General features: G+C 47.3%; 2 protein-coding genes across 2 annotated transcripts; one reads left to right on the top strand and one right to left on the bottom strand.

Moving 5' to 3' along the window:
* Positions 1–33,521: 33,521 nt before the first annotated feature.
* Positions 33,522–43,076, top strand: LOC124527948 (UL16-binding protein 1-like). The gene is made up of 5 exons (XM_047101239.1): positions 33,522–33,653; positions 39,455–39,718; positions 39,955–40,227; positions 40,940–41,071; positions 42,959–43,076. The coding sequence occupies exons 1-5, from the start codon at positions 33,575–33,577 to the stop codon at positions 43,012–43,014; spliced, it is 804 nt and encodes a 267-aa protein (XP_046957195.1). The 5' UTR covers positions 33,522–33,574; the 3' UTR covers positions 43,015–43,076.
* A 2,728-nt stretch (positions 43,077–45,804) lies between these two features.
* LOC124528565 (UL16-binding protein 1-like) lies at positions 45,805–53,275 on the bottom strand. The gene is made up of 6 exons (XM_047102236.1): positions 53,188–53,275; positions 52,779–53,042; positions 52,270–52,542; positions 51,450–51,559; positions 49,673–49,755; positions 45,805–45,874 (listed from the first exon to the last, which is right to left on the bottom strand). The coding sequence occupies exons 1-6, from the start codon at positions 53,273–53,275 to the stop codon at positions 45,805–45,807; spliced, it is 888 nt and encodes a 295-aa protein (XP_046958192.1).
* Positions 53,276–71,159: the final 17,884 nt, after the last annotated feature.

Genomic DNA, 71,159 nt, shown 5'->3' with positions numbered 1-71,159 from the left:
CTCCCACCCCATCCTTATCTACTCCAGCTCTTCCCTCATCACTGATTGACTTTCACTCTCACCAAGTACACACGGGTTCATCGAACGAGCTGGAGACACCTAGCACCTGGTCTATCATCAAAGACGGCTTTACAGTCAAGTCCAGCAATCCTGTGAGAGCCAAGACTTGTGGAGCCGAGCCAAGCCAAGCAGTTTCTCATCAGAAAAAGTCTTGGGGCTCTGAGTTTTGAGTTGTGAAAAGCAGTCTAAGAACAAAGCTTTGGTGTCACTTTGAAACTTCCCACATCACTCGAAAGTTCCCCTCACAACTAAATGCTTTGAAGCCCATTCCCCTCACTTTGACAACCGGTCTACCTCTCCATCCAACAGCTTAGCCAGCTTGGGCTGCTCTAACAGACCAGCATGTGCCAGGCGGCTTAGAAAACTAACCTTTATAGCTCACCGTTCTGGACGCTGGAGAGCCCAAGATCGAAACACCGACAGGTCCTGTGTCTAGTGAGGATCCTTTTCCCAGCTTGTGGACAGCAGTTTTGTCCTTGTGTCTTCACCATGCAGAGAGAAGCAGGCGATAACAAGCCCTTCTTGTTTTTTTAATAGCCTACAGAGACCTCACCCTCATTTCCTAATTACTCCCAAATGACTCATCATCTAATATCTTCATGTTGAGGATTTCAACATATGAGTTTTGGAGGGACACATTCAGTCCATAACACCATCTGTCCACCTCATATGTAAATTCCCACTGTGTGCCTGGCATTCTGCCGGTTATTTAAAAGGCAAGTCAGACCCATTTGGTATTGTCTTGTGAATCGGACTCTGGGCCTTCCCCGATGCTTGGTTAAGTGGGTCTGTACCACTGGCCTTCCTTTAACTAGATCAGACATGTTGGAGTAGGCAGTAGGTTTTTAACCAGACACGTGGAGGCCCCTAATAAGAAAGTCATGGCCGGCTGTCAGGAATGTCAGAGGCCTGCCTGGCAGCACTCTACAGAAGCAGGATCAAACCAGCCAGGCCCAAGATGGCAGGTGCCATGAAAACAAACACTTGACCAGAAATGAAGAAAGAGCAGGAAACTCTGTATCCCCAAACTAAGTAATAAATATTCCACCCCTGGTTAACAACTGTCAATAAAAGACATTCAACCCCCCAAGGGCATGCCGCTGTGCTCTCTCTCTTCTGTCTCCGTCTCTCACTTAAAAAAAATTTTTTTTTAAATGTTTATTTATTTTTGAGAGAGAGAGAGAAACAGAGCACAAGCAGGGGAGGGGCAGAGAGAGAAGGAGACACAGAATCTGAAGCAGGATTCAGGCTACGAACTGTCACCACAGAGCCCAACGTGGGGCTCGAACTCATGAACCACGAGATCATGACCTGAGCTGAAGTTGGATGCTTAACTGACTGAGCCACCCAGGCGCCCTGAGAGAGAGAGAATCATAAGCAGGCTCCATGCCGAGCATGATCCTGGGATCATGACCTGACCTGAAATCAAGAATCAGACACTCAACGGACTGAGTGACCCAGAGGCCCCTACCCAGAATTTTTTTTGATGCTTGAACTTTGTTAAATGTATGTATTTTTTAGGACGTCAGGAATAAATAACTGGACACAAAAAATAGCAGTCTCTGCTATCTTGTTTTGTTTTTCATTTCCAGAGCTGACCCTAAGGAACCCATTGCTTTCAGATCCAGAGCAGAGTTGGAGATACAATTAGAAGATAATAATGGAAAAGAAAAGAAGTATCAGCCTAATTTTTTGCCATTCCATGAACAAGAGCAATTATAAAGTTTTTTTTTGTTTGTTTGTTTTTTTAATTTTTTTTCAACGTTTATTTATTTTGGGGACAGAGAGAGACAGAGCATGAACGGGGGAGGGGCAGAGAGAGAGGGAGACACAGAATCGGAAACAGGCTCCAGGCTCCGAGCCATCAGCCCAGAGCCCGACGCGGGGCTCGAACTCACGGACCGCGAGATCGTGACCTGGCTGAAGTCGGACACTTAACCGACTGCGCCACCCAGGCGCCCCTAAAGTTTTTATAAATCATAAAGTTTTTAAGGGTGTGTTTGTGCGTGACTTTGAAGTTGAAAAACTGGCTTCTGAGCCCTAAAGGGAGTGGCTCACTTTGGGCTGCAGGTTCTCCCACATATGGGATCTTGACCCCACGCAACAGAAGCCACTTAAAGATACATTTGACAACATAAGGATTCCTTTTGCCTTAGACCTCAGAGAGTGTGAGTAGGTTTATGGTAAAGAGAACCTTTCACTTGTGATAAAAATGGACCCTAAAGGTATCATCAAATCTTCTATAATAACAATTATTATTATTAATATGAAACATAAACACATATGATAATATAATAGTAACTACCAATTGTAATGATTTCAAAGTTTGCCAAACACTTTCATGTACATGATTTTATGTGGCTGTCACAGAGATTTTAAGATGGACATGTGACTCTTACTCCTGCCTTTGGGACAGTGAAAGGGAAGTCAATATAGAATGACATCCAGCCCACATGTTCCATGGGAGAGATAATGAGGGAGAGGTGGCAGGGACAGCGTTTCTCAGGAACATTCATTTCCAATCCTCCCAGCACTGCCAAAGATTCCCCCTCTACTGATGGGGAAAAAAACCAAACCCCGACCTTGATAGGGAAAAATGATGTTATATGATGGCCGACAGAGGGGGCATCTCCAGTCCTCGCCCGAAGACTCTTCTTCCGGGTTCTTCTTCCTGCCCCGCTTACCACGTGTGCCAAATTGCCACTAATGTGGAAGAAACAGACTGTAAATTGTCCCCTATGTTTATGCTCAGGACTCAGATCTTTGGAGAGACCGTCTCCCTGGAGTCCAACGATGTAAATAAACCTCTGATCCTCCAAGATCCCCGAGTGCTGCTTGGTTCTTCTGTCAGTGATGCAGCCTGGTTCCCTAACACTATAACTTCACAAGAGGGTCCTTTGGAGAAAAGTGGAAATGACTTCATGTGTTTACTGTTAACACTGGTGGTTTCTGTGGTGTGAGATGAGAATAGCGGAGGGGAATACTCACTTTTTTACTTTATAAGACTTCGTATCGGTTGAAATTTTTATAATTAAAAAGATTTTATAATGAGTCATAAAGCATTTTTCATTTAAAAAAAAAAGCTCTGATTCTGCTACAGCTGTAATAAAGGAATATGATTTATCCCTCAACTTAGATGAAAAATACAAAAAAATAAATAAAAAAAAAGAAACAATGTGCTTTGGACAGCGGATAACAGGCAGTGCAGGACCCAGGACAAGGGACACTAAGGAAGTGATCCTTCTGACTGTGTTGGCTTCCTGCCCGGAGAGGGATTCCAGACTGCAGGGCTGGGAGGGGAGCCTAAAGGGAGCCTGGAAATCTCTCCGAGCAGAGAAAGTGGCATTGAGAATTTAAAGGGGCCAGGTGGCTAGAATCCACGGGGCGGAGTACCAGAGAGGAGAGAGCTACAGGGTAAGAGATCTGGAGGTGTGCAGAAGGGTCTTCTGAGCCCTCACCCCAGAACGTGCATCCATCATATAGAAATAATTAATTACCTTACTTCCCATGCTTGTGAGGGTTAAGGGCAGCAAAGCATTTGAAGCACCTGGAACAATGGCAAAGGCATGGTATAGACTCTATAACTGTTGGCCAGCACTATTTTCTTTTAATCCATTGGTCCATCGTATCATGAAGTTTTAGAGTTTGATTCTGTCATCCAATATACCTTTTTTAAAAAAAGTTTATTCATTTTGAGAGAGCGAGAGCGAGAGCATGCACATGGGTGAGGGGAAGAAATGGAATCCCAAGAAGGTTCTGTACTGCCAGCATGGAACCCAATGAGGGGCTCGAACTCTTGATCACGACCTGAGCCAAAATCAAGAGTCAGATGCTTAACCTCCTGAGCCACCCAGGTGGCTCATCTAACATACTTTGTATCCCTTTTGGCTTTGTAGCACCTTAGAGGACAATCGTGTCTTCCGTCTTTATCTAAGAAATTGATTTAAAATATGGATTATGAGGGGTTCTTGGGTGGCTCCATCAAATGAGCATCAGACTTTTGATTTCAGCTCAGGTCGTGAACTCAGGGTTATGGGATCAAGCCCTATGTAGGGTTCCACGATGAGTGTGCACCCTCCATTGACCCTTCCTCTGCCAGGAAGACTATGAGACATGGTTGGCTGCCACCATTGTGGCCGGCTTCACCATTTTTTACTCCTTATCTCTCACACACCCCTCCCTGGGCCTCACCTACCTCCCACCTCCCCTCAGCTCAGCTTGGACACTGACATTCACCAGTTGAACCCTGTCCCGTCCCTGTCCAGACATGTAGCCCTTGAACAGCAGGTTCGGGCAGCCAGAAAGAAGCTGGCTGAGTTCAACCCCAAGTGTCCATGGACGCCCAGCCCCCTTTAAATCCTCACTGTTGAGACGTGGTTTCTAAAACTGGTCTTCTGCCTTCCTCCCTGCTCACCAATCCCCTTTGCTGTGGGGACTGCAGCCTAAACCCCAGCCTGCTTGGCTGAGGCAGGTGCGTCCTCAGGCGCCTTCCACCAGACCCCTGTGCCTGCAGCTCTGTGCATGGCCTCCCCTACCCTGTGAAAAGCGATCATCTGGACCCACCATGATGCTGCCCCTGCCCATATCTAGGTATGTCCATTCCCTGGGTTCCTGCTGCCACCCTAGTACTCACTAGGTGAGCCTTAAGGCAGCAACCTAGTCTGACTTAAACCATAACTTGCCAAGCATGTTCACATTTCACCTCAGAGTCCAGCTTTAAAATAGAAATAAGCCTGAACCTCGTTAGAGGTGCCAGCCCTTTCCCACTGCCCCAAGACAGTAAGGCTTCATCAGGACTTAGAGGTGAGCCTGCCCAGGTCAAGGTTACTCTGCTATAGGAGGCCCTTACTTTTTTTTTTTTTTCTTTTTCTGAGAAGGAGAGAGATTGAGGGAGCAAGTGAGCACAAGTGAGCGAGGGGCAGAGAGAGAGAGAATCCCATGAAGGGAGGAGAGAAGGAGAGAGAGAGTCACTTCACAACCCCAGTGCAGCTCTTCCTGCCCTCGGGTCCTGTCCCCCATGCTTTAGTAAAATCACCTTTGTGCACCCAAGATGGTCTCTGAGAATTCTTTCTTGGCCATGGGCTCTACGCTCCACTCCCATCCCCCCAAAACCTCATCACATCTGCATCAAGTTTACAAAGCATCTTGACTTGGAAGGCGGGAGGACCTTCTCTCCAACATCTACAGAGATCACTCAGGGGACTCCTTACTGCCCAACATGGCCTTATGCTTCCTGTGCCCTGAACACCTATGTGCTTCTCTCTGTGCACGTCCCAAGCTGCTGCTCAAGTCCTGTTCTTATTGCCAATTGGGTTTCCTGGGTCCCTGGAGTTGGACCTTTCTGGTTTTTACTGAGAGCGGCCAAAGCCACCTGCCTCCCTCCCCCAGGACCCATTCTCCTCTTCACCCCCATGGTCTTCGGGGCCTGGGTCCCACCACTCTTTCCCCTGGGCCCACCCTTTCTCCAGCTGAATGTCCGTCGGGATCAGGATTGTCCTGAGCCCTTGCTTCACGTCTTCCCTAGAGTTTGGCTCTGTTCTGACCACACATTGGTGGCATTTACTTCTCCTCTAGGAGAGCCAAGGGTTCTAACCTGTTGCTGTCACTGTCACAATGAGGGGAAAGTGTCACCGTCACTCACTGCCCTCTGCTGGAGCCCCTCACCTCACACCAGGCCTGGGCTGAGAGGTGACAGTGAAGTCGCAGGAAAGACCTTACGAGTCTGTGCGAGAAAAGCACAGATGACAGCTGGGAGGGGAGTGCCACAGACTCAATGTTTGTGTCCCCCCCCAAATTGACATGCTGAAATCCCAACCTCCAGTGTGATAGTATTGGAAGGTGGGGCCTTTGAGAAGACAGGCCACGAATGGGACCGGTGCCCTTATAAAAAAAACCTCGAGTTCCCCCGACCCTTCTACAGTGTGAGGGCACAGTGAGAAGACAGCTGTCAATGAGCCAGGTGGCAGGCCCTCCCCAGACACCTGCCCAAGCCTTAATCTTGGACTTCCTAGACTCCAGGACTGTGGGGGAAAAAATTCTGTTGTGTATAAGCCAGCCAGTCTGTGTTCCATCAGACTGAGACAGGGAAGAAGGGAATTATCAGAATTCTAGTCTCTGGGATGCCAGGTACCATCCTTCTCCTTCCCCTTCCCCTTCCTCTCCTCCTCCTCCTCCCGTAAAATATTTATTTATTTATTTTTGAGAAATAGAGAGAGAGAGCAAACAGAGGAAGGTCAGGGAGAGGGAGGGAGACAGAATCCCAGTCAGGGCAGATCCTGATTCGGGGCTTGAACTCATTGTTCCGGAACCAGGCTTGAACGCTGGCAGAAAATCCAAGCGGCACTTGGAGATCTTGGTGGATCGGAGATTTGTTTAACACCGGCGGGCTCCGAGGAGACCGTGTCTCCAAAGATCTGAGCGCCGAATGCAAGCGGGAAGGGTAATTTATCATTGTCAGCCTCCATATTCGTTGGGTGGGGGGTGGTTTTCACACAGACGGCAAACAGGGCGAGAAGAACCCGGAAGAGGGGACTCCAAGCTAGAGACCAGAGCTTGTTTTAGTCCCATCGACCATCTTATGGTGGAAAACTTGATTTATTTTCCCAACACATGAACTGTGAGATCATGACCTGAGCCAAAATGAAGAGTCAGAGGCTTAACTGACTGAGCCACCCCGGCGGCTCTGGGCACCATTCTTCTGAAAGGCAGGACTGGTGGGTGCGAGGAAGGGAGGGGTTTTCTCCCTCGGTGCTAATTGATGCCTCCTTTTAAGCCTCCGATGTCCTGTAAGAGACACAAAAGAGCCCACCCGGAGGCTACCGAGTACTTTCCGGGTGTACATACTGTTGCCAGCACAGTAGATCTAACAAATATTTGAGGAAGACGTCAACTGTTCTGGAAGAACAGGGCCAAGTGCAGGGAAGGCACAACAATAGCTGATCCTGTCGAAGCTTCAGCAGTTAATAACGTAGCCGCAAACAAGCACCAAACAAAAAAATACACAAATATTATAAGTACCCTGGAGTTGCATGGTTTCTGGCCAAGAATAGCATTTCAGGAGGCCTGGGAGAACAGCCCTGAAGTGGGTGGAGGATGGGTGCGGTGTGCGATGTTAACTTTATAAGCCTCCTGACAAGTGTGCCCAGTAGAGCTGTTCACCAGCGCTGGCCCAGGGTCTGGAATTCTCTTTTCACCCGAGTGGATGCTGCTGCTCCGGGAGGGCGCCCCGGGACGCACTTGGCCGTGAGTGTCTAAGGGTGGGGCTCCCTGCTCAGGCAGTCCCCTCCCCATCCAGTCCAGCCACTGCCATCACGCCCCCGCTGCCCCCTCCCCCTTTAAGACAAACAGCGGGTAGGAGATCTCAACAAATCCGGGGATGAGGGGCAAAGTGGAAAGGCAGAGAGGTTGAGGAGCAGGGCGAGGGGGATAGAAAGGAGTTGTGGAGGGAGGACAGGAAGACTCCCCAACAAAGTGGGACAACAGCGATGGGGACATGGGCCTGGAGAGGGGCGAGCTTCCTGAGTGCTGGGCTCTCCGTACAGGGTTCAGGCAGGCACGCTTCTGAATGCCCTGCTTCATTTCCAGACCCCCTTTTCCCGCTCCACCTCCCCTCCTCCTCCCCTTAGCCCGCTAGGAATCTACTCGCCTCCCCCACCCTCTCTCCTCATTTCCTCTCCTCCCACCCAACACAGGCACATCCCCCTTCTGTTGGTGTTTTGCCCCCTCTACCTTCTTGTGCTGCAGGGGGATTATGTCCTTCTGCCCTTCGTAGGATGGAATGGATTGAAGGGAATATAATTGCTCAGGCAACAGGCAGGGGCTCTCTGAGGAGCAGAAACCCCGAGAGTGGAAAAACCAGTTCAGACCCTGGGCAAAGGCGGGACCTGCTGGGTGGGAGCAAGCTCTGGGGCGCCACCTAGCAACTGTCCCATCAGTCAGCATCGGGGTGGGGATTCTTGAGTGTCAAGTCAAAAAAAAAAAAAAAAAAAAAACAACCAAACACCCAAAAGGATAAAAGGAATATCACCAGCCACCCAGTTTTTCATTGTCCCTCTTCTGTTTTGGTCCCATAAGAATTTCACGGTGAAGCCGGTCTAGGTTGTTGATCCCGGAGGCCAGGACAAGTCCCAGGGGGCAGACGACCACCCATGCCTCCTTAGTAGCATTCCTACCCGAACTGTCACCCACAAGGAGCCTACCCTTCCCATACCCACTTTCACTTCCCACGCTTTCACCTCCATAGTCAGACACACACGCACCCCTACATCCCACACTGTGCACGATAACCCACCCTCCACCCCGACCGTCCCTCTCCATATCGGCTGCTCCCCAACACCCTTCAGATAAATACATCCCCCCACTTATTCTTCATTTTTACTCATCCTCCTTCCACACACATACAAATCACCCCTCCTCGTGCTTTCCACACAGAAGGTCTCCTCACACCCCCCTTGACCGCCCTGCACACCCATTCCCCCACCACACATACTTTCTCCCACAGACACGAGCCCGCTTGCCCCCACCCTCTACAAAGACACACTGGCTTCCCCCTCCCCACCTACCTTCGCTCCCTCACACCCGATCCCCACTCCTTCAACACATCTTCTGCCCATCTTCTACAAAATTCTTCCACACAAAAGATTCCAACACACTTCCACTGTCATCTCCAGAAACATTGGTGTCACAGACACTTCCCTGACACACAGGTCCTCATACACACATGGTCCCACCCAAGCGCATTCTACCCCCTCACTCTGCATACACACACGCCTTCCCCTTCCATCCCACGCTGACCTGTGCAGAGTCAAAAATACAATCGTTTCTCAACACACTTCTGGGAAATACTAGACACACACACACACACACACACACACACACACACACGGCAACAACAACAAAACTCCCCAGAGTTCTCTCACACAAGTTGTAGTTGCCCCTCACACACACCCATATCCACCTTAAAAGTGAAAGAGCCATGGGAATGCAAACTGGTGCAGCCACTCTGGAAAGCAGTATGGCGGTTCCTCCAAAACTTAAAAATAGAACCACCCTATGACTCAGCAATTGCACTACTGGGCATTTATTTAAGGGATACAGGTGTGCTGTTTCGAAGGGACACAGGCACCCCCATGTTTATAGCAACACTATTAACAATACCCAAGGTTAACAACTCAGGCAATAATAGATGCTGGCAAGGATGCGGAGAAAGAGGATCTCTTTTGCATTGTTGGTGGGAATGCAAGCTGGTGCAGCCACTCTGGAAAACAGTATGGAGGTTCCTCAAAAAACTAAAAACAGAGCTACCCTACGACCCAGCAATTGCACTACTAGGCATTTATCCATGGGATACAAGTGTGCTGTTTCGAAGGGACACATGCGCCCCCGTGTTTATAGCAGCACCATCGACAATAGCCAAAGTATGGCAAGAGCCCAAATGTCCATCGATGGATGAAGGGATAAAGAGGATGTGGTGTATATATACAATGGAGTATTACTCGGCAATCAAAAAGAAGGAAATCTTGCCATTTGCAACTACGTGGATGGAACTGGAGGGTATTATGCTAAGTGAAATTAGTCAGAGAAAGACAAAAATCATATGACTTCACTCACATGAGGTCTTTAAGAGACACAACAGACGAACATAAGGGAAGGGAAACAAAAATAGTATAAAAACAGGGAGGGGGACAAAACAGAAGAGACTCATAAATATGGAGAACAAACTGAGGGTGGGTGGAGGGGTAGTGGGAGGGGGGATGGGCTAAATGGGTCAGGGGCACTAAGGAATCTTCTCCTGAAATCATTGTTGCACTAGATGCTAACTTGGGTGTAAATTTAAAAATAAATAAATTAAAATTAAAAAAAGTAAAATAGCCAGCTATTTTATTAGCGAAACAAGTTTATTTAGGAAGGGCAGAGGAGGGGAGCTTGGGTGGCTCAGTGGACTAAGCCTCTGACTCTTGGTTTCAGCTCAGATCCTGATCTCACGGTTTCGTCTCCCTCTCTCTGCCCCTCCCCAACTCCTGCTATCTCTGTTCTCTCTCAAAGTAAATAAATAAACTTAACAACAACAAAAAAGGAATAGCAGGGGAATTGCGATTTGGAACAAGCCACCTATGGCAACCCATAGGCAAGTCTGCAGGCAGAAGGGGAAGGTCGGCTTTTATTAGGGCTGAGTAGGAATCAGGGGAGGGTTATTTTGAACAGTTTCATTGGAGAAGAGCAAGCGTTTGAGGTTGCGGAGATTTCTCCTTGGCTGGTGGTACTCAGTGCGTTGTTGCTGGGGCAGGGGAAGATCTTCCTTCTTTTTCTTAAAAAAAAGTAGTATTCCGGGGCGCCTGGGTGGCGCAGTCGGTTGAGCGTCCGACTTCAGCCAGGTCACGATCTCACGGTCCGTGAGTTCGAGCCCCGCGTCAGGCTCTGGGCTGATGGCTCGGAGCCTGGAGCCTGTTTCCGATTCTGTGTCTCCCTCTCTCTCTGCCCCTCCCCCGTTCATGCTCTGTCTCTCTCTGTCCCAAAATAAATAAAAAACGTTGAAAAAAAAAAATTAAAAAAAAAAAGTAGTATTCCATTGTATATATAAACCACACCTTCTTTATCCATTTGTCAGTTGATGGACATTTAGGCTGTTTCTGTAATTTGGCTATTGTTGAAAGTGCTGCCATAAACATTGAGATACAATGTCCCTATACATCAGCACTCCTGTATCCCTTAGGGAACACACCATGATTTTTGAGAGACAGAGAGAGAGAGAGAGAGACAGAGACAGAGCACAAGTGAGGGAGAGGCAGGGAAAGAGGGAGACACAGAATCTGAAGCAGGCTCCAGGCTCTGAGCTGTCAGCACAGAGCCTTATGTGGGGCTCGAACCCATGAACCGTGAGATCACGACCTGAACTGAAGTCGGATGCTTAATCAACCGAGCCTTCCAGGTGCCCCCTACATCATGATTTAGAGGGGAGGACTTTAATATAAAAGAGTGACTACGTAAGGAGATGGCCTATGGTAACCCCAGGGCTGAGGAAGGACAGGCTTAGAAGCCCCTCTACTGCTCACTCCCTCACCCTTGTTTTTCCATGTGTTCATTTACTGGTCACTGCACCCACTGAGCTAGCCAGGCACCCTGAGGGCTTTTATGGAGGCTTTATTATATAGGTATGTAATAAATCATTGGCCATTGGTAATTAGCTCAATCCCCAGCCCTTCTTCCCTTCCAGGAGGGAAGGGGTGTGTGTGTGTGTGTGTGTGTGTGTGTGGATGAAAATTCTACCCATAGTTCCTCTGACCTCCATCCTCCAGTCTCCAAGGTCAGCTCATTAGCACAAACTCTTATTTGCTGCTAGGTTCCTCTTCTGAGTAACAAAAGGTACTCCTCTCACACCTACCACTCAGGAAGTTTACAAGCATTTTAGAAACTGTGCTGGAGGGGAGGGGGTGGCCTGGCTGGCTCAGTTGGTAGAGCATGTGACTCTTGATCTCAGGGTCAAGTTCAAGCCCCAAGTTGGAGGTAGACTTTGATTAAAAAAAATAGATAAAAAGAAATAATAAAGACAATAGTCTTAAAAAAAAAAACACCTTAAAAAAAAGAAACTCTATGCCACAACCTAGTGCTAAGACCGTGTATATATTTCTTATTATGTCATATCGCAGGCTACCAAACCAAGATACCACAGACAGGGAGCTTCAACAACAAATTTTTTTTCCCATAGTTTTTACTAATTCATAGTTCTGGAGGTTGGAAGTGTAAGATCAAGGTCCCGGCAGGGTTAGTTTCCTCTGAGGTCTCTCTCTTGGCTCATAGATGGACATCTTCTCCCACGTCTTCACAGGGCGTTCCGTGCAACATATCTGGTGTACTTCCTCTCCTTGTAGGGACTGCACAGGCAGGTTGGGATCAGGACTACACCCTAATGACCTCATTTTAATGTAATTATGTTTCTAAAGGCCTCATCTCTAAATATAATCACATTATAAGACACTGGGGAGTTACCGCTTTAACATATGAATGTGAGGACACACAATTCTGGCCACAAATCAATAGCAATGACTTCCGTTGTATAGAAAGGTAACCATTACTACATAAAATACCTCACTAACTATATATATATATATATATATATATATGTAGATCCCTCATTTTCCTCTTAACTGAAACCAAAAAAATGCCACCAATTCCACCTGACACGGAGGGAAGTCTAAGGGAAAGGGTGTCAGAGTAAAACTGTCAGGCCTCTAATCAATTGTCAGCAAATATATTACTTTTGCAAATTTTTCAACATGACCAAGTCAACACGTTGTAAAGCTCCTTCGGGGGCTATGGGAGGAACCAGAGCAAAGGAAGGTTCTGAAGCCGAAGCTTCATTAGCTTCTTAGCAAAGCCACCTGCGCTGGAAGACTCTTCGTTTGACAGCCAGACTGTCCTCAATGTCAGTTTTTGCCGCCAAGCGTTGGTCCAACATTGCTGCTCTCTCATGATCCAGAGAGACCCGAAGGTCTGACCTCGCTGCTGTCACCGTCATACTGAATGACAGACTTTTTGTCCACTGAGCACTTCCTATTAAGGGTGTCCAGGTCCAGACTGAGATTTGACGGTGAGGTCAAGGCAGAGAGAGTGAGTATCTGTGAGAGAGAAAGGGAGCCGAGGCCCCGACGCTCACTCAGAAGGTCCTTCTGCAGAGGGAGGCGTCTCCACTCCAGCTCCTCAACCTTCTGCGTCCTTAGTCCCCACCTCTTGCCGCCTGAGCTTTAGCAAAGTGCCTGGATGCCATAGACCCCTCGGACACACAGACTGTCACCCGGAGGATACGTCTGGCAAGTATTTTTAGTGACTTCTGCCAAGGTCTCAGGTAATAAAAGTGCAAGGCAGTGTCTGCCCTCCTGGGACTTGAAATCTAGCCGGACAGGACTTTGAACCGAAAAGACACCACAGGACACATGGCTAATTCAGGATGGTTCCTGGGCAACCAGGAAAGGCTTCTTGGAGGAGAAGGTGGGACTTGGCAGGTGAGGGAGAGCTGCTTACCTGAAACGTGGGTGAGCGCCCACCCCCACCCCCTGCCCCAGGCAGTCTCTGGGGAATCACATGGCCCAGGGTCTTCCAGGCTTCCATCAGCAGTAGTATCCAAAAAAAAAAAGAAGACCTGCCCTGAGAGATGCCAGTGGCGTCCTCCTGAAGCAGTTTTGGGAACAAAATCTGCAACCTACTCGGATGTGTCTACACACATTCACCCAAGGGCACTGTGCCGTCTTCACTTTGAGAAAACTGAAGGCTCTGTTGAAATTGCAAAGTACGATGATACCAAAAGAGTATTTTGTAAGCAGTCACATGTTACTCATAAAAACAAAGATGTGACTTAAAGAAAACAAAATTCAGGGTGCGTCGGTGGCTCAGTCAGTTAAGTGTCTGACGTAGGCTCAGGTCATGATCTCAGTTGGTGAGTTCGAGCCCCACGTCAGGCTCTGCGCTGACAGCTCAGAGCCTGGAACCTGCTTCAGATTCTGTGTCTCCCTCTCTCTCTGCCCCTCACCTGTTTGCTTGCTTGCTCTTTCTCTCTCCCGCTCTCTCTCAAAAGTAAATAAAACATTAAAAAAATTTAAAAAACCAAAACCCGAAAACAAAATTCACTACGAATAAGCTCTCTGCCTCCTGTCCAGAGCAATGAAAACAAACACCTTCAAAACCCAAAAACTAAAACCAAAAACAGCTATTCCGGTGTGAGCAGAATTGTCGAAGGTTATGTGCTCTCCTTTTCCCAACTCCCACCAAGTTCCTGTTCCAAATGCAGCCACTTCCTCTCTCCACTTCCGGCAACTTCTCAAGCACCAACTTTATCTCTCCATCCCCCACCCACTTTCTCCCCCTGCCCTCCACCAGTTCCTCTCTATATCCCACCCACTTCCTCTCTTCATCCCCCCACTTTCTCTCTCTGTCCCCCCCACCAGCTCCTCTCCACCTCCTACCCACTTCCTCTTTCTATTCCCCACCCATTTCCTCTTCCTGCCCTCCACCAGCTCCTCTCTTCTTCTCACTCACTTCCTCTCCCTGGCCCCACCAGGTTTCACTTCTCACCCACTTCCTCTCCCCCCCCCCAACTTCCTCTCTTCACCTCCCACCACTTCCTCTGCCTGCACCCCACAACTCCTCTCTCCCTCCTGCCCACTTCCTCTCCCCGCCCCCCACCAACTTCTCTTCACCTCCCACCCACTTCCTTCTGCCTCCCACAAACAACTCCTGAACTGCCACCATCTTCCTCTCTCCACCTTCCATTAACTTCTTACTTTCACCAACTTTGTCTCCTAACCATCTACCAACTTCCTCTCCCCTCATCCTCCCTTCTTTGCCCTTGCCCTTCCCATCTCCCCCACCATCTTCCCATATTTCCTCACCTCCACTCTCCCACTCTTAACTGTTCAAACCCTTTCCTCTTAAGTGATTAAGATTTGCCCTCCTCAAGTGCTCCTCCATGTTAACCAAACTAGCTGAAGACAGCACCTGGTCAATCTACAAAAGATGGCTTATAATACAGTCCAACAATCCTGTTGCATCCAAGACCTAAAGAAAATCTAAGTAACGGGACGCCGGGGTGGCTCAGTGAGTTGAGTTGACTGCCTGACTTTTGATTCGGGCTCAGGGCAAGATCGCAGGGGTGTGGGATAGAGCCCTCTGTCGGGGAGCCTGATTGAGATTCTCTCCCCTCTCTCCCTCTCTCTCTCTGCGCCCCTCCTCCCTGCTTTCTCTCTCTCAAAATAAATGCATAAATAAAATTAAAAAATAAAATACATGAATAAATTTAAAAATAAATAAATAAATAAAATTTAAAAATAAAATAAATTAAAAAAATAAATAATAAACAAAATTAAAAAAAGAAAATCCAAGTATTACTGATGTAATGTGCAGTCCCGGAACAAACCGTCAGGAAAGAATTCTTGAGACTTTTTTTTCGGTGCAAAAGGCGTTTTTATTAAGGCATTGGACAGGATCCATGGGCAGAAAGAGCTGCTCTGGGATCGTGAAGGGTGACTGATTATATACTTTTTAGTTGGGGCGGGGGAGGGGCAGAGATAAAGGAAGTTTCCAAAGGGGTTTCATAATTTAAAGAAGACTAATAGGACCTTGGAGGTCTGGCTTATACTGAGCTTTCTGCCTCTAGCAAAGCATTAACAGTCCCCGAGGAATGTCTCCGCCTGTCTCGAATATTTGTCAATGGGCTGCAGGCTGCAAGGACACTTAATGTGATCTACATTTCTTTGGCCTTTGTTCTTCTCATCAGTTAGGAGTAGCTGGTGTGCACCTGCCTGCTGCAAACTCCTCCAAGGGCGTGAGGAGCAAGGTCAAAGAAATAGGTCTTTGATTATCAACCCTTTCATCATCAGCCTGCAGTCCCCTTCCCCCCACCCCGTTGAGGACTCAAGGTTGATGACTTCTGGCACAACCCTGGGGAAGACCCCGGAAGACGCCCGGCCCAGCTCCCTCCCCCTTCTCACTCCCCTCCTGGAGTGGCAGCGGCTAGCGTCCCTGGGGCGGGGATCTGTGGCCGTCCTGCCCCGCCCCGACCAGGCTGCACCTTCCGTCCTGGTCTCTTTGGAATCATAAGAGTCCTGGCCCTGAGTCCTTACTGTTCTCAGTCCCTACAATCAGAATGTAAGTACAATCTCTCCAGGCCCAGGTTCTTCCTCTAACCCTTCAGTCGTGCTTTTCCAATTTAGAGACCTCCGAGAACCGGGCTCTATACCCTATGAAACCGAAATGCCTGGAGAGGAGGCTTCCAGTCTTCCTGATACTTTGGGGCTTAGCCTAAGGTCAAAGTTCAGGCCGTAATTCGTTGGCCTCTGAGAACAGAGCAATTTACTAGACAAACGGCTTCATTTCTAATTCTCATAGTATTTGATGAGTAAAATGCTTCCAGGGGAAACGACAAGGAGCATTTCCTACGTGTGTATTGTGTACATTTCTGTGTCTCAGGAGGCTAGGGCTTTTTATAAAAACACTGACAAATCTGGGGCAGTTTGATTTCCTACAGGTTCATATATAATTAGGTAATTGCTGGTCTTTCCAAGTGGGACCAGTCCGCTGTGGTGAACTTGGGATGTCACACACAGAGGGACAGAGCCACAGCATGCACTGCAATATTTGCATGTCCTGTGGCACCAGCTTGGACATGTGGGTCGTGAAAGAGAAACATGGTTTGAAAAGCATGGAGCTGAGCCTGGTCCAAGGGGAAATTATTTTATTTTATTTTATTAAAAAAATTTCTTTAATGTTTATTTATTTTTCAGACAGACCAAGACAGGGCATGAGCAGGGAGGGGCAGAGAGAGAGAGGGAGACACAGCATTGGAAGCTCTGAGCTGTCAGCACAGAGCCTGACGTGGGGCTCGAACTCACGAACCGCCAGATCATGACCCGAGCTGAAGTTGGACGCTTAACCAAATGAGCCACCCACTTGCCCCCTAAGGGGAAATTATTCTAATCATGAAATAATTCTCTTTGCACCTCTCCTCACCGCCTAAAGGGATGTGTATTAGTCTTCTGTTGCCGTGCGACAGATTACCGCCAACTCATCTGCCTCAGTGACAGTCATTAGCTCACGGATCTGTAGGTCAAAAGTCTGGTGTGATGTGGTTGGATTTTCTGCCCACGGTCCCACAAGGCTGTGATTAAGGTATTGGCCAGGTACCAAGGGATTCTTAGAAAAGAGCTGAATAGGGGCGCCTGGGTGGCGCAGTCGGTTAAGCGTCCGACTTCAGCCAGGTCACGATCTCGCGGTCCGTGAGTTCGAGCCCCGCGTCGGGCTCTGGGCTGATGGCTCAGAGCCTGGAGCCTGTTTCCGATTCTGTGTCTCCCTCTCTCTCTGCCCCTCGCCCGTTCATGCTCTGTCTCTCTCTGTCCCAAAAATAAATAAACGTTGAAAAAAAAAATTAAAAAAAAAAATAAAAAAAAAAATAAAAAAAGAAAAGAGCTGAATAGGAGACGCTTACGAATTTTGACGCTCCAAGAAACCAAATGTGTTGGCTTTCTTCACAGACCCATGTGAACGTATTCAGTGGGCATCTGGAGTTAGAGAAGCTCCCAGGCCAGGTCAGCCCCCATCAGAAACTTCTACTGTGGAAAAACTACAGTTCAGTAGGAACACGCAGCCTACTCACAGGGGTCTCTTTGTTCTTGTCCAGGCCAATAACGCAAGTGGGAGACACGTCACTGCAGGGGCCTGAAGGGTATCTTGGTGGAAGCATCCAGTGGCATCCAAAGGGGTGAGTTTTCTCACAGGCGTTCCCCCGTAAGAGCTTAGCGTAGCCAGATCTGGCTGCTGATTTGATGTGCACTTGACAAGTCTTTGCCCTTTGATTTCTCCACCTGTGTAGTGGGATCATAGGAAGGATGGACTCTTCTCACTGCAGAGGAAACTCAAAGTCAACACCACATCCAAACTTGGTCACAGACTCTCACACTTCCCTTCTGTTCTTCTCAGGGCCCATTCATCTTTCCTAAATATCATGTACCCTCTCTCCCTTGCAAGACCTACATCCACGCCCCCCCTTTCTCTGTTTTTTTTTTAAATAAAAAAAAATTTTTTAAGGTTTCTTTTTGAGAGACAGAGAGAGCATGAACGGGGGAGGGGCAGAGAGGGAGAGAGGGAGACACAGAATCCAAAGCAGGCTCCAGGCTCCAGGCTGTCAGCACAGAGCCTGACGCGGGGCTCGAACTCACGAATTGTGGGATCATGACCTGAGCCGAAGTCGGAGCTGATTGAGCCACCCAGACGCCACCCCCCTTTCCCTATTAAGATGGTATTTAAGGCAATTCTAAACTGCCTTGGGAGTTACTCTTTCTCCCCGGGCCTCTCCCATGTGTACACAAGGTATACATATTAATAAACTTATATTTCTTTTTCTCTTGTTAATCTGTCTTCTTACTGGGGTCTGGGCCAAGAACTTAGAAGGGTAGGGAGAAAACTATTTTTTTCTCTCCTATAATACTAATATTTAAAAAAAATCATCCTTTTCCAAGCTGAGGGTGTATCTGGCTTATGCTGTGGTGGCACGAGAATATGACCCTCGGGTCCTCGCCTACAGGTGCTCACTTGGTCACAGGCCCCAGGCCGTGCTCTGAGGTCCATTGCTATGGATGTGTCAAGCCTGTTCCCAGGCAGTGACTGAGCCTGAAGGGATACTAAGGCAGGTCCTTCCTGGGGGACATGGGACTCCTCTCTTTTACTTTTATGTAAGGACTTTTTTACCTTTTTACTTTGACTTAAAGACTTCCCTGAGGCCTTGTGGTACTTTCCCTAGACTGGATAGCAGTCAGGAGACCGCCACCCAAACTCCCGCCCCTCTCTCCTTCACGTGGGGTCTGAACCTCAGCCTCCCCAGGGTGCTGCCTCTTTTCTCACAGGGGCTTCCCCCATCGAAATGCCTGCACATTAATCCCGTCTTGGCTTCTGCTTCTCAGAGGACCCAAGTCAGAAGGATTTGACGGCTGAAATTCTGTTTCATTATATCTCGTGTTCTGGTAACAACTAACATTCCACATTTCCTCTAATACATCAAAAGCGAGAAGCTGTGTGACTTCGTGATTTGGGCCCTTCAAATTCTTCGGTCAATTCAGCTCGGTGAGGTTTTTTTTTGTTGTTTTTTTCATTCTAGAGAAGTAGTTTGGGCAATGATGTAAAATAACTCGTTTTGTTCAGTCAGAGCTCCCTAAAATAGAAATTGCACCCAAATGTTATTCATTTGCCAAATCTTGAAAATATTTCACATCTTTAGGGCAATTCTGATTCTTTGTTTCAGTTGGCACAGTAATCCGGAAAGAGGCAGAAAGCACCAGTTCTGATCTGAAAGGCGTAGGGAGGTAAAACTATCAATAAGCCGAGGTTAGAGCTTATTTTGTAAACACGTTCTTGAGTAAATTTCTCATTCCGCACAGAGGATGGTCCTGAACTTCATGTTTCTCGAGCATCGCAAAGTCTTTGAAGTGGATGCTGTCTGTCCCCAAGCAGCTGAAAACTCCTCATAATCTTTAAAAAAAAAAAAAAAATTTAACGTTCACTTAATTTTTGAGAGAATGAGAGAGACAGAGCGTGAGTGGGGGACAGGCAGAGAGAGAGGGGGAGACACGAATCTGAAGCAGGCTCCAGGCTCCGAGCTGTCAGCACAGAGCCCGACGCGGCGCTCGAACCCACGAACCGCGAGATCATGACCTGAGCCGAAGTCGGATGCTTAACCGACTGAGCCACCCCGCCACCCCGGTCTCCTCATTTTTTGTTCCCAGGCCTCCAGGCTCCCGTGTGTCCTACATCCCACCTGAAGGTCCAGCCCAATCTCTAATGTAACGTAATAGGATACTTATTTTCAACACCAACTAAGAAGTAGTTTTGCAAATTCAAAAGTGAACCTCAAACTGATCAGGCCTCTGAATTGAACAGCTGGTTGATAGAAAACATTGTCAGCAGAACAGTAGAAACAGGCATGGGGATGCATTCAGCCAAGTCCAAACTATGAAAATTCTATAGGACAATCTTGTTCCTTCAAGACATTAAGTCCAAGGAGAAAGATAAAAAGGGGAGCATAAAAGTTAAACAAGGTTGTCCAGGTCTGCACTGCGTCATGAGTGGAGTCGTAGCAAAGAGAGTGAGCACGTGAGACGGAATCAGCTGGGGGCTGGATGGGGAGAAATGGTCCTTTTAATTCCCGGGTCTCCATGACAGCACAAGGAAGGCTCTGAAGGTCTGGACTGTGAGAGGGAGGAAGCTCCCTTCTTTGTTCTCGCATCCTTAGCTCCTGAATCCTTGACCCGCTCTCCCCTCCAACTGTCTGGGGTTCAGGAATAGCGGCAGATTCTATAGACCATCGAGTGTGTGCACTGTTACCAGATGAATTCCTTTGACAAACGTTTTTGGGGAGCAGCTACTGTGTGCAGAGCATGGGGCTAGGTGCAGGGCAAGTAGCAACAGTATAAGGCGGCTCCTGCCCGCCAGGGGCTTATGGTCCATCTGGCTGACAGGAGGCTTAACAGAAAGTGAACAGGCAAAACATCCTGGGAACGTGGTACACGAGTACTGGGCACGGCCAGGTCAGAGGCCTCCTGCGAAGAAGGCAGGACTTCGCGACGGAACGGGTGAAGGGCGGGAAGATGACAAGCAGGGGCCCTGAATCAAGCCTCTGTTTTCCAGAATGTCCAGAGAGTGTGGGGGAGCAGGGTGAGGAAGGATTCCCTCGTTGGGGTGATAAGAGTCCAAGGTAGAGAGTGGGCGGGGCTTTCCAGGAGCCGGGGAGGAACAGCTTCCCTGGTCACCTCCCTGTTAATCCATAAGCCCCACTAGAACACATGTGGAAGATAGACAGACAGACAGACAGACCTGAACAAGGAAAGAGGCAAAGCCCGAAGCATCTGGGTCACAGGATTTACAAAAGGATGAAGAGTACTTGTCTGTCTTCCTGCTCCAAGACTGAAACTTTCCCTCCAGGACAGGACAGGACAGGACACAGCACAGCCGAAGCATGATATGTCCAATGCGAGAAAAGAAATCGTGCCTTCGAAGAAGCACCCACAGCAATGCCTGCAAGCCGAAGCAATAGCAAGAACGTCATCATCTAGGGGTCAGAGGGACTCAGTGTGCGAAGCCAGGTCTGAGGTTATCGCTCCCTCCTGGTTTACCAGGTCCTGCTTCTCTCTTGGGGCGGGGGAGGTGGGACCCCCCAGCGGCAGGAGAAGCAGGAGGCAAAGAGGGGACTCTGGGCTTGGGACTAACCTAGTCATGTTTTAGATTAGCACGGCTTGTTTGGACTTACCTGGTGTCACCAGGGACAGGGAACTTAAGGCTCCAGATGGGAGAGGCACCCCTCCCCGCCCCAGAGTGGTCACATGTAGGGTGTTGAAATGTTTCTGGGCAGTTTGGTCCTCCAGGATTGTATTTTCTCTGTTGGCCTGCAGGATGCAAGGGCCCTTAGCCTTTCTCTCCAGAGTTCTTAATTGCTAAGAAAGTACATGCTCACCGAGTAGTCAACTGGAACACAAAGAAAGTTCATCCCTGCTCACCCACTGTTCTCTTCGACTCTCACTCTCCAAGTGTCTTTCCCCAGTTTGACGCAGATCCTAGCAAACTGTGTTTTCAGTGTAAGTATTTGCCAAGAGAGCTGTCCTGCTGTTCGGCACTTTGGTTCACTTAGTGAATCATGGACATCCTTCCCTGTCCCACACATGTCTACTTCGTCTTTTTTAACAGTTGCATAGAATTTCCTATGGTCTGCACTTAACACTTTGAAAATAATTTCTTTTTTTTTTTAAAAAAATTTTTTTTCAATGTTTATTTATTTTTGGGACAGAGAGAGACAGAGCATGAACGGGGGAGGGGCAGAGAGAGAGGGAGACACAGAATCGGAAACAGGCTCCAGGCTCCGAGCCATCAGCCCAGAGCCTGACGCGGGGCTCGAACTCACGGACCGCGAGATCGTGACCTGGCTGAAGTTGGACGCTTAACCGACTGCGCCACCCAGGCGCCCCGAAAATAATTTCTTAAAGAGACTGATTCTCTTTCTACCTGGTTTTGTCAATCTAATTAATTGGAAGAAACCCTAGTATGCAATGAAGCCATTCTATGTAATGAATAAACTGCCCACCTACGCATTAAAAACAGGTTCTGGCTATGCATCCTCGATGGGAGCTTTGAGGAAGTGCTCACTGAGGCAGTTCCTGTGATCCATGGTTCAGGAGGAGCCATAGTTGACACAGAGATCCTGGGGTCACACTGTGTGAGGAGATGAGATGGTCAGTAAGGGCAGCCGCTGTCTCCCTGCCTGCCCAGTTCCCAGCCCTGCCACCGTTCCTAGTAGATATTTATTGAATACACGCATGTTCGGTAAATGTCCCTTTTCTAGAATTAATGAAAAGGGTGCCAGTCCTGGATCATCAGTAGATGCTAAAACCATGGGCAGAAAGCTTGTTGGGGAACAAGATATTCACATAGAGACTAAATGTCAACCCACATTTTTTCATCATGCAAATGCCATACAAATAAACTCATCCATTAACATCATCATCATCATCGTCATTTGCTAGTCTTTGTTGACATTCTGGAGACTGGCTTGGGACTAACTCACTTGATTTCCTTTTATCTTGGCTGAAGAAAATTTTTACCTCCTTATGTGCGGTCGCCATGTTGTGTATTTTTTGTTTAAAGATTTACTTATTTGAGTAATCTCTGCACCCACACAGGGCTCAAACTCACCACCCTAGGATCAAGAGTTGCATGTTCTTCCGGCTGAGCCAGCCAGGAGCTCCACTCTTGTGTATATTTTAAGTTCTCAGTTCAGTCATGACCATGACCAAAATGGCCTTAATGTTCTAGTTCCCAGCTAGACTAATCTTAACATTAGCTCCTAACATCCCTTTTCTTAGAATACTTCTTTAAAGAAACTTGTAATTGTAAGTTCTTTCTATTTACAGCCCACGGATGGTCATTCTCAGGGCCCTGGGAGCAATCTCTTTGAAATGTAAACATCAAAGGAGATGGGGAGGCTTCAACTACAGAAGTATTTCTCATAGTTTTGGAGGTTGGAAGTCCATGATCAAGGTGCTGGCAAGTTTGGTCCTCCTGAGACCTCTCTCTTGGTCTCCCTCATGGCTGCCTTCTTGCTGTGTCCTCACAGGGCCCTTTCTCTGTGGGCACCCACTTCTGATTTCCCTTACCTTTCATATAAGACGCCAGACCTATTGGATTGGGGCCCCACTCTTAAGACCTCATTCATTCTTAAGTACCTCCTTAAAGGCCCTGTCTCCAAATACCCTTACCCTGGGGGTTAGGGCTTCAACCTATGACTTTGTCATAGACTCTGTCCATTACAGAAACTGACTTTGATGGGAGCTAATTAACAAACATAGATGGTCTAATTACAGACAAAAACATTGGCAAGCTCAGGAAATAACACATCCTGTTGATCAACCTCCAATACTTTCCACCACCTCTCCTACCTCTTAAAATGCCCCGTCCTTTGTTTCAGTGGAGTGGAGTTCAGGCTGAGTTCTGGCCTCCCCCCTCTATTACAGTAGCCTTCAATGAAGTCTTCCTTGCCTGTTCAACGCTGTCTAGTGCAATTTTTGCTTTGATGATGGGTATGTATAGATGTACATGGGTTATCTCTCCTGTTAACATCCATGATAAGTTTCTACATTTCAAAACCACGTCGTCCTTCTGAAAGCTATCATGTTTGTTGCGCATGACTGTGCTTTTATTTAGCAGAAATTACCTTGTTCCTTCAGAGCTCTAAGGGAATTGTATTATGTTGATGCCAGAGTAATTTTAGTAGTATACTGTGTGTGCTTCCCCCCCAATGTTTATAAGATAATTTTTTATTAATGTTTATTCATTTTTGAGAGACAGAGACAGAGCATGAACGGGGGAGGGTCAGAGAGAGGGGGACACAGAATCTAAAACAGGCTCCAGGCTCTGAGCTGTCAGCACAAAGCCCAACGGGGGGCTCAAACTCACAAACTCTGAGATCGTGACCTGAGCTGAAGTCGGATGCTCAACCGACTGAGCCACCCAGGCGCCCCAAGATAATTTTTAAACATACAGAAAAATTGATAGAATTTTATAGTGAACCCCAATATACTGACCCCCAAGATTCTACAGTTAACAGTTCACTAAACATGCTTTATCACATATTATCTGCCTGCCCATCCTTCCCTTCTTTCATCAATGTACCCTATTTCTGATGCATTTCAGAGTGGCAGATATTACAAAATTTGCCCTGAATGTTTCAGCATGCATCTCAGTAACTAAAATTCTCGTCTGCCTTTGAATCTGCACTCAGTTTCCCCATGACATCTTGAACTTCTGAAGAGCAGGGTCTGTCTCTGTCATCCTCATGAAAAATCTTCACTTCCTAGATCATTTTCTAACATGTAGGTATTAATATTTATCCAATGAATGTTGCCGAATTTCCTTTAACGGAATGTATAAAGTCTTTAGTGTTAGCGTTTAAACATTAAGGTTTAAAATTCAATTACCCCTAATAGAAGTGAAGACATACTGGTTTCTATTCTCGCTAAGAGAATAAATGGCCACTAAGTTTCTCACTAAATGGCCACTATTGGAGCCACACCCCTTCCCCCAACATAAGTGCTATAGGAGGGAGAGCTCTGGTCTGATAAAGGGGATCAGGAATCAAAATAGACTTTCATTGCTCTCCCATTTTTATTAGCGTTAGTCCTGTTCAGAACTGTCATCTCCAAAATGTTTTCAGGGTAAGGTATATTGACCAGGTTCCCATCTCAGTTTTGGACAACTGTAGGAATTGTGGCTCTGGAACTCAGCCAGAACATAGCAACCAAGTGTGCAAAAATCACAGGAGGGAATTACATGTTGTGTAGGGTTGGATTTGGGCATGAGACAATAGTGAGGGATGGTTAAGAACGGAGTTTATTTCACTTTCACATAGGAGTGTGGAGGTTGCCCTGGGCTCTGATTATTCATCATGGAGTCGAGGATCTAAGACTCCTTTTGTCTTGTCCCATTAGCCTCAGTTTGTTTTTCTTTTTAATTAGTAATTAATTAGGAGAGAGAGATAGAGTATGAGCAGGGGAGGGGCAGAGAGAGAGGAAGACAGAGAATCCCAAGCAGGCTTTGCCTGGTCAGCACACAGAGCCCAATGCAGGGCTTGATCCCATGAACCACGGGAGCACGAGCTGAGGCAAAGTCACGAGTTGGATGCTTCACTGACTATCCACCCAGGCGCCCCTCACCTTGCTTTTCATGCCACATTCCCAGATGGCTACCTGAGCTTGAGACATCTTGTCTATATTCTAGGCAGCCAGAAGGAGAGAAAGGAAGGGGGAAAGGACTTACATCAGATGTCTTTTGGGAGGATTTCTCACAATACTTTGTTTTAGGTCTTTGATGAGAGCCTGGTTACATGACTATACCTATGTACAGGGAATCTTGGGGAAACAAGGTGTGAATCATGCAAGGTCCAGAGTCTAGCCATAAACCTGAGTTGTTAGAACCAAGAAAGAGTGGAAGCCAGATAATGGGTGGATACCAGTGCCTTACTTTTTTTTTCTTTCTTCGAGAGCTAAGATCTAGGCACCTGTTTATTTCAGGCCCAGAGCAGAGAGTAGCAGGGGGCTAGAAGTCAAATATCTTTGAGAACAAAGTTAGGGAAACAATGAGTCCAATCTTAGTTTCCTGCACAGGAGGAATTGTAGAGTTATAGAGGTTAGATCTTCAAATGGCTTGGAGGGTCAAGGGAGAAGGCTGCTTCTTAGCCCTGAGAAGTATATTTGGAGTGCGCCATTTTGGGGTGCTGGGTTCTTCTGCCCGCGACGGATAAAATGCCATACACCTGTAGCTTCCTTAGTGCTTTTGAGGCAGGGTAAGAACTCCTTTGGTTTTTAGAGAGCTGGAGGCAGACTTGTTCTGAGGACCAACTTCTGAGGACCAACACCGGGACCAAAAGGAATCAGGGAAACTTACAATGAGCAGGTTATCATCAATCGTTAATATCAACAGTTAACTACAACACAGTCATCATAATAGTAATTAATGCTGGAATATTGCCTTCAAGTTTCCTGAGCTTTTCCAATTTGATCTTCACAGTGTTTCTGTGTAGACACGATCCCCTCTTGCTGGCTTCTATGATTATGGAAGGGACATTGTGTAGAACGAGGCCAGGCTTCCGTCCTCCGCAGAGGAAGGGGAAGGTAAGCCAATGGAGGACGGTACGTCAGCGCATTTGCTCCGTAGCCAGGCCTTCGAGTACAGCCTGCTCACTGGCTCTCACACTGGTGTGCACCTTTGTACTGACTCCTGCCCGTCCCTTTGTCTAGATGATCTTTTTCTATCTGAACAAGGGGTCAAATTGCTTCAGGGCCCAGATAATGTCATCTTCCATCAAGTCTTCCCAGCCATTTCTGATGGAATTCGTTTCCTCTCTCCTATGTTCTAAAAGTTCGGGCTGCTGCCCGAATACCAGAATACCATTCTGTGTTCTAGGCAGGTATACATCTATATGGCTCTCACACCGGGTTGATTAGCTCTCTTCAGAAAGGGCACATGCTTGTTTGCCTTGACTTTCTAGGAGAAGAGTGACACATCCGAGATGTTCAGTGAATGTGTGAGGAACTAGTGTATTGAATTATTTGGGAGGTAGTGGGTGCTGAGGGTAGCATGCTGTGAGGGATTCGACAAACGCATTCACTGTATGTCTTTCAGGTCTACAGTCCATGGCCCTAACCACCTCTCCCTTCTCCTGAGTCCCCCACCCCCATCCCCTCCACCCCACCATCCTTCCTTACTGAGTGTCCTCTTGATCTATAACTAACAAGCTATGTAAGAGTTCCTGCTCTTTCCTCAGAATCCTCATGTCTTGGGCAACCTTGGGTCTGAGTGGGAGAGAAGAGTCTTGGTCCTCTACTTTTCCTTGGAGCGTTTACTGGCAGCTTCCTCAGATGCCATGAGGCTCCTCTGACGGTGTCCTCAAAGTTCTGCAGGCTTTCCCTGACTCTTATCTCAGTGTCCAGTGTCCTCCCAGCTTCCACCTGTTGCCCACTTCCAAAGCCACCTGCATGTTTTGTCACACTTCCAGGTACACAAATCTGTTATAATCGCCTGTTGTGACTTAACAGACTTCCCTCAAATTTAGTGGCTTAGAATTCCAATAATGATGTATTATCTTACATAGTTTCTGTGGGTCAAGAATTCAGGAACACGATAGCTATCAGGTTCTGGCTCAGAGTCCCCCATGAGGCTGCAGTCCAAATGCTAACTGGAGTTGCAATGATCAGAGGGTTTGACTGGGGCGGTAGCATCTGCTTCCAAGCTGGATCACTCCTGTGACTGTTGGCAGGAGGTCTCAGCTTCTCATCACAAGGAATTCTCCATAGAACTACTTGAGTGTCCTTAAGACATGAGAGCTGGCTTTCCCTAGAGTGAGAGAACCAAACGAGAATGGTGGACACTTCAATGTCTTCTGTGATCTGCACTTGGAAGTCATGTTTTAGTATTTCCATTATATCCTGAAAGTTGCAATGTCATCCCTGTTGAGCGTGAGAGGAGCTTACATGGGAGGATGGATGCCAGGAGGCATTTTGTGGGCCAGCCTCCACCATTCCTTTACTGGGATCATCCTTGTCTTTGTGGGTCTGGCCCTGTGGTCAGAGGGGGGCAGGACACAGCAGGAGCAGGACTCAGAATCCAGAAGGAATGCTTAAAACAGGAGTCATTTGGAGTGGGATTGGGATTGAGGAAAATATAAGGAAATTTTTTTTCCATGTACCCTGAACTAGTAGGATCACATAGGGGATCAATAGAGAGTGCCTTAGTCACTCTAAGAGCTGGCAATTACCAGGACCCCCCAGTGGGATGAGAGACAACTCCCCGTGGTCAGGAGAGAAAGAGGAGGTGAAGCAATGGCTTCCAGTTGTTTCAATTATTATTGACATGACTTGAGGTCTGTTCTTCCCATCATCCTCAGGTCTTCAGTCAAGAAACAGTGTTTGGTGAAGAGCCTAAGGAAACTCTGCTTGGGTTTGGGCTCTTTCCAGTCTCTGCACACCCGAGAACTTCTCCCATCTTCAGAGTTAGAGAATACCACAATTCAATCTCCTCAGAATTCCTGAGCTTCTCCTCACAACAACCAATGTATCTGGCCCTGCATTTTGTTCCAAAACAAAACACCCCAAACAAATATATTTCCTTTGTATTTTTAATTTTTAATTTTTTAAATTTTTAAAAAAATTTTTAATATGAAATTTATTGTCAAATTAGTTTCCATACAAAACCCAGTGCTCATCCCAACAGGTGCCCTCCTCAATACCCATCACTCACCCTCTCCTCCCTCCCACTCCCCATCAACCCTCAGTTTGTTCTCAGTTTTTTAAGAGTCTCTTATGCTTTGGCTCTCTCCCTCTCTAACCTCTTTTCTTTTTTTCTTCCCCTCCCCCATAGACTTCTGTTAAGTTTCTCAGGATCCACATAAGAGTGAAAACATATGGTATCTGTCTTTTTCTGTATGACTTATTTCACTTAACATAACACTCTCCAATTCCATCCATGTTGCTACAAAGGGCCATATTTCATTCTTTCTCATTGCCACGTAGTATTCCATTGTGTATATAAACCACAATTTCTTCATCCATTCGTCAGTTGATGGACATTTAGGCTCTTTCCATAATTTGGCTATTGTTGAGAGTGCTGCTATGAACATTGGGGTACAAGTGCCCCTATGCATCAGCACTCCTGTATCCCTTGGGTAAATTCCTAGCAGTGCTATTGCTGGGTCATAGGGTAGCTCTATTTTTGATTTTTTGAGGAACCTCCACACTGGTTTCCAGAGCGGCTGCACCAGTTTGCATTCCCACCAACAGTGCAAGAGGGTTCCCGTTTCTCCACATCCTCTCCAGCATCTATAGTCTCCTGATTCGTTCATTTTAGCTACTCTGACTGGCGTGAGGTGATATCTGAGTGTGGTTTTGATTTGTATTTCCCTAATGAGGAGCGACGTTGAGCATCTTTTCATGTGCCTGTTGGCCATCTGGATGTCTTCTTTAGAGAAGTGTCTATTCATGTTTTCTGTCCATTTCTTCACTGGATTATTTCTTTTTCGGGTGTGGAGTTTGGTGAGCTCTTTATAGATTTTGGATATTAGCCCTTTGTCCGATATGTCATTTGCAAATATCTTTTCCCATTCCGTTGGTTGCCTTTTAGTTTTGTTGATTGTTTCTTTTGCTGTGCAGAAGCTTTTTGTCTTCATGAGGTCCCAATAGTTCATTTTTGCTTTTAATTCCCTTGCCTTTGGGGATGTGTCAAGTAAGAAATTGCTGTGGCTGAGGTCAGAGAGGTTGTTTCCCATTTTCTCCTCTAGGGTTTTGATGGTTTCCTGTCTCACATTCAGGTCCTTCATTTTGAGTTTGTTTTTGTGAATGGTGTAAGAAAGTGGTCTAGATTCATCCTTCTGCATGTTGTGTCCAGTTCTCCCAGCACCATTTGTTAAAGAGACTGTCTTTTATCCATTGGATATTCTTTCTTGCTTTGTCAAAGATTAGTTGGCCATACTTTTGTGGGTCTAGTTCTGGGGTTTCTATTTTATTCCATTGGTCTATGTGTCTGTTTTTGTGCCATACATTTCCTTTGTATTAGGAGGATGTCCTTTGTTCTCAAAAGCCTAAAGGAACTGATATATCTGCTGAAGGAGACAGACAGTACAACTTGTGAAACTACTCTGGTCAAAGACTTTAAGACACAAAGGAAGGCATGTTTGATTCTCTCCAAGAGGGTAGTGAAGACTTCATGCGAGGTGCATCCTGGGGAGAAATAACATTTAACTAGGTGGGAAAACGGGGAAAGTGATTTCTGGAGAAAGAGATGATCACATACTAAAGAGCTTAGGGGCATCCATGATCTGAGAATCCTGAATAAGATCAGGATGCCTGGATCTTGAGTTATTGAGGAAGAAGATCTCATAGAGAAGAAAGGTATCAGGAGGATAGGTGGGAGATGTCTGGAATCATAGATGCTGCACGGAGAAGAATCCAAAAATCATCCCAACAATAATCCATCTATCCATCTATCCATCCATCCATCCATCCATCCATCCATTTTTGCATTTCCTAACATATATTTTCTCTCCTTACACCCCAACACAGCACAAAAGAGGTAGTTATTATTAGTTTTTAGTGGGGTGCAGAATAAGAAGATACTCTGGGACAGACCCAACGTTGTGTACAAGCTGCTTGCCCATCAGGCGTACATTCCGAGAGATTTCATGGTGCCTGCAGTATCAATGGCAGATAAGGATGACTTTTTTTTCCCCCATTTTTCACATTGGAGCAGGTTTCCTTTAAATTAACAGTTTTTAAATGAATTTTTTTTAAATTTTGATATAATAGGGGCACCTGGGTGGCTCAGTTGGTTAGGCAACCGACTTCGGCTCAGGTCATGATCTCACAGTTTGTGGGTTCGAGGCCCGCGTCGGGCTCTGTGCTGACAGCTCAGAGCCTGGAGCCTGCTTCAGGTTCTGTGTCTCCCCCTCTCTCTACCCCTCCCCTGCTCACACTCTGTGTCTGTCTCTCAATAATAAATAAACATCAAAAAAATTAAAAAAAATTTGACATAACTATAAATTATGTGTATAAATTCATACAGTTGTTGGAAATAATATAGAGGAGTCCCAGGTATTCTTTTTCTAGTTTCTCCCAAAGGTACCAGATTACAAACACTATGGTGGAGTGTCACGGCCAGGATATTGGCCCTGATACAAGGCACATCTTATTCCAATTAAGGATGATATTTGGAGCCTTTGGCAGCCTCTATAGGTAGGTCACAGTGTAGACCTTTAGGATTTGGAGCAGGACCCTGCCCTCACCTACAGATAACTGCCCTCCTTTTGAAAAACAAATCTTGGCCCGTGCTGGGCCTTAATGGGGGGCTTGAATCACCATGTGACCTGAACTGCCCATTATCAGTTTGGTGTTTTCTGACCCAACAAGCCATAAAGTTGGGCACACGCAGCAGCTTTCCATCATCGAATGGAAGTGGGACGTGCATGATCTGGCCTGATCAGGCCCTGAAGACACAAAGAAGTTATGCGAAGAAGTTGCCTGAAAGCCCACGGTCCCCACTCCTGCCACACTGCCTTCTCTCTCCCAGCCTGCACCGAACGTCTCATGGAAAGTTCCCTACTGTCAGTGGACGGAGGAAGAGAAGACGTGGGCCTGGTTTTCAGACGGTTATGTAAGATATGCGGGTGCCCCCTGAAAGTCACAGCTTCGGCATCACAGCCCTTCTCTGGAATATTCCTGAAGGACAATGGGTAAAGGAAATTTTCTTAGTGGGCAGAACTTGAGGCACTATGCCAGGCTGTACACTTTGCCTGGAAGGAGAAATGGACAGATATGCAATTATATACCAATTTTTGGGCTGTGGCCAATGGTTTGGCTGGATGGCCAGGGATTGGAAAATCCAATTGGAAACTTGGTGACAAAGAGATTTGGGGGAGAAGTATGTGGAGAGAATTCTCTGAAAACACAAGGGTATTTGGGTGTCATGTGAATGCTCACCAAAGGGTGACCTCAGAACAGGAGGATTTTATTTTTATTTTATTATTTTTAATATCATTTACTGTCAAATTGGCTAACATACAGTGTGTGTAAAGTGTGCTCTTGGGCCAAAGCATAAGAGACTCTTAAAAACTGAGAACAAACTGAGGGTTGATGGGGGGTGGGAGGGAGGGGAGGGTGGGTGATGGGTATTGAGGAGGGCACCTTTTGGGATGAGCACTGGGTGTTGTATGGAAACCAATTTGACAATAAATTTCATATATTGAAAAAAAAAGTGTGCTCTTGGTTTTTGGGGTAGACTCCCGTGGTTCGTTGCTTACACACAACACCCAGTGCTCATCCCAAAGGACAGGAGGATTTTAATCAAATGGCTGGGATGACCCATTCTGTGAATATCAGTCAGCCTGTCTCCCCAGGCACCCCGCATTGCCCAGCGGGCTCATGAACAAAGCAGCTGTGGTGGAAGGAATGGATGTTACGTGCTGGGCATTCCCCAAGGCTGACCTGGCTGTGCCCACTGCTGAGTGCCCAATCTGCCAGCAGCAGAGACTAACACTGAGCCGTGACATGGCTCCCTTCCTCAGGGTGATGAGCCAGCTGGCATGTGGATCCCACTGGAACACTTCCATCATGGAAAGGTGCAGCATTCTCGTTTTTGAAATAGGTACTTACACCGTGGATATCGATTTGCCTTCTTTGCATGGAGTGCTTTTGCCAAAACTGCCGTCCATGGCCTTGTATACTTCCTCATCCACTCTCACTGTGTTCCATGCGCTGTTGCTTCTGATCAAGGAACTCACTTCACAGGAGACAAAATGTGGCAATGGGCCCACGCTCCTGGAATCCACTGGTCTTACCATGTTCTCCATTCCGAAGCAGCCGGCTTGGCAGGATGGTAGAATGGCCTTTTAAAAACTGAGTTACAGTGCCAGCTAGGTGGCAAACCCTTGTGGGGCTGGGGCGAGGTCCTCCCGAAGGCTGTGTATGCTGTGATCCCACTCCTCTCCCTGGGCTTAAACCCTGGACCCTCTCCTCTTAGCTCCTGGATGGAGTTCTCTTACCGGTGGTGGTGCCTCACATGGAGCCACCATGCTGCTCCCACCAAATGGGAGTAATGCCCCTGACAGGTGCGCCTACCCCTCTCCTCCCCCAAGGAATCTGTGCTGAGTCAGGCTGGCTTTTCTAAAACTCTTTAGCATCGGGGTGTTTGGGTGGCTCTGCCGGTTAAGCATCCGACTCTCGGTTTCTCCTCAGGTCAGGATCTCACAGTTTGTGAGATACAGTCCCGCGTCGGGGTCCTCCTCCCTGACAGTGTGCAGCCTGCTTGGGATTCTCTCTCCCTCTCTCTCTGCCCCTCTCCTGCTCGCTCTCTCTCTCTCTCTCAAAATAAATAAACTTAAAAACAAGCAAAACACAGATGCTAATACAGCACATGCAGTTAACAAAAGCAAAAACAAACAAAAAAACCAACAAAAACCCAACCGTCTAGCATCAAGAGGTCTTAAGACTTAGCTTCCCACCCTGCACTCCCATCCTTGTCCTCTCGCTCCCATCTCCTGGAAGTACTTCTTTTTCTGTTTTTAACGGTTAATTAATTATCCTAGAGAGAGAGAGAGAGAGAGAAAGAGAGAGAGAGAGAGAGAACACGAGCCCGAGAGCAGGGGAGGGGCAGAGAGTGTGCGAGACAGAGAACCCCAAGCCAGCTCCAAACAGACACTTCCACACTGAAGCAGGAAACTGACAGCGCAGAGCTCGGGTTGGGGCTGGGGGGGGGGGGGGCGGGTGCGAGAACTCAGGAATCGTGAGATCATGACCTGAGCCAGAAATCATGACAGAGATCAGGACCTGAGCTACCCAGGCGCCCTGGCTGGCAGTACTTTTCGACCAAGTTCCCTTTTCTCCATCTTTTTTTTTTCTCCATCTTCTTCTTTTAAAAAAAATTTTTTTTAATGTTTTATTTATTTTTGAGACAGAGAGAGCATGAGCAGGGGCAGAGAGAGGGGAGGGGCAGAGAGAGGGAAGGGGCAGAGAGAGGGGAGGGGCAGAGAGAGGGGAGGGGCAGAGAGAGAGGGAGACAGAATCCGAAGCAGGCTCCAGCCTCTGAGCTGTCTGCACGGAGCCCCGCTTCGGGCTCGAACTCACGAACCGTGAGATCATGACCTGAACCAAAGTCGGACGCTCAACCGACTGAGCCACCCGGGCGCCCCCCCCCCCCCCCTTTTCTCCGTCTTCTGGTCCAGAGACGCCAGGGCAGAAGAGGCTGAGGAAGGCTGCTAAGCAGGTGACTGGCTCCGCCCACAGGAGCCTCTACTCCTCCCACACCCATATTAGGGCAAGCTGCGCTCGTCCCACCCTCAGAGCACGTAGGAAGTCGGACCTCTTAGACGCCGGTTTTCTCCAGCTCGGAGTTGCTAGAGGACTCCCATCCGCCCTGCCGCGCTCTTCACGCCGCCCTCCCGCTGCCGACCATGGCTCGGCTTGGGGACACCATCCTCCGTCTTTGTCTCCTGCTCCGGTTTCTGCTAACAGATTCAGCGCCTCGCGGCTGTGAGTTCAGAGGTAGAACCTGGGCGGGGGGCAGTGCGGCGGTCGGGAGGAGCATTAAGACTTGGAAGGAGTTGCGGTGTGCCCCGAGGGGTTCTGGAGCCTTCTCGCCGGGTGGCGTTCCGTCCTCCTCCTCAATTATTCCCCGGCCGGCTTGTTCCGCGTCCGCGGCGTCTGCGGGTCGTGGGTTCCCGGGACCCGGAGAGGTAACTGTAAATGGGCAGTTTCCTCCGAAAGCGCTGCTGCGGCCGGGTGGACCCGGTGGGGGCGGGGCAGCAGAGCCGGAGCAGGGGGAGGGAAAGACGGCCTCCTCGCGGAGCCTAAGCCGGAGTCTCAGCCCCTGAGCCCCGGGCTTTGGGCAGGACGGAGGGCGATCCCTCAGCGAAGGAACTGCCAGATAAACCTGCCCCGCGACGCGGCCCACACAACTCTGCCCGCACGAGTCTCCATTCCCGTTACCGGAGCACTTGGACTTCTCAGTTCACTGCCCCCCTCCCCCCCCCTTGACCCCCCCGCCCCCTCCCCCCCCCCCCCCCGCGTCCGGCTCCAGAAGCTCTTCCACCAGCCACGTCCCAGCACCTCCCAGCTCAGAGTGGGCAGGTCTGATATCCTATGGCCAGAGACCTCCTGGCTACCAGACCCCTGGACCTCACCTGCAGCCTCTTACTCCGTGTGACTTTCCCTGCTGCAAGTGGCATAGAAGAGGGCTCCTTCATAGCCTTGCATTCAGAGAGGTTTTGATGTTGGTACTCCTCTCTCTCACTGCATCCAGGATAAGTACTTTTTAAACATTCTATTTGGAGAGAAGAGAAGGCCGTGTAAGAGTACTGTACTTGAATTTCCTTGCAACCTAGCCCCCTACCCACAAGTAATTCAACTGCAAAGATTTTTCACTCCTGGGACAGAGGTGGGGGATGTGAAAGGACCACATGGTGATGTGGGTACCTGAGCCAAATGGTGTCGCTGTGAACAGGGGCTGGGAGAGGTGTCTTTTCACCCCCTACCCTGCACCAGCTCAATAACAGGGGCCCCTGAGGACGCTTTCGATCCCTGTGGATGGTGTCAACTCACGCAGTAGGTTTACACAGTGAAAACGTCCGGGTGGTCTCTGCTCTCCAGAGTACGCTCACCCCTGTAAATGACCACATGACTCTTTGGGGAAGGCCAGCAGGAAGCATTGCTCTTGCTGTTGACCTGAAGGGTCCCTCCTGATTGGAACCTGGCTTCTGCTTCTAGTAAAGAGTTGCAGTTCTGAGAGGCGGCTCCGTTCTGGAACCTGGGCAGAGGATCCAGAGTCTGTGTGGGGTCACCGCTTTCAGCTTCCTCCTCATCCATCTTGGGGATTGGTCTTTGTTTTATTGTTTAACTCCAGCAGTCTTCGGGTTGGCTGTCCAACTACTTTGCCTTTACAGTCATGTGTTCTGTGAGCCAGAGGGATGGACAGCTTTCTGTGGGTCAGGCCCCTGGCTGCTTTCCAGCGTCTAGGATCATTCTAGGATCGTTTCAATCGTTGCCGCCTCCCTGCTTCGGACAGTTGAGCGCCTATACCTCAAATCTATTATATCAGGACTTCCCACCGCCAATACCACTGGGAGCCTGATTCTGCAACACCGTCCCATTACCGCCACGCTTCTGCCTTCAAAGATAGCCATCACTAAGCTTCTTTTGTTTTAATTTCTTGAGAGAGAGAGAGAGAGAGAGAGAGAGAGAGAGTGGGCGCAAATGGGGGAGGGGCAGAGAGAGAAGAGAGACACAGAAGGAGAGAGAAGGAATCCCATGCAGGCTCTGCACTGTCAGTGCAAAGCCCGATGCAGGGCTCGAGCCACAAACTGGGAGATCATGACCTGAGCCAAAGTTGCACACTTAACTGACTGAGCCACCCAGGCGCCCTGCCATGACTAAGCTCCTTCAGGATTTTGGTGCCTTCTCACCATGCACTTTTGGTTTTTTGGTTTCTGTTTTTTGAATGTTATTAAAATCCAAGCTAACATAGGGCGTAATAATGGTTTCAGGAGTAGAATGTAGGGATTCATCAATTACATGTAACACCCATGCTTGTCCCAACAGGTGCCCTCCTTAATGCCCACCACCCATTCAGCCCATCCCCCCACCCATTACCCCTCCAGCAACCCTCAGTTTCTTCTCTGTATTTCAGTCTCTTATGGTTTGCCTCCCTCTCTGTTTGTATCTTATTTTTCGTTCCCTTCCCCTATGTTCATCTACTGTGTTTCTTAACTTTCCACATATGCGTGAAATCATATATTTATCTTTCTCTGACTTATTTTGCTTAGCATGATATGCTCTAGTTCCATCCACATGGCTGCAAATGGCAAGATTTCATTCCTTTTGATCACCAAGTAATATTCCATTTATTTATAAAGTATATACATTTATATATATTTATACATTTATATATAAATGTATAGTGTATTTATACTAGATCTTCTTTATCCGTTTGTCACTCGATGGACATCTGGCCCATTCCATAATTTGGCTATTGTGGATAGTGCTGCTAAAACACTGGGGTGCATGTGCCCCTTAAAATCAGCATTTTGGTATCCTTTGGAGCGGTACCTAGTAGTGCAACTAAGGGGTCATAGGCTAGTTATACTTTTAATTTTTTGAGGAACTTCCATATTGTTTTCCCTACTGGCTGCACCAGTTTGCAGTCCCAGCAGCAGTGAAAAAGGCTTTACCTTCCTCCGCATCCTTGCCAATAGCTGATGTTTCCCCAGTTGATGATTTTCGCCATTCTCACTGGTGTGAGGTGGTATCTCATTGTGGTTTTGACTTGTACTTCCCTGATGATGTGTGATGTTGAGCATCTTTTCATGTGCCTGTTGGCCATCTGGATGACTTCTTTGGAAAAGTGTCTGTTCGTGTCTTTTACCTCTTTCTTCACTGGATTATTTGTTTCTTGGGTGTTGAGTTTGGTAAGTTCTTGATAGATTTTGGATAGTAACCCTTTATCGGATATCTCATTTGCAAATTTCTTCTCTCGTTCCGTCCATGGACTTTTAGTTTTGTCGAATGTGCGGAAGGAAACAGACCTCGTCTTGATTAGGTCCCAACAGTTCATGTTTGCTTTTGTGTTCCTTGCCTCCAGAGACATGTCAGGTAAGAAGTTTTTGCAGCCGAGGTCAAAGAGATTGGAGCCTGTTTTCTCCTCTAGGATTGGGATGGTTTCCTGTCCCACATTTAGGTGGTTTTTTTAATCCATTTTGAGTTTATTTTGTGTATGATGTAAGAACGTGGCCCAGGTTCGTTCTTCTGCACGGGCTGTCCAGTTTTCCTAACACCATTTGCTGAAGAGACTTAATTGCCACTGGATAGTCTTCCCTGCTTTGTCAAAGATTAGTTGGCCGTATGTTTGTGGGTCTGTTTCTGGGTTTTCTGTCCCGTTCCTTTGATCTGTGTGTCTGTTTTTGTGCCCGTACCATACTGTCTTGATGATTACAGCTTTGTAATCCAGCTTAGAGTCTGGAATTGTGATGCCTCCAGCTTTGGTGTTCCCTTTCAACAGTGCTTTGGATATTCGGGTCATTTCTGGTTCCCTGCAAATTTTGGAATTGTTTGTTCTAGCTCTGTGAAGAATGCTGGTGTCCGTTTGATAGGGATTGCATTGAATATGCAGGTGGCTTTGGGTGGTGTTGACATTATAACAATATTTCCTCTTTCAATCCACGAGCATGGGATGTTTTTCTACTTCTTTGTCCTCTTGAATTTCTTTCCGAGATTTCTGTACTTCGCAGCATATAGATCTTTCACCTCTTTGGTGAATTCATTCCTAGGTATTTTATGGTTTTCAGTACCATGGGGTTGATTCCTCGATTGCTCTTTCTGCTGCTTCATTATTGGTGTAGACAAACGCCACAGATTTCTGTACATTGACTTATATCCTGCAACTTTGCTGAATTCATGTATCAGTCGTAGCAGGTTTTTGGTGGAGTCTTTTGGGTTTTCCACAGAGAGTATCATGTCATCTAGGAAGCATGAAAGTTTGACTTCTTCCTTGCTGATTTGAATGCCTTTGATTTCTTTTTGTTTTCTGATTGTTGAGGCTAGGACTTCCAACGCTATGTTGAACAACGGTGGTGACAGCGGGCATCCCTGTCATGTTCCTGACCTTAGGGGGAAAGCTCTCAGTTTTTCCCCCTTGAGGATGATATCAGTGGTGGGTGTTTCCTACCTGGCCTTTGCGATCTTGGGGTATGTTCCTTCTATCCGTCCTTTCTTGTGGGTTTTCATCAAGAAGGATACTGTATCTTGTCAAATGCTTTTTCTGTATCTGTTGAGAGGATCGTGTTCTTGTTCTTTCTTTTATTAATGTGAGGCATCATGTTGATTGATTTGTGGCTATTGAAGCAGCCTTGCATCCCAGGAATAAATTCCACTTGATCGTGGCGAGTACTTCTTTTAATGGATTGTTGGCATGGGTTGGCTAGTAACTTGTTGAGAATTTTTGCATCCATGTTCATCGGGGAAATGGCTCTGTAGTTCTCCTTCTCAGTGGGACCATGCATTTTTTATGAGTTTCATTGAGAGTCCTCCAGACCGCTCCGTGAGCATAGTTGATGGGCATATTTTTGGTTTTGTTTCGGCATTTCTTACTACATTTGTTCTGTCATATGCACTTCTCCGGGCCTTTTTAATCCCTTACCACTATCTGTCATGGAATTCCTGATATTCTAGTCTGTGCCGTGTGGACCATCCTTCTTTCCAAGCCTCCAAGGCCCATCCTAATGGTAGATGATCACCATGACCAGGCCTGTGCTAAATGCTGGGACCCAGGATTGCAAATCTCTCTTCTCTGACTTTGGATTCTGTCCTCACCCTTCCCCGCCCTGACTCAGCTCCTCAGGAGTAGGCCCCCTCACGGTCTCTCATCTTATTAAAAAAATTTTTTTAATGTTTGTTTTTATTTAATAATTTAATTTTATAATAATTTTAAGAATAATTTTATTTAATAATTTAATGTTTAATGTTTGTTTATTTAAAAAAAATTTTTTTTTTCAAAGTTTATTTATTTTTGGGACAGAGAGAGACAGAGCATGAACGGGGGAGGGGCAGAGAGAGAGGGAGACACAGAAACGGAAACAGGCTCCAGGCTCTGAGCCATCAGCCCAGAGCCCGACGCGGGGCTCGAACTCACGGACCGCGAGATCGTGACCTGGCTGAAGTCGGACGCTTAACCGACTGCGCCACCCAGGCGCCCCAATGTTTGTTTATTTTTGAGAGAGAGAGAGAGAGAGAGAGAGAGACAGAGCATGAGTGGAGGAGGGGCAGAGAGAGGGAGACACAGAATCCGAAGCAGGCTCCAGGCTCTGGGCTGTCAGCACTGAGCCCGACGTGGGGCTCGAACTCACGAGCCGTGAGATCATGACCCGAGCTGAAGTCGGACGCTCCGCTGACTGAGCCACCCCGGCGCCCCTCATCTTCTGAGAGACACTGGGATAGATCCTGACCGTCAGCCGGCATGTAGACCTCTTCTTCCCATGGCCAGCGTAGCACGTGCCTGAATTGATTAAAGACTGAGTGACGCTGGATATCAGCCTGGTAGACACAGGGGACATGTCCCTGGCTGTATGGTTTCTGGTCAGGCAGAGGAATCCCGATCCTTGGTCCTTTTCCAAGAAGGGAAGTGCGCCAGCCTTCAATGGTTAGGGGCGAGGGGCTGTGCAGGGGCCGCCTTTGCTCTGCTAGGCCAGCCCTGCAGAGATACAATGACTGTCACATGGATGGGAGAGGCACGCCTCTGGGTCTGTTCTTCCAACCCCAACCCTAACTTACGTTTTCATTTGCAGATGCTCTTTCTCCTGCCTTTGAATTCCCCATCACACCAAAGCCCAATCCCGGAGAACCATGGTGTGAGATTCGAGGCAAGGTCAATGGAAACACGTTTCTGTATTACGCCTGTGGGAACAAGAAGGTCGAAGTCTTTGGTCCTCTGGGGAGGAATGTGAATGACATAGTGTTTTGGGAGAGACAGACCGAAACTCTGAAAGACCTGGCAGAAGAGCTCAAGAAGAAACTACTTGACTGGAAAGCAGCGGATTTTACACCCAGTGGTAAGTCGGAAAGGCCCAGGGCAGAAGTAGAACAGTTTGTAGGGCCAGGGACCTATTGTGTTCACGTACAACTTAGACATGGGTCCCACACGCGTGGCCCAGCAGCCAGGGCAGTGAAGAGGGACAGAACAGGACCAAGAAGGGTGAAGGGGAGCCGAGGAGTGGACAGCGGGTGGGACAAGGGATCGGTCAAGACCAGAGGCTGACCTCATGCCCATGGTGGGGGTGGGGGACAGACTCTCTCTCCCTGCAGGGCAGGATGGTGTGTGTGCGTGGGGACAACGGACGCACCAGCGGATCCTGGGAGTTTCACATCAATGAACACATATCCTACTTCTTTAACTCAGAGAGTGGAAATTGGACACTTCGTCCTAGAGGCCGACAGATAAAGGCCTCATGGGAAAGTGACAGAGATTTGACCAATTCCCTCATGAAGATCTCAGTTGGAGATTGTAACAAGTGGCTTGAGCGAATATTGATGCACTGGGATGAACTGTGGGAGACAACAGGTAACTCAGAAGACTGGATGAAGTTGTTCTCTTGAAATCGGGCCTACCTTCTCCACTGTAGTGTGTGTGTGTGTGTGTGTGTGAGAGAGAGAGAGAGAGAGAGAGAGAGACAGAAACAGAGCCAGAGAAGGTGATCCATCCATGGTGAATTTCTTTTGGGGAGAGTAATGGCCACATTATGTTCTAGCGTCCTTCCTTTCCCTTCTCAACTCCTGAAATCTCTTCCTTGCTGCATGTCCTTTAGTTTTCTGGGATTTCTTGGATTCCCTCCTGGCCCCAAACATGAGGGTGTCAGTCTGATTCCAGAGATTCCTTCTCGCTCTTCCCTTTCCTGAGAATCATTGATCTTCTCATCTCATCTTGTCTCTGGCCGGGGATCATTCCTGGCCACGTGCACTGTTAGCTCCAGAGAGGGGGTCAACTGTCACCACCCTCGTGCTCCGTGACCACCTCTTCTGCCACAGCAGGAGTGACCAGTTATGTTGGAACCCGTGCTTCCCCCTTTAGCTGTGCGAGGTCCTTCGGGACAGGTCCCGTGTCTTTCCTCGGTTCCCGCCCCAGAACCTGTCACAGCAGCTGCCACGATGTAGAGTGACAGAAAGCATCTGCAGCGTGGGATCATCTGCGGCAGGAGGAGCGGAGGGGGTATCTCTTCCGATTTAAGTCTGAAACAGGATTTGGGGTCTGAAACCCTCTTGTGTTTCCATTTCAGCCCCGCCAGGCACGCAGCAAGTCACGGCCCAGTCCGGGGCCACGGCCCTCAGACCCATCACCTGGATCCTCCCTGTGATTCTCAGCCGCTTAATCATAACTCGCATCCAGGTAGAGTCTTTTAGAGTGACAGGTACTGAGAGCAGATGGAGCGGGAAGGGAGGGGCAACTGGCCTGGTGTGAGGACAGGGACAGGTGACTCCCCCGCCCGACCCTGCCCACTCACTGAACCTTGTCATCACAGAAGTGAGACGAGGTGATGAGTTCCCCTGTCAGCTGTTAGCAGTAACGTGGACAAGCTCAGCCCTGAGTTGTCATAAGGCCTCACTGTTAAGGCCGCTGGGAAAGGGGAGGGGCCCCCCACTGCATAAGGCCTGTTGACGCTAAGGAGATGTAGCAAGGTCAGGCCCGACTCAGACCTGATTCTAGATTGAAGAGAGTCAATTTGGCCCAGTGCGGGTGGTGTGCGGGGAGAGGGACACACCGCTTGGGCAGTACTCACGTTGGAGCACGAGAGGCGTGGTGGCTCCACGTGATGTCTCAGGGAAGGGGACTCCATCCAGGGGCCTACGAGGAGAGGCACCAGTGTCTGTTCCGGGGGAGGGAGTGGGAAGGCCGGGCAGAGGCAACTGGAAAGCCTGGAGTTGCGTGCTGTGTTCCCCCAGACAGTGGCTTGGGTCTTAGCATGTGAGGCAGAAAGTGAACAGTGGAGACTGTGCGTGGCAAGATGTAGAAGCGTGGGGAATCCGGCTCAGGCTGCTGCAGGCACTGGCAGCTCGCTTCCTGTAGACCTCAGATCCAGAGCCGCTGAGCACCCCTGCTTGGAGCAGAGCTGACCCGGGAGACGGGGGGGACAGAGCGGGCCCGGGAGATGGGGGGGCAGAGCTGACCCGGGCGATGGGGGGGCAGAGCTGACCCGGGAGACGGGGGGACAGAGCTGGCCCGGGAGATGGGAGGGCAGAGCTGACCCGGGAGATGGGGGAGCAGAGCTGACCCGGGAGATGGGGGGGCAGAGCTGACCTGGGAGACGGGGGGACAGAGCTGGCCCAGGAGATGGGAGGGCAGAGCTGACCCGGGAGACGGGGGGGCAGAGCGGGCCCGGGAGATGGGGGGGCAGAGCTGACCCAGGAGATGGGGGAGCAGAGCTGATCTCGCAGACGGGGGAGCAGAGCTGACCCGGGAGATGGGGGGGCAGAGCTGACCCGGGAGATGGGGGGGGAGAGCTGACCCGGGAGACGGGGGGACAGAGCTGACCCAGGAGATGGGGAGCAGAGCTGACCCGGGAGATGGAGGGGCAGAGCTGACCCGGGAGATGGGGGAGCAGAGCTGACCCGGGAGATCGGGGGGCAGAGCTGACCCAGGAGATGGGGAGCAGAGCTGACCCGGGAGATGGAGGGGCAGAGCTAACCCTGGAGATGGGGGGCTGAGTTGCTGGGGGTGCTCACAGCTGAGCCGGACCAGGAATGGATGGGATGGGGGAAGGAGCATCATGCTAAGGGCTCTGAGTGCTGCTAGCTGGGAGGCTGGGAGGGAAGGGAGAGGAAAGGATCTTGGCTTCAAAATTCCGCAAGGTTAGAGGTATCAAGCGCAGGCCCCTGTCTGCTGTCAGATCCCTCACCAGGTCCTGTAGGACTGCCCATCAGAGGCAGAATTAGAACCCGAGTCAAGTGGGCAGAATGATTTGTTACTTCCTGAGCCCAAACCCTTGGTAACAGCTCCGGAGAATGACTCAGTGACTTGTTTTCAGAGGGAGGCGGTTTGTAAAGGCAGTTGGACCCAGGGCTGGGGAGATGGCTGGAGGGAAGTACATGTCCCTCAATGAGGGCTGGACTCTGGGTGCGGGGGTAGGTGGGGAAGGGCAGCCCCAGGACAACTGGCCCAGGAATTTCTCAGCCACGAGACCAACACCTGTTCTTTTCTCAAGGCTGCTGATTATACCAGGAAGCCCCCGAGAGCGTCGTCCCGCTTAGCGACTCTGTTTTGCTAGGCTCCCTTTGGATCACTTGCTGTTCGTTTTTAGACCAGACTTTAAGAATCCAGCGACGTCACCAACTTCCAGCTATTACAAAGCCATAATTATCAAGACAGTATGGTACTGGCACAAAAACAGACACTCAGATCAATGAAAGAGAATAGAAAACCCAGAAATGGACCCACAAACGTATGGCCAACTAATGAGCAGGAGAGAATATCCAATGGAATAAAGACAGTCTCTTCCCAGTGGTGCTAGTAACACTGGGCTGCAATGTGCAGAAAAACGAACCTGGACCACTTTCTCACACCAGACACAAAAATAAACTCAAAGTGGATGAAAGACCTCAATGTAAGACAGGAAGCCATCAAAATCCTTGAGGAGAAAGCAGGCCAAAACCTCTTTGATCTTGGCCGCAGCAACTTCTTACTCAACACGTCTCCAGAGGCATGGGATACAAAAGTAAAACTGAACTTTTGGGGCCTCATCAAATAAAAAGCTTCTGCACAGCGAAGGAAACAATCAGCAAAACTAAATGGCAGCCAATGGAATGGGAGAAGATATTTGCAAATGACATATCACATAAAGGGTTAGTATCCAAAATCTATAAAGAATTTATCAAACTCAACACCCAAAACACAAATAATCCAGTGAGGAAATGGGCAAAAGGCATGAATAGGCACTTCTCCAAAGAAGACATCCAGATGGCCAACCGACACATGAAAAAATGCTCCACATCACTCATCATCAGGGAAATACAAATCAAATCCACCATAAGATACCACCTCACACCTGTCAGAATGGCGAACATTAACAACTCAGGCAACGACAGATGTTGGTGAGGATGCAGAGAAAGAGGATCTCTTTTGCACTGCTGGTGGGAATGCAAAGTGGGGCAGCCACTCTGGAAAACAGTATGGAGGTTCCTCCAAAAACTAAAAATAGATATATATATCTATATATATATCTATACACACACACACACACACACACACAAACACACACACAACGCAGTATTAGTCAGCAGTCAAAAAGAATGAAATCTTGCCATTTGCCAGCACATGGATGGCACTAGAGGGTTTTATGCTAAGCGAAATTAGAGAAAGACAAATCTATGACTTTACTCATATGAGGACTTGAAGATACAAAACAGATGAACACAATGGAAGGGAAGCAAAAATAATATAAAAACAGCGATGGGAACAAAACATTAAGAGACTCTTAAATGTGGAGAACAAACAGAGGGTTACTGTGGGAGCTGTAGGAGGAGGGACAGGCTAAATGGCTAAGGGGCATTAACATGATAACGAACTTGAATGTAAATTTTAAAAAAATGAGAAAAACAGGGGCGCCTGGGTGGCTCAGTCAGTTAAGCGGCCGACTTCGGCTCAGGTCACGATCTCGCGGTCCGTGAGTTCGAGCCCCGCGTCAGGCTCTGTGCTGACAGCTCGGAGCCTGGAGCCTGTTTCGGATTCTGTGTCTCCCTCTCTCTCTGACCCTCCCCCGCTCATGCTCTGTCTCTCTCTGTCTCAAAAATAAATAAATGTTTTTAAAAAAAAATGAAAAAACCAAAAAGAATCCAGAGAAATCAGACCACATGGTGCAGCACATGTAACATCCATGTCCATTCATGCATTTGGGGAATGCACTTTTATTTAGCACTTTTCTTAGTATGTTATTTCATTTTCTTTTGATACTAAGTGATAGAATTATTTTATTTATTTTCAAATGTTTCTTTACTTGTGAGTGAGAGCATGCACGGGGGAGGGGCAGAGAGACAGAGGGAGAGAGAGGATCTGAGGCAGCCTCCACGCTGACAGCAGAGAGCCCGACGTGGGGCTGGAACTCACGAACCCTAAGATCATGACCTGAGCCAGAGTCGGACACTTAACTGACTGAACCACCCAGGCGCCCCAAAGTGATGGAATTCTTGCTCTGAAATGTTTAAATGCTTGACTAAGGAATCTCAACAAAGAGAACGTTTTCCATCTCGTCCTTTGGTTGTGGAATATCAGATTCTTCTATGCACTTTGGCCTTGTTCTTGCAGACACTTGTGCCAAAAAATATCATTTGAAGTTATGGAAACTCAGGGATTTTTTTCTGATAAATGACCTCATTGACGTCTAAAGAGAACAATATATATGTGATAGTTCTCTTCAGTAATTTCTATGTAAATATATTTAAATAAAATATCACTGTAATAAAAATGGTAGTTAACTCGGAATTTGTGTTTTATCCCATAAAGAACTCCTTGCTCTTCCTCACTTTGTGGGGTAAATATAACTGGTGATTCTGCTAGATTTCTTGTGGAAGCAGAGACTTTAAGGCTCACTCCAAAATCACATTTCAAGGAGCCATCTGTGGGTCTCAGTGCAAACAATGCAAATCCAACATGCCAACTGCAAACAAACATTTGAATATGAAGTAATCGAGAATCTTTCTGATTTCCCCTGATCCCCCATCTACAGGAGTGACTCTCCTGTCGTCTCTCCCCGCTGAGTCACCTCCTTCAGTGCACAGTGAATCTTCCTGGCAGAAACAGATCTGCTTCTAAAAATTAAGTTATTCTTCCATGAGCAAAGGATTGGTATCCAGAATATATAAAGAGCTCCTACGGATACATAAGTCATTCTAAGAGTTGTGCAAGGGCTTAGAGCAAGTTCCAGATGATAAATAAGCCTATGAAATCATTGAACACATCCTCAATAATCACGATAACACAAATAACAATGGGAGGCCCCACATAGGCATCAAACGGACAAAATTTTATTTTATTATTGGTTTACTTTTTGACATCCTAAATATATCTATAGCAAGTGGTGGACAGGAAATAGACTAACACGAGTTCTCTTAGGTATTGGTAGGAGTATAAATGGAATCACTCATTTGCCCTCTATTTCACCACGTCCAGACAGTAGTTGATGTTCAGCCCACTGCACGGCGATCCCAGTGTTCCTTCCAGGCTGGAAAACACGGAGACCAAAAAGCGTGGAGATGTATGTGTTTTCGCTGCGGTGTTACGTGCCGTAGCAACCATTAGCAATATGATATCCGAGTGAAGTACAACATATACACCATGTTAAGAGATTTGTTTTCTCTGCTTAAGACTAAATAATCGGAAGTACTTTCCAAAGTGATACAAAGACGGACCCGAACACCAGGGGAACACAGCTTTCAAATGTATATTTGAGGACATCTGGCTGACATCCCCTAACAGTGGCCTCGTGAATCTAAATCTCTCTACCTACGTGTAAAAATTAAAGCAATCAACCAAAAAGGCACATAAAACTCTGTAACCCCCATTTTCAGCACACCCAGGAAATGGAAAATGCCTAAGTCCATCCCTGTCTGTGACCATGATGGACACTGTTGGAACTTGAAGCAGAGTCTGAGGACGAGGCGGTGGTCAGGGGCCCTGACTCAGTATGGGATGATCCGTGGTGATGCGGGAGAATGTCCCGGTGGGTGGGAAATACATCCCAAAGTACATCACGAAAACTGGGAGGACATTGGTGTGACCGCTTACTGTCATACGGTTCAGGAAGAGAAGCGTCTGTACAGGACTTGCAACTTCTTTATAGTTCAGGCCTGTTTCAAAAATTTTTATCGTTACAAAAAATGGGAATTTAAGAAACACTCGTGTTTCAGAATTTGATGTGACAAGGTAAGTGACTCGGAACACAGCCTGGTCATTTTTTCAAGGCGGGTCCTCCCTCTTTGTCCCCTTCGGACTCTGTGCTCCGGCCTTCGGCAGCTTCTGTCTCCTCCACGTCCTCAGCATGGCCAGCCCAGGGCCTCATGGACAGGAAAGCCGCTAAGTTCCGGATCGGAGCTGTGCACACTGATCTCTATGGAGCCTGACCCTCACTTTGGTGCAGGAGAGGGCAGGCAACTGAATCAGCTCTTTTGCAGTGAGATCGCCCTCCAAGCCGTGTATGTGTGTGGGGGGGGGGGGGGAAGGGGGGGGTGCATGTGTGCATGCATGCACGTGTATGTATGTGCGTGTGTGTATGTGTGTACGTGCGTGTGCCCAAATACTTTCCTGCTCCAAACTCATGGCTGCCAAGGGATTTCCCTCACAGCCTCCCATCCCATTTCTTACCCTCCAACAAATAAATACCCTGAGGTCCTCACCATCATGCCTCTAGGCTTTGTGTTCTGGCACATTCCTCGGTCAGGTGTTCTGGATTACGTGGGCCAACAGCCTGGAACTCAGGAAAGGGGGGCACAAATACTACCTTCCATTCAGTCTTCCTTACCCTCCTATTTCAGTCAGAGCTCCCCTGACAAATAGAACCAGTATGAGGTGTAGACAGACAGATAAGAAGGGCTTGGCTCATGTGACTAGGGAGGCTGCCGACTCCAAAAGCTGCAGTGTGGGCCAGCATACAAAAGCCCAGGAGAGCCAGTGGCTCTTGGTCATACACTCACAACTAGGGAGGAATGTCTGCATAGAACTATGAATCAAAAACAAAAAACCACTATGAGTCATTGGCTGGGTGGTTTCCTAAACTCAAGTAGGAATGAAATAAGACATTAGTGGGAGATGATGCAATAATCCAGTGCTTGCTCCTGCTGAGGGTGCCCCCCCTGGTCTCCTAATTCAGGTGTTAGCCCTGCCTGCCCTGAAGGCCAGGGCTGGGGTCTCTCTTGCTGTGAAGGATGGGCAGCCCCCCTTAACATCTCTGTCACTGGAGTCTCTTGGGGTAGGTGGAAATAGAGCCCTAACCAAGATTCAGAACTCTATCAGATTCAAGAGGTGAAGACTTTCCCCTTCATCACCACATTGGTGTGAATTGTGAATTTTAAGTTAGTTATTTATGAATCAATATCTAGATTTATGTATTCATTTATTAAGTTTATGCATTTATTTTGAGAGAGAGAAAAAGCGTGAGTGGGGGAGGGGCACAGAGAGCGCAAAAGAGAATCCCCAAGCTGACTCCACACTGTCAGCAGCTGAGCCCGACGTGGTGCTGGAATGCACAAACTGAGATCATGACATACGCCGAAGTCAGATGCTTAACCGACTGAGCCACCCAGGTGCCCCGATTTTAAGTTATTTAAATGTTGGTTTAATGGCTGCATGATTGAGACAGTATGAAAGTGAAGGTGCTAAAGTAGGCTAAAGCTAACATGTGGAAATGTCAGGTAGAAGGTGAAATCAGATCATAGTATAGATGGGTTTGGCACCTCACTGGTAAGGAAACATGGCAATATAAATTCTTCCCTCAGGTGCCCCAAACTTTTCCCCACTGCTTGCCTGCAAGTCTGGCTGCAAGGGCAAAAAATCTGCTAGAAAACATAGATGATAAGATAGCTAACTGCCGTTCATCCAGATTGAATTAAGACTTGTGCACTTGCAGGGCGCCTGGGTGGCTCAGTCGGTTAAGCGTCCGACTTCAGCTCAGGTCATGATCACCGTTCTTGGGTTCAAGCCTCGCATCAGGCTCTGTGCTGACAGCTCAGAGCCTAGAGCCTGCTTCGGATTCTTTGTCTCTCTCTCTCTTTGCCCCTTGTCCACTTACACTCTGTCTTCTCGCTCTCAAAAATAAATAAACATTAAAAAAAAGAAAAATAATAAGAAAAAAAGAAGGAATATGATAATGATATTAATAAACATATTTATATAATACTAATATAAATATATATTGATTATATATAATTACATATAATATCATAAAGGGGACAATCCAACAAGGAGATATAACAATTGTAAACATTTATGCACCCCAATGGGTGCACACAAATACATAAAACAGTTAATAACAAATATTAAAGAACTATTAGATAATAACAGAATAATAGTAGGGGACTTTAACACCCTACTCACATCAAGTGACAGGTCATCTAAACAGAAAATGAATGAAGAAATGATGGCTTTGAATGACGCTGCACCAGATGTATTTAATAGTATATTCAGAACACTCCATCCTAAAACAGCAGAATGCACATTCTTTTCAAGTACACATGGAACATTCTCCAGAATAGATAACTTATTAGCCCACAAATCAAGACTCAACAAATTCAAGAAGACTGAAGTCATAGCATGCATCTTTTTCTTGAATTTTGTTTTTAAATTTACATCCAAATTAGTTAGCATATAGTGCAACAATGATTTCAGGAGTAGATTCCTTAGTGCCCCCTTACCCATTTAGCCCATCCCCCCTCCCACAACCCCTCCCATAACCCTCAGTTTGTTCTCCATATTTATGAGTCTCTTCTGTTTTGTCCCCCTCCCTGTTTTTATATTATTTTTATTTCCCTTCCCTTATGTTCATCTGTTTTGTCTCTTGAAGTCCTCATATGAGTGAAGTCCTATGATTTTTGTCTTTCTCTAATTTCACTTAGCATAATACCCTCCCTTGAGTGTCTCGTCCTCCAAACGACACAGCGTTGCCTTTCCTGAATATGCTCCTAGTGAATCTGCCCAGAACTAATTTCCTAAATATCTGTTAAATCACAGAGTTTGCTCTATTCCCTATGCTCTTGAGTAGAGACAGGTTCAGCACACTAGTACAGGCTTCATCCACTTTCCCACAGCCTTAGGACCGTGAGGAACGATGGTCACTTGGAATTCATTTTTCTACATGGGGACTGTGTAGAGTAGGAGGTCTTAGTCTAGTTTCTCCTTGAATGGGAAAAGGTGTCTGTGGATCGAGCAGAATGAGAGTCTGGGGGTCTCCCCATCCTGCTACCAGGCTAAGACCTCCCCAGCAGTCAGGGACCACTGGTCCCCTATGTCCCCCCCCCATTGTGCCCACAATACCGGCTGCCCGCCTAGACACCAGGCAAGGACGTGTTCGGGTTTCCATGTGGGGATGGCCAGAGTGATCATGGTGATAACCTGAGGCGATGGGTGTGAAGGCCATAGAGGCAGGGACGGACTGCTCCCCCATCTCCCGGGTCAGCTCTGCCCCCCCATCTCCCGGGTCAGCTCTGCCCTCCCATCTTGCGGGTCAGCTCTGCCCCTCCATCTCCCGGGTCAGCTCTGCTCCCCCATCTCCTGGGTCAGCTCTGCCCCCCATCTCCCGGGTCAGCTCTGCTCCCCCATCTCCCGGGTCAGCTCTGCCCCTCCATCTCCCGGGTCAGCTCTGCCCCTCCATCTCCCGGGTCAGCTCTGCTCCCCATCTCCTGGGTCAGCTCTGCCCCCCCATCTCCCGGGTCAGCTCTGTCCCCCCGTCTCCCGGGTCAGCTCTCCCCCCCCATCTCGCGGGTCAGCTCTGCCCCCCCATCTCCTGGGTCAGCTCTGCTCCCCCGTCTGCGAGATCAGCTCTGCTCCCCCATCTCCTGGGTCAGCTCTGCCCCCCCATCTCCCGGGCCCACTCTGCCCCCCCGTCTCCCGGGTCAGCTCTGCCCTCCCATCTCCCGGGCCAGCTCTGTCCCCCCGTCTCCCAGGTCAGCTCTGCCCCCCCATCTCCCGGGTCAGCTCTGCTCCCCCATCTCCCGGGTCAGCTCTGCCCCCCCATCTCCCGGGTCAGCTCTGCCCTCCCATCTCCCGGGCCAGCTCTGTCCCCCCGTCTCCCGGGTCAGCTCTGCCCCCCCGTCTCCCGGGCCCACTCTGTCCCCCCGTCTCCCAGGTCAGCTCTGCCCCCCCGTCTCCCGGGTCAGCTCTGCTCCCCCATCTCCTGGGTCAGCTCTGCCCCCCCATCTCCCGGGTCAGCTCTGCCCCCCCATCTCCCGGGCCAGCTCTCCCCCCCCATCTCCCGGGTCAGCTCTCCCCCCCCCATCTCCCGGGTCAGCTCTGCCCCCCCATCTCCCGGGTCAGCTCTGCCCCCCCATCTCCCAGGCCCGCTCTGTCCCCCCGTCTCCCGGGTCAGCTCTGCTCCAAGCAGGGGTGCTCAGCGGCTCTGGATCTGAGGTCTACAGGAAGCGAGCTGCCAGTGCCTGCAGCAGCCTGAGCCGGATTCCCCACGCTTCTACATCTTGCCACGCACAGTCTCCACTGTTCACTTTCTGCCTCACATGCTAAGACCCAAGCCACTGTCTGGGGGAACACAGCACGCAACTCCAGGCTTTCCAGTTGCCTCTGCCCGGCCTTCCCACTCCCTCCCCCGGAACAGACACTGGTGCCTCTCCTCGTAGGCCCCTGGATGGAGTCCCCTTTCCTGAGACATCACGTGGAGCCACCACGCCTCTCGTGCTCCAATGTGAGTACTGCCCAAGCGGTGTGTCCCTCTCCCCGCACACCACCCGCACTGGGCCAAATTGACTCTCTTCAATCTAGAATCAGGTCTGAGTCGGGCCTGACCTTGCTACATCTCCTTAGCGTCAACAGGCCTTATGCAGTGGGGGGCCCCTCCCCTTTCCCAGCGGCCTTAACAGTGAGGCCTTATGACAACTCAGGGCTGAGCTTGTCCACGTTACTGCTAACAACTGACAGGGGAACTCATCACCTCGTCTCACTTCTGTGATGACAAGGTTCAGTGAGTGGGCAGGGTCGGGCGGGGGAGTCACCTGTCCCTGTCCTCACACCAGGCCAGTTGCCCCTCCCTTCCCGCTCCATCTGCTCTCAGTACCTGTCACTCTAAAAGACTCTACCTGGATGAGAGTTATGATTAAGCGGCTGAGAATCACAGGGAGGATCCAGGTGACGGGTCTGAGGGCCGTGGCCCCGGACTGGGCCGTGACTTGCTGCGTGCCTGGCGGGGCTGAAATGGAAACACAAGAGGGTTTCAGACCCCAAATCCTGTTTCAGACTTAAATCGGAAGAGATACCCCCTCCGCTCCTCCTGCCGCAGATGATCCCACGCTGCAGATGCTTTCTGTCACTCTACATCGTGGCAGCTGCTGTGACAGGTTCTGGGGCGGGAACCGAGGAAAGACACGGGACCTGTCCCGAAGGACCTCGCACAGCTAAAGGGGGAAGCACGGGTTCCAACATAACTGGTCACTCCTGCTGTGGCAGAAGAGGTGGTCACGGAGCACGAGGGTGGTGACAGTTGACCCCCTCTCTGGAGCTAACAGTGCACGTGGCCAGGAATGATCCCCCGCCAGAGACAAGATGAGATGAGAAGATCAATGATTCTCAGGAAAGGGAAGAGCGAGAAGGAATCTCTGGAATCAGACTGACACCCTCATGTTTGGGGCCAGGAGGGAATCCAAGAAATCCCAGAAAACTAAAGGACATGCAGCAAGGAAGAGATTTCAGGAGTTGAGAAGGGAAAGGAAGGACGCTAGAACATAATGTGGCCATTACTCTCCCCAAAAGAAATTCACCATGGATGGATCACCTTCTCTGGCTCTGTTTCTTTCTGTCTCTCTCTCTCTCTCTCTCTCTCACACACACACGCACACACACTACAGTGGAGAAGGTAAGCCCGATTTCAAGAGAACAACTTCATCCAGTCTTCTGAGTTACCTGTTGTCTCCCACAGTTCATCCCAGTGCATCAATATTCGCTCAAGCCACTTGTTACAATCTCCAACTGAGATCTTCATGAGGGAATTGGTCAAATCTCTGTCACTCTCCCATGAGGCCTTTATCTGTCGGCCTCTAGGACGAAGTGTCCAATTTCCACTCTCTGAGTTAAAGAAGTAGGATATGTGTTCATTGATGTGAAACTCCCAGGATCCGCTGGTGCGTCCGTTGTCCCCACGCACACACACCATCCTGCCCTGCAGGGAGAGAGAGTCTGTCCCCCACCCCCACCATGGGCATGAGGTCAGCCTCTGGTCTTGACCGATCCCTTGTCCCACCCGCTGTCCACTCCTCGGCTCCCCTTCACCCTTCTTGGTCCTGTTCTGTCCCTCTTCACTGCCCTGGCTGCTGGGCCACGTGTGTGGGACCCATGTCTAAGTTGTACGTGAACACAATAGGTCCCTGGCCCTACAAACTGTTCTACTTCGGCCCTGGGCCTTTCCGACTTACCACTGGGTGTAAAATCCGCTGCTTTCCAGTCAAGTAGTTTCTTCTTGAGCTCTTCTGCCAGGTCTTTCAGAGTTTCGGTCTGTCTCTCCCAAAACACTATGTCATTCACATTCCTCCCCAGAGGACCAAAGACTTCGACCTTCTTGTTCCCACAGGCGTAATACAGAAACGTGTTTCCATTGACCGTGCCTCGAATCTCACACCATGGTTCTCCGGGATTGGGCTTTGGTGTGATGGGGAATTCAAAGGCAGGAGAAAGAGCATCTGCAAATGAAAACGTAAGTTAGGGTTGGGGTTGGAAGAACAGACCCAGAGGCGTGCCTCTCCCATCCATGTGACAGTCATTGTATCTCTGCAGGGCTGGCCTAGCAGAGCAAAGGCGGCCCCTGCACAGCCCCTCGCCCCTAACCATTGAAGGCTGGCGCACTTCCCTTCTTGGAAAAGGACCAAGGATCGGGATTCCTCTGCCTGACCAGAAACCATACAGCCAGGGACATGTCCCCTGTGTCTACCAGGCTGATATCCAGCGTCACTCAGTCTTTAATCAATTCAGGCACGTGCTACGCTGGCCATGGGAAGAAGAGGTCTACATGCCGGCTGACGGTCAGGATCTATCCCAGTGTCTCTCAGAAGATGAGGGGCGCCGGGGTGGCTCAGTCAGCGGAGCGTCCGACTTCAGCTCGGGTCATGATCTCACGGCTCGTGAGTTCGAGCCCCGCGTCGGGCTCAGTGCTGACAGCCCAGAGCCTGGAGCCTGCTTCGGATTCTGTGTCTCCCTCTCTCTGCCCCTCCTCCACTCATGCTCTGTCTCTCTCTCTCTCTCTCTCTCTCTCTCTCTCTCTCAAAAATAAACAAACATTAAACATTAAATTATTAAATAAAATAATTCTTAAATAAAATTATTATAAAATTAAATTATTAAATAAAAACAAACATTAAAAAAATTTTTTAATAATATGAGAGACCGTGAAGGGGCCTACTCCTGAGGAGCTGAGTCAGGGCAGGGAAGGGTGAGGACAGAATCCAAAGTCAGAGAAGAGAGATTTGCAATCCTGGGTCCCAGCATTTAGCACAGGCCTGGTCATGGTGATCATCTACCATTAGGATGGGCCTTGGAGGCTTGGAAAGAAGGATGGTCCACACGGCACAGACTAGAATATCAGGAATTCCATGACAGATAGTGGTAAGGGATTAAAAAGGCCCGGAGAAGTGCATATGACAGAACAAATGTAGTAAGAAATGCCGAAACAAAACCAAAAATATGCCCATCAACTATGCTCACGGAGCGGTCTGGAGGACTCTCAATGAAACTCATAAAAAATGCATGGTCCCACTGAGAAGGAGAACTACAGAGCCATTTCCCCGATGAACATGGATGCAAAAATTCTCAACAAGTTACTAGCCAACCCATGCCAACAATCCATTAAAAGAAGTACTCGCCACGATCAAGTGGAATTTATTCCTGGGATGCAAGGCTGCTTCAATAGCCACAAATCAATCAACATGGTACCTCACATTAATTAAAGAAAGAACAAGAACACGATCCTCTCAACAGATACAGAAAAAGCATTTGACAAGATACAGTATCCTTCTTGATGAAAACCCACAAGAAAGGACGGATAGAAGGAACATACCCCAAGATCACAAAGGCCAGGTAGGAAACACCCACCGCTGATATCATCCTCAAGGGGGAAAAACTGAGAGCTTTCCCCCTAAGGTCAGGAACATGACAGGGATGCCCGCTGTCACCACCGTTGTTCAACATAGCGTTGGAAGTCCTAGCCTCAACAATCAGACAACAAAAAGAAATCAAAGGCATTCAAATCAGCAAGGAAGAAGTCAAACTTTCATGCTTCCTAGATGACATGATACTCTCTGTGGAAAACCCAAAAGACTCCACCAAAAACCTGCTACGACTGATACATGAATTCAGCAAAGTTGCAGGATGTAAGTCAATGTACAGAAATCTGTGGCGTTTGTCTACACCAATAATGAAGCAGCAGAAAGAGCAATCGAGGAATCAACCCCATGGTACTGAAAACCATAAAATACCTAGGAATGAATTCACCAAAGAGGTGAAAGATCTATATGCTGCGAAGTACAGAAATCTCGGAAAGAAATTCAAGAGGACAAAGAAGTAGAAAAACATCCCATGCTCGTGGATTGAAAGAGGAAATATTGTTATAATGTCAACACCACCCAAAGCCACCTGCATATTCAATGCAATCCCTATCAAACGGACACCAGCATTCTTCACAGAGCTAGAACAAACAATTCCAAAATTTGCAGGGAACCAGAAATGACCCGAATATCCAAAGCACTGTTGAAAGGGAACACCAAAGCTGGAGGCATCACAATTCCAGACTCTAAGCTGGCTTACAAAGCTGTAATCATCAAGACAGTATGGTACGGGCACAAAAACAGACACACAGATCAAAGGAACGGGACAGAAAACCCAGAAACAGACCCACAAACATACGGCCAACTAATCTTTGACAAAGCAGGGAAGACTATCCAGTGGCAATTAAGTCTCTTCAGCAAATGGTGTTAGGAAAACTGGACAGCCCGTGCAGAAGAACGAACCCGGGCCACTTTCTTACATCATACACAAAATAAACTCAAAATGGATTAAAAAAAACCACCTAAATGTGGGACAGGAAACCATCCAAATCCTAGAGGAGAAAACAGGCTCCAATCTCTTTGACCTCGGCTGCAAAAACTTCTTACCTGACATGTCTCTGGAGGCAAGGAACACAAAAGCAAACATGAACTGTTGGGACCTAATCAAGACGAGGTCTGTTTCCTTCCGCACATTCGACAAAACTAAAAGTCCATGGACGGAACGAGAGAAGAAATTTGCAAATGAGATATCCGATAAAGGGTTACTATCCGAAATCTATCAAGAACTTACCAAACTCAACACCCAAGAAACAAATAATCCAGTGAAGAAAGAGGTAAAAGACACGAACAGACACTTTTCCAAAGAAGTCATCCAGATGGCCAACAGGCACATGAAAAGATGCTCAACGTCACACATCATCAGGGAAGTACAAGTCAAAACCACAATGAGACACCACCTCACACCAGTGAGAATGGCGAAAATCATCAACTGGGGAAACATCAGCTATTGGCAAGGATGTGGAGGAAGGTAAAGCCTTTTTCACTGCTGCTGGGACTGCAAACTGGTGCAGCCAGTAGGGAAAACAATATGGAAGTTCCTCAAAAAATTAAAAGTATAACTAGCCTATGACCCCTTAGTTGCACTACTAGGTACCGCTCCAAAGGATACCAAAATGCTGATTTTAAGGGGCACATGCACCCCAGTGTTTTAGCAGCACTATCCACAATAGCCAAATTATGGAATGGGCCAGATGTCCATCGAGTGACAAACGGATAAAGAAGATCTAGTATAAATACACTATACATTTATATATAAATGTATAAATATATATAAATGTATATACTTTACAAATAAATGGAATATTACTTGGTGATCAAAAGGAATGAAATCTTGCCATTTGCAGCCATGTGGATGGAACTAGAGCATATCATGCTAAGCAAAATAAGTCACAGAAAGAAATATCATATGATTTCACGCATATGTGGAAGGTTAAGAAACACAGCAGATGAACATAGGGGAAGGGAACGAAAAATAAGATACAAACAGAGAGGGAGGCAAACCATAAGAGACTGAAATACAGAGAAGAAACTGAGGGTTGCTGGAGGGGTAATGGGTGGGGGGATGGGCTGAATGGGTGGTGGGCATTAAGGAGGGCACCTGTTGGGACAAGCATGGGTGTTACATGTAATTGATGAATCCCTACATTCTACTCCTGAAACCATTATTACGCCCTATGTTAGCTTGGATTTTAATAACAGTCAAAAAACAGAAACCAAAAAACAGTGCATGGTGAGAAGGCACCAAAATCCTGAAGGAGCTTAGTCATGGCAGGGCGCCTGGGTGGCTCAGTCAGTTAAGTGTGCAACTTTGGCTCAGGTCATGATCTCCCAGTTTGTGGCTCGAGCCCTGCATCGGGCTTTGCACTGACAGTGCAGAGCCTGCATGGGATTCCTTCTCTCTCCTTCTGTGTCTCTCTTCTCTCTCTGCCCCTCCCCCATTTGCGCCCACACTCTCTCTCTCTCTCTCTCTCAAGAAATTAAAACAAAAGAAGCTTAGTGATGGCTATCTTTGAAGGCAGAAGCGTGGCGGTAATGGGACGGTGTTGCAGAATCAGGCTCCCAGTGGTATTGGCGGTGGGAAGTCCTGATATAATAGATTTGAGGTATAGGCGCTCAACTGTCCGAAGCAGGGAGGCGGCAACGATTGAAACGATCCTAGAATGATCCTAGACGCTGGAAAGCAGCCAGGGGCCTGACCCACAGAAAGCTGTCCATCCCTCTGGCTCACAGAACACATGACTGTAAAGGCAAAGTAGTTGGACAGCCAACCCGAAGACTGCTGGAGTTAAACAATAAAAACAAAGACCAATCCCCAAGATGGATGAGGAGGAAGCTGAAAGCGGTGACCCCACAGAGACGCTGGATCCTCTGCCCAGGTTCCAGAACGGAGCCGCCTCTCAGAACTGCAACTCTTTACTAGAAGCAGAAGCCAGGTTCCAATCAGGAGGGACCCTTCAGGTCAACAGCAAGAGCAGTGCTTCCTGCTGGCCTTCCCCAAAGAGTCATGTGGTCATTTACAGGGGTGAGCGTACTCTGGAGAGCAGAGACCACCGGGACGTTTTCACTGCGTAAACCTACTGCGTGAGTTGACACCATCCACAGGGATCGAAAGCGTCCTCAGGGGCCCCTGTTATTGAGCTGGTGCAGGGCAGGGGGTGAAAAGACACCTCTCCCAGCCCCTGTTCACAGCGACACCATTTGGCTCAGGTACCCACATCACCATGTGGTCCTTTCACATCCCCCACCTCTGTCCCAGGAGTGAAAAATCTTTGCAGTTGAGTTACTTGTGGGTAGGGGGCTAGGTTGCAAGGAAATTCAAGTACAGTACCCTTACACGGCCTTCTCTTCTCTCCAAATAGAATGTTTAAAAAGTACTTATCCTGGATGCAGTGAGAGAGAGGAGTACCAACATCAAAACCTCTCTGAATGCAAGGCTATGAAGGAGCCCTCTTCTATTTTCATTTAAATGCCAGCCCGGTGCAAAGATTTTCTGCATCTATTAAATATTTCCCGGGTCTCTGCTGTAAGTAACCGACAGTGCTCTTGTAGCAGGGAAGAGGCCATAACAATCCCTGGATGAAGGAATGTGGCTGAACCCGCCTCTTAGGTCACATAACCCTATAGAAGGTGTGACGCAGAGGTATTGTGTTAGGAAAACGTGCTCTGTGCACTCTGTGACATCCCCATTGGAGGTGGGGAAGAGACCCTTACAGTGTCCAAGCGAGGCAATGCCACTTGCAGCAGGGAAAGTCACACGGAGTAAGAGGCTGCAGGTGGTCCAGGGCCTGGTTGCCGGGAGGTTTCCGACTCTGAACTGAGATGTGGCTGGCGAATTAGGGCGGTGGCGCTGCGTGTGTCTTGAACTACTGCCCCCGTGTGCTGGGTCGTCCAAGGGATGACAGCAGTGGGGACGGAAACCCATGAGGTAAGAGTTGTGTGACCGGCCAGAGTCGGGGATTTCCTGGGGTCCAGGCCCTGTGGGATCGCGGTCCGTCCAACCCGAGTTGGGCCGCAGGGGCTCGGGCTCAGGCTCCCCAAGCGGCCGGCGCCCGGTGGCAGCGCCCGCAGACCTCCCGCCGCGGCCCCGCTCCCTACCCTGCGCTCCTCGCCCCCAGCGTCAGGCAGCACTTAGTTGCCCAAGTCGCCTCTTCCCGTCGCGGAGGATGCGACCCGTCCCGCGGACTCCGCCGAGCCGAACAGGAGGCCGCGGCGGGGACGTGAGAGGGCGGCGCGGCGGCGCTACCCCGCGACCAGTGTCCCAAAGCTCTGGCCGGACTCACCTGTCTTCTCGCGCGCCGCGCCCAGGAACTCACCTCCGCCTCGCGCCCCGCAGGAGCAGTCGGACAGCACAAACAGGACCAGAAGGCCAAGTCCGAAGTTGGTGGCCGCAATGAGCTCCATCTCGACCCGGAGCCCCGGGACGAGCCAAGCGCGGCGGAGCCGCGTGTGCACGGGGCTGGAGCGCAGGGAGAGCCGAGTTACTGCCCTGAAGCGCGGAACCTTGGCTTTGCCCCGCCCCACGCTCCCTCCCTCCCCTGGCTGGGCTGGACCTCGGCGCGCGCACGCGTCCGGAAAAATTGGGCAAGGATTCTCTGAAGTTTGCAGATTCTCAGTGCTGTTCTGTTTAATGAGCAGAATCTTCGTGCTGATCCACATTGGACCTACGGCGTGAGGAATACAAATGGCATTAAAAAAAAATTCAAAAAATGTTAAAAGTGATCAAACCACGTAACATTTACCATCTTCCTTATTTTTAGTTTACATTCAGTTGTAAGCCTCTCAGCTTTTAATGTTGCCTCTGCAATGGACCTAGCCTGCAACCAGATCAGACCTTTTATTTTGAATCTTTTTCATTTTACTATTTTTAATCTTTTTCATTTTAAGGGTGGCTTTTTTTTTAATGTTTATTTTTGAGACAGAGAGAGACACAGCATGAGCAGGGAAGGGGCAGAGAGAGAGGGAGACACGGAATGTGAAACAGGCTCCAGGCTCTGAGCTGTCAGCACAGAGCCCAACGCGGGGCTCGAACTCACAAACTGTGAGATAGTGACCTGAGCCCAAGTTGGACGCTTAACCGACTGAGCCACCCAGGCGCGAAGACAATGTATATGCATTGGATTCTTTTCTAAATCTTACCTGAGAATTTCTAATTGGAGAGTTTAATAGTTTACCTTTTATTGTGGTTACTAATACAGGAGGAGTTATCTCAGCCGTCATATTTTTCATTTATTATGCTTTAAAAAATTCCCTCTCCATATCTGCATTCTTTTTACTGTCCTGAGTTTTCTTCTGCTAGTTTGAACAGTATACATTCTATTTTTCTTAGAATCATCACCTTTAACTTTTGATCCATACTAATGTTTATTTACATTTATTTATTTATCATTGCTTTTGTTCATCCCAAAAAACAAAATATTTAGCATGTTTTCACATCTCTTGTGTGTTTTTCCTCCCATCCCATTTCCCTGATATTACCCAGATTTTCATTTCTGAGTTGTTGCTATACTTTTTCTTCTCTGTGATATAAATTTCCCTCACCCTTCCCGCCCTTTTTTAAGGCAACAGTAATCTTTAACAAATTAACAATTAAAAATTGTTTTTTAACAAAATTTTAACCATCTTTAACAAATTAAAATTTCAGTAAAATTGGTTACTCATTCTCCTTATTTCTCTTGTTACATCTCCTGGATGTGTTTCTCTTCCTATTGGAATACTTTATCCAAAAGATATTTTCAAGTTGGATCTTTCCGGGAAAAATATTTCTTAGGCTTTGTATGTTCAAGCCTTTTTTTTTTTTTAATTTTTAAATGTTTATTATTTTTGAGAGAGAGAGAGCTAGAGCACAAGTAGGGGAGGGGCAGAGAGAGGGGGAGACACAGAATCTGAATCAGAGCCAGACATGGGGCTCCAACTCACAGACTGCAAGATGACCTGAGCCGAAGTCGGCTGCTTAACCGACTGAGCCACCCGGGCTTGCCTGTTCAAAACTATTTTTAATACACCGTGATAGTCAGAATTCTGAAGATTTCCCCCAACTTTTATGTTCCTTGGTTCTCAATTAAATGTTAACTTAGGTACTGTTATGCAGGGGCCTGGCGGATGTAATTAAAGTGACTACTCCCTTGACCTTAAGATAGGGAGATTATTCTAGGTCACCTGAGTGGGCCCAGTTAATCACATGAGCCCTTCAAAATGAAGGACTTTCTCAGACTGAAGGCAAGAGAGATGTGGCAGAGAAGTAGTGGAGAGATTTGGTGCCCTGTTGCCGGCTCCTAGGTGAAGGGAGCCATATGCAAGGCGGAGGCCCTACAGGGGTGAAGGAGGGCCTCCAGCTGGCAGCCAGAAAAGAAGAGGGACTCTCAGTCCAGAGACTCAAGAAATTGGATTTTTTTCTTTTTTTTTCAACGTTTATTTTATTTTTGGGACAGAGAGCGACAGAGCATGAACGGGGGAGGGGCAGAGAGAGAGGGAGACACAGAATCGGAAACAGGCTCCAGGCTCCGAGCCATCAGCCCAGAGCCTGACGCGGGGCTCGAACTCACGGACCGCGAGATCGTGACATGGCTGAAGTCGGCCGCTTAACCGACTGCGCCACCCAGGCGCCCCAAGAAATTGGATTTTGTCAGCAATCTGAATAAGCAGATTCCTCCTAGTGTCTGTGGCTAAGAGCCCAGCTGGCCGATGCCTTGATCGTGGCTTTGTGAAGTCCAGAGCGGAGAAACTGAGCCAGTTGAGACATCGCACGTACTTAGCTGTGTGATAAGAAACACGTGTTGATTTAAGCAGCTCGTTTGCGGTGATGCGTTATGGCTGCAGTAAAAAACTAATACATAGACTCTCCTACCTGAGTGAGAACTTGACGGGATATAAAATCCTAGGCCCAAAGCCCTTTGTCTCCCACACTTGAGAGATCATACCCCTTGGTCCTCCTGCAGCCACGATGGCTGTTGAGAAGATTGCTGCTGATCTCGCTCCTTCTTACCTTTATAGTTTCCCAGGGCTCCCTTGCCGGAGGGAGCCAGAAGACTGCTCATTTGTTACCTCCATCTGGTCGAGTTTGTACCACACTAGGTTGCCAGCGGCAGCTTCGTGGAGTTGGAGGAAGATTTTAAACACTTTTTCAACCAACAGATAGATAGATGTGCTGATGGGTATGACAAGCTCATTGCGTTCCCTTTCGTTCAGGTGCTACTAGTTTTCCTCCCCTCCACCTCTTATAAGAATCAAATTTGTTGAGATATAATTTAGAGGCAATCCTCTCCTCCTTTTCGAACACACTTCTCTTTGGAAGTGTATGAGAAGCGTGTAGACATTTGGCCAAATTATAAGGCACGTTCTCAGGCTATGGAAGCCAAAATAGATGAATGATATTACACCAGCTATGAATCCTTTTAGCAACCTGTAAATTCTACAGAGGATCATATTTCCAAGCAGCACTACCTTCGGGTTTGCAGAAGGGAAAAAAGAGCAAACGATTTTTTTCAGTGAACACACTTTAGCTAATAGACAAAGTGAGTGCGGGAGCTAGATTATGTCACTTTCACTTAGGATCAATTTTATATTGTATAAATTTCATAAAATCAGCTCACATAATGCTAGATATATTATGATAGCTAATAAAGTATCCAACCCCCTTTCGTCATTGGAAGCACTTATATTAATTCTAGGCTTTGAAAGATAAATAGCCTGTAGCTTAGCCAAGCACAGTGGTGGCAGGGCCTAGCTGCTACAAAGAAGACATGTTTTAGACAATACTCATGTGTATGGGCAAAAAACTCGAGGACTGTATTTGTGACTAACTGTATAACAGGTTATTTTAGTTTCTGTTCTGTGGAAAGTGTAAAGCATTCCAACAAAGGGTTTTAATGTAGATTTTTTTTTTTTTTGCACCCATGCTGTTGATTGCTAAATGTAATAGTCTGATCATGACGCTGAATAAATGTGTCTTTAAAAAAAAAAAAAAAAAAGAAAGATAAATAGCCATATTGTAAAATGACAGCACTTTTAAAAACTGAACTCAGGGGCCCTTGGGTGGCTCAGTGGGTTAAGCGGCTGACTTTGGCTCAGGTCACGACCTCACGGTTTGTGGGTTCGAGCCCCGCGTTGGACTCTGTACTGACAGCTCAGAGCCTGGAGCCTGCTTCGGATTCTGTGTCTCCCTCTCTCTCTGCCCCTCCCCCACTCGCATTCTGTCTCTCAAAAATGAATAAAAATGTTAAAAAAAAAACGAACTCAGCTGTATTAATCAGATATTGCTAGATATTTTTAGGACTCTAACAAGCTTAATGAATTATTTGATTTTATTTTAACATTTATTTATTTTAAAATTTACTGAACATAGATTTGTCTACTTTTGGCTTCCTTTTACAGAGGAACTAAAGACATTTGTGTCTAAGCATGTCCTGTGCCACCCCAAAAATTTTACTATGAGAAAGCATGCGTTTCTAAAAATTGTAAAAAGTATTTATAAATCTGCCAATCCACTAGGAATGCTAGGATAAGAGACAGTCCACAACTGTTTACTTCTTTAGAACAAAATTTTTTTTTTTATAAATTTTTTTTTTTATAAATTTTTTTTTTTCAACGTTTATTTATTTTTGGGACAGAGAGAGACAGAGCATGAGCAGGGGAGGGGCAGAGAGAGAGAGCAGGAGACACAGAATCCAAAGCAGGCTCCAGGCTCTGAGCTGTCAGCACAGAGCCCGACGCGGGGCTCGAACTCACAAACTGTGAGATCATGACCTGAGCTGAAGTGGGACGCTTAATTGACTGAGCCATCCAGGCGCCCCCACAACTGTTTACTTCTTAATTTTAACCAGAAATTAAGGTTTTTAAGGGTTAAGAATTCTAATATAAAGCTTAATGAATAATGTTAAATAGTTTAAAATAGGTTTATTTAAAAAAATTTTTTTTAATGTTTATTTATTTCTGAGACAGAGAGAGAGCATGAGTAGGGGAGGGACAGAGAGAGAGAGGGAGACACAGAATCGGAAGCAGCCTCCAGAGCCCGACTCGGGGCTCGAACTCACAAATCGTGAGATCATGACCTGAGCCGAAGTCGGTCGCTCAACCGACTGAGCCACCCAGGCGCCCCTAAAATACATTTAAAAAATATACTTAAACTGTGTGAATTGTAGTAACACTTAGCCTTTGAGGAAGAAATCATTAATTTTGGATTTAACATGCAGAGTGGCACCATAGGAAAATCTGTAAGGTCAGAAGAATTGTATGTACCCTTAAGAGTGCAAATGAGTAAAGAAAATACATATCACCAAAGTTACCATGGGATGCTTAGACATCTCCTTGCAACGCGAGCATTTTTCTGCCTAGAAACTGCATAATTGACTGTTCGGCTCCAGTTGGCAGATACCACGTGGAGTAGCAACAGCAGAGCAGGAAAACCGGGAAATCTTTCTGTTAGAAATCAGATGATTTCAAATTTGTTTTTGCAAAGCATTCTGGGGAAGGTGCCTGTTGCCTCCCAACAAACTAACAAGCACAGAAGAGCAGCAATAATGACAAGCAACGGTAATGGATGAAAATTATCAAGAAAGGGAATTCACAGGGCGCCTGGGTGGCTCAGTCGGTTAAGCGCCCAATGATTCCGGCTCAGGTCATGATCTCAGGGTCCGTGAGTTCGAGTCCTGCATCGGGCTCTGTGCTAACAGCTCGGAGCCTGGAGCCTGCTTCGGATTCTTATGTCTCCCTCTCTCTCTGCCCCTCCCGTGCTTATGCTCTGTTTCTCTCTGTCTCAAAAATAAATGAACATTAAAGAAAAATTAAAAAAAAAAAAGAAAGGAAATTCACATTTATCTGTAATACCTTTATCACAAAGGTGTGTGGACATACAATGAAAAACTAGTGATACACATTTTTTCATGAGCATGTTTTGCTTTATCAGCAGGCATGTGCTAAATATTTAATTATACCTGTAACTAATCAGATAAGAATTTCATTTTCCAATTTTTTTTTTCTGATTTTGTGGGTGTGTTATGTTTTCTTCTATTTTTCTCTCCTACCATATTGGACACTTTAAAAAATTGCTCCTGTCGGGAAATGTCACCCATTTTAATTACTGTCAAAATATTTCTCATCTCTTGTTAACAGTAAACCTAATTCTCAAAGGAGTGTTTATGCTTTCTGTTCGGTTTCTGCTTGCAGAACACTCTTAATCTGATGTTATTTGAACTCTCCTTTACCTCCCTCTTTTTTTTTTATAAAGACCCTTCTCGGTCTCCATTCTTAGTCAAAAAGGAGTCATCTTTGCACTTTTCATAGTCTCTCTGCTTCCCCTCCTAGAAAACATTCAACCAGTCACTGGTACTCCATGACCAAATCAAAGTTTACTGCAAGGGAAGCTCATTTTTTTCACAAAGCCAGGGTTAATCGTCTGTCGGTTTGGCAGCCATTGGCGGGAGGCACTGAGAGAAGGAATGGGGTCACAGCATGAGTCATCAGGAACCTGCCTCGGAAAAGAGGGAGGGGGAGAAGGGGAAAAAGAGAAGAAGCCTGAGACAGAATTACGTGAATCATCAAGAGGATAGAGGTAGCAGACGATGCACTGTTGTGATTCGTACAATGACCCCTTGTGCATTCTTTCTGACTAGTAGAGATTCATATGTGATTATCCATCCAGAACACAACCTCAAATAGACTGCAGGGATTTCCTACAGATAAGCCCTGCCAAAGAAACCTCATGACTTAATTGATATTAAATTATACGAGGGCATTAATTCATCTCACGACACGAATCCTCCCTGTTTGGAAACACAACTAATCCCCAAGTAGGACATACAAAAATAAACTCACTCCTAGGCACATTGCAGCAAAATTGCAGGAAATCTTCCAGATCTTCCAAGAGAGAAAGGAGAAAGAGTGTAAAAGCAACTATTGACACGATTCCCTTCAATGGGAAGACAATCAAATTGACAACAGACTTCTAATCAGTTTTGAGAAATTCTCACCTATTATCTCTTCACATGTGACTTATTCCTGATTTTCTTCTATCTGTCCCTTTAGGATTCCAGTTAAACGTGGGGTAAACCACTTCGCCGTGTCTGCTGTGGCTCCTACTCGTATATTTTTTCCACTCTTCAATCTTTCTGTGCCTTATTCTAGATAATTTCTTCTGATCCACCTTCCAGTCGACCGATTTCACTCTTGAGGCATGTATAATCCGCTATTAACGGCATCCGCGGAATTCTTAATTTCAGCTATTCAATTTTACAGTTAGAGGTTGTTCCATATTTCAAATATCCTGGGTCACCTTTTATATAATTTTCAGTTCTGTATTGAAGTTTTTCAATCTCACTTTTCAAAATCTCCTTAAACATAGTCAGCATAGTTCTTTTAACATCCCTACCTGATAATTCTAAAATCCAAAGCTTCAGGATTCAATACAGTAGTTAGTAGCCACCTTTGGCTATCGAGCCCTTGAAATATGGCTAGCCTGAATTGAGGTGTCCTGTAAGGGTAAAATGCACACTGGGTTTTTGGAGATTTAGTATAAAAATGTCATAGATCTCATTATTAATTGTTACATTGATTACATGTTGAGATAAACATTTAGGTTAAATAAAAATTCGAGTTAAAATATACCGATTTAAATCAAACTATTTTAAGAATTAATTCCACTTGTTTCTTTTTACTTTTTCAATGTGGTTGCTAGAACATTTAAAGTTCCACATATGGCCCACATCATAGTTCCATTAGAGCAGTGATCTAGATAGTCTGTGTGTTTTCTGTGGCTGTTGTATGTTCTTGCTGGTTCTCATTCTCACTGTCTTATTTCTTCATGTGCTTTGTTATCTTTGTCAGTGTGCTGGGCATTATATTTTGAAAACTGTTGCTGAAACAATGAGAAGTCTAGGCCGGTATCTCCTTTCCCCAGAAATGACTTTTATTTGCTTATATCAGGCACTCTGTAGCTATGTATCCAGATCACGTTCATTGCATTTTAGGAATTGAGATATTTTTGACTCTGTAGAAGCTTTGAAGGTGAACCGTCGTCTGAGGACTGGTTTACTGTAGTTCACCTTACCCTCGGGTCACCCTACCCTCAGGACTCCCATCCAAACTGCACGGGATTTATCAGCACCCCCCCACCCTGAGCAAGCCCTGGACTTCAATATTTGTTTGCTTGGCTCCATGAGTCTGTCCAAAGCCTGCACAAGCCACCAAGGGAGCTATTCCGTCTATGATCAAAAGCTGCGGGTTCCATTACCATGGCACTATTGCCACAATTAGGAAGCCACCAAGATAAGGATGAGAAACTACTGTCATCAGGCGGTCACCGCAATCAGAAGCCATGGCAGCTGCTGCTGTCTCCAGACCCACACTGTGCCTGCGGTGAGCCGCACAAATGGACACCCTGTGTCTTGTGCCCTGCTCTCAACACCTCAAAGCCAGTGACCAGAGCCCAGGACCTCTGCCGATGCTGCTACAAAAAAAACCACATGTCTTCACAACCAGGCTTGCCGGCAGGAGCAACAGAAGCCTGGCCTCTGCTCCAATTCTGCTACATTTGATTGACAAAATCTAAATCACAACCAGGACTCTGGCTGGGAAGGAGCCTGGGAAATACAGTTTTTAGTGTTTACGTCTCCCTAGCACAGGAAGGTGCACTAGAAAGAAGATGGGATGGGTGTTAGGCACTTCTTCCCGCCCCCCACGCCCCCTCCCCCCGCTGCCATCTACCCCAAGTACGTGCAGTTACGCTGTGTTTTATTTATTTTTTGGTATTTCTTACTGAGTTCAGTGACTTGTTGTAAGGAAAACACACCCATGTGTCCACCATCAAGGTTAAGAAACAGAGTTTTGCCAGCCGCCCCAGCACAGCATCCCGACCCAACCCCTTTCCTTCCCCTAAAGTCCTTATGTTTGTGCCCAGGTGCAAACATTCTTAGACATAGTTTAGACTTCCCTACTCAAAAAAAGGGTTTGTGTGCACTAAATCCATTTCTATCCATGAATTTCCTCCTTCCTCTGTTTCTTTTTTCATTCTAAAATATGATGTTATTTATTTACATTTTGAAATATGTGAAATAATATTCTGTCTTGCTTTTTGGTCTACCCTATATACACAAGTACATGCATATCCACATATCTGGACCTAGGTAGCCGTATATCAACACCTATGCGCCCAATTTCTATAAAGACAGTGAGATAAGCAGTGGCTTCAAACAGTAGGTTCTGGAATCGGGCTGCCTAATTCCCAATCTGTATTTGTGTCACCCCGAGCACACGAATTTCCTCAAGCCCTCTCCCCAATCTTATTTTTCTCTACCTGTAAAATAGATTTAATGATAGCGCCTACTCAGAACATTGCTGTGGGGCTCAAATAAGAGAACGTGTGTAACAGACTTATCGTAGTGCCTGGCTCATGAGAAGCATGCGGGAAATTTAGCTCTTTTTATTATATGGTAGCAGAGGATCTAGATGATAAATCCAATTCATTATATCACCTTGGCAAATCATTTAATTTCTTTGTGTCCTGATTTCTTTGTCTCTCAGATGAGGAAGTTGTCTTACCTCCAAGTTCCATTACTGGAGAGTCTGAGGCACTGGAAGAAGATATTTCCAGCATTTTATTAAGTAAGTCAGAGAGTCTGGCTTCTAGGCAGTATTTATTTTATTTATTTTATTTTATTTTATTTTATTTTATTTTATTTTATTTCACTTTACTTTACTTTACTTTACTTTACTTTACTTTATTTATTTACGTCTTATACTCCTAACTTATCTCTAAGTGCTACTTAAGAGAAACAGGATAAAACTACCACCATTAAGCACTTTGACACAGGCCCTAAAAGCCAATGATTTTGGTTGCTAACATGAAGAATAACACCAGAGGGCACTTCTGTTATAGAGTGAGGTGGAAGAAAGTAAGGTTGGATGTAGCCAGTGTTTTTAGAGGGTAAAAAAAAAGCGTGAGCAGAGGCCTGTAGGTACAAGTGGTTAGGACATTGGTCTTCTATGACAACCAAGTGAAAAAATGCTATTTAATTTTAATCCAGCTACCTGGATGTGCATGCCTTGGGAAAATGCTTGTGGATGGTTTTGTTACCCTCATCTGGATTGTTCTTATAAAGCTTAACGAGTCACGTTAATAAAACCAAAACAACTTTGTTTTCTGCAGTGAGAAGCGCTTGCAGGATTCTAGTATTTTGGTGAGAAAATGCCCTCATTTACAGTGTCTGCCAATACTACGGGCTTAATACCTGGGGGAGATGACCCGAGGAACTAACGTTGTGGCTCTATACACACAGTGACTTCGGTCTCAAAGGAAAATTTACTTTCAAAGAAATGCACACTAGACCATAATCAACATCAGAGATGGGTAAAGATGGATGGGTCATAATTGAAACATAATTAATTAAGATTATATTATTTAATCGAAGCATTTTTAACTCTTACAGAGATGATCCGTTTTCAAAATTGGAAATATAAGCAGCTTCATAGAGATCAGAACCTCATGAATATTAAATGCTATACAGGGCTCTTAGATTACCTTTCAATATCTGTTTATGTGAAAAGGGTTTGTATACTGTCCTATAGTCTTTTTTTTCCCTTTTAACATAATTTCAAGGGAACAAATAAATGTCTGTATGCAAATGACCTTTTATAATACACTAAACTGCCCTACAGTTTAGAACTAATGAAAATCCAGGCAAACGAAGCATCTCACCGATTTAAAAAAGGTTTCTATTAACTATCGCCCTCCATGGTAATCTCAGAACTGCACGTTTAGAAAATTGGATGGCTGGAAAGTCTCAGCAGCTATAACTGGGCTCTGACATAGGAAGATTCCCCAAACTGAGCAGATGCCTATACATGCTCTAGGGACTTCCATGAAAGGAAGAGCTTAAGACATCCTTTTGGTTACTCAGAGGTATGAGAAGAAGCATGGGTGCTTTTCTTAAGAAGCCGATGATAGACTTGCTTAGTGCTTAGTAAGTGACGGAGTAGTGGTTCACATTTAATCTGAAGTCCTCACTGTTGATGTTACTCCGCAGATTGATGGCGTACTCCTTCATGGAGCGCGGAGCACATCTTACTTTCAGGCAGGCAACTCTTTACCTGACCCTTGGCTGATCCTCTCTCAGGAGACACTTGGGTCCTAGGCCAGGCTGGTACGGGCACACGTCGGGGGTCTGCTCATTTTGGAGCTTATATAAATGTAAAAGTCGTTACTTTTAATTGTTCACTCGGTATTCATTATCAAAGATGAGTGTGACTTCACACCTTTAAAAACATTTTTGGTGTGTGTTTATTTTGAGAGAGGGAGAGAGAGCACACGAGCAGGAGCAGGGGAGGGGCAGAGAGAGAGAGAGAGAGAGAGAGAGAGAGAGAGACAGAGGATCCGAAGCAGGCTCTGCCGTATCAGTGCAGAGCCTGACTTGGGACGGGGCTCCAACTCCTGGACCATGAGTTCATGACTTGAGATCACGACCGTGACCATGACCCAAGATCATGAACCGTGAGATCATGACCTGAGTCGAAATCAAGAGTCGGAGGTTTAGCTCACTGAGCCACCCGGGTGCCCTCACTTCATACCTTTTTATGTGAAGCCCAAGTAGAGGATGATAAGATATGGGGATGGAGATTTAAGAGGTTTATAATTGTCTGCATCTCACACTGGGGCGTGTGCACCTGTTAGTACACTGCTAAGTGACAGGGAGTACAAACAACCCCACAGGAAAAGGCCATGTATCGCTCTAGAGAATCTATTTCAGAGATTTGTGTGGGATAAACTCACTAATTTATGTTTATATTAAAACTAATCCGAGTATATTCTGGAGCAAAATGCAGACCTGCCCATGATTTCCTATCGGTGAAAACAAGGAATTTCAAAGAAACTTCTGTCTTGCAGAGGGCTGCTTTGGGCTGGGTTTCTTGGTTCCTCGACGTAAAGCAAGTGCTTCGTCATGTTCTTCTGGCATTAGCAGTACTTCAGGGGAAACATTCAGAAATCTTGTTTAACAATCTTATCTGGCCTCCAAGGAAACAAAAGCACAAAGAAAAATCTTCTAGGGGCGCCTGGGTGGCGCAGTCGGTTAAGCGCCGACTTCAGCCAGGTCACGATCTCGCGATCTTGCGGGATCTCGAGATCTCGCGGTCCGGGAGTTCGAGCCCCGCGTGGGGCTCTGGGCGGATGGCTCGGAGACTGGAGCCTGTTTCCGATTCTGTGTCTCCCTTTCTCTCTGCCCCTCCCCCGTTCATGCTCTGTCTCTCTCTGTCCCCAAAATAAATAAAAACGTTGAAAAAAAAATTAAAAAAAAAAAAGAAAAATCTTCTAATTTATGAATGTGATTTGGGCTTTACATACCTTCCTTCTTGATTTAACCTTGGCTATCCCCTCCCTCTCCTAACCTCAGCCATAACCAATTAAAAAGTTCAGAAAAGCACGATCTAGTGGGAATGAAGAACATCGTGCTGTCTATAATTTTAGTCCCTGCTGTGCCACTAACCAACTGTATGACTTGAACAGGGATGTGATTTCTCAGTCCCTCAGCAATAAAGACATACACTTACCGATAAAGAAACCAAAGTACTCATCGTATTTGCCTGACGTGATTGTTAGAAAGATCAAACCAGGCAACAGATGTGAAGTTTGGAGTGCTGTAAAAAGAGACAGAGTCTGCTTTTCAACAAATGGTGCCGAGAAAACTGGGTATCCACCTGCAAAAGAATGAAGCTGGC

The sequence above is a fragment of the Lynx rufus genome, unplaced genomic scaffold (genome assembly GCF_022079265.1).
Source record: "Lynx rufus isolate CCGP_SWC_20201006 ecotype Redwood Valley unplaced genomic scaffold, mLynRuf1.p SCAF_6, whole genome shotgun sequence".
In the NCBI taxonomy this organism is placed as follows: domain Eukaryota; kingdom Metazoa; phylum Chordata; class Mammalia; order Carnivora; family Felidae; genus Lynx; species Lynx rufus.
Note: the sequence above shows the minus strand (reverse complement) of the source record. Positions and strands in the feature narration are given on the sequence as shown.

Bases quoted from the DNA above. Each gene is read 5' to 3' on its own strand.
- LOC124527948 (XM_047101239.1), top strand. From the start codon at position 33,575: ATGGCTCGGCTTGGGGACACCATCCTCCGTCTTTGTCTCCTGCTCCGG. The intron at 39,719-39,954 runs GTAAGTCGGAAA...GGTGGGGGACAG, and splicing joins AGCGGATTTTACACCCAGTG to ACTCTCTCTCCCTGCAGGGC. The intron at 41,072-42,958 runs GTACTGAGAGCA...GTTCGTTTTTAG, and splicing joins AGAGTCTTTTAGAGTGACAG to ACCAGACTTTAAGAATCCAG.
- LOC124528565 (XM_047102236.1), bottom strand. From the start codon at position 53,275: ATGTCCCTGGCTGTATGGTTTCTGGTCAGGCAGAGGAATCCCGATCCT. The intron at 52,543-52,778 runs GTAAGTCGGAAA...GGTGGGGGACAG, and splicing joins AGCGGATTTTACACCCAGTG to ACTCTCTCTCCCTGCAGGGC. The intron at 49,756-51,449 runs GTAGAGTCTTTT...CCATCGCCTCAG, and splicing joins TAATCATAACTCTCATCCAG to GTTATCACCATGATCACTCT.